Raw genomic sequence first — 72,089 nt, 5'->3', positions numbered from 1 at the left:
CTGAGTGGGGCTACCGCTGAGATTATGGCTCTGCTTGGTGGTGTGTGTGTGTGGGGGGGGTGAGCCTGCAACTGGGTAGAGCCAATGCTGAGAAGTTCTCGGTGACGGAGTGAGCCTGTCACTGAGTGGAACAACACGGAGATGGACGATCTTTCGGGAACGCCTAATTTTTAGAACCCGATTCACGTATAAAAAAGGGTTGAAACCGGTGCGGGAATGATTTGGCTCTGAGAGGGTCCGCTTGGAGGTAGGTTTTGCCTGTCTTTGAGTGGGGCCACCGCTGAAATTATGGCTCTACTTGGTGGTGGGGGTGAGCCTGCCACTGGGTGGAACAACGCCTAGATGGACGATCTTTCGGGATCGCCTAATTTTTAGAGTCCGCTTCACCTATACATAGGTCGAAACCGGTGCGTGGCAGATCTGGCTCTGAGAGGCTCCTCTTGGAGGTAGGCTTTTGCCTGTCTGTGAGTGGGACCACCGCTGAGATTATGGTTCTGCTTGGTGGCAGAGTAGTTCTTCTGGGTGATGGGGTGTGCCTGTCAATGAGTCGAACAACGCTGATTTGGGCGATCTTTCGGGATAGTCTTATTTTTAGAGCCCGCTTCACCTATATAAAGTTCGAAACCGGTCTGGAAAGTGACCTTCTACCATAATATATAATAGCATACATCTTTTAATAGATGTGTTTTACATTTATGGGAAAATACTGGCTGTGATTGGATCTTGCACCACCTTTACTACGAGTTGCTCCAGCTTTCACTACCTGTTGGCTTATGCTTGGACTCGCCGAACCTTTATAATTTCTATATTCGGCAGAAACTCTTAGATTTTCTATCTTTGAGTTTCTTATTCAGCTAAAACATAATGTGGTATTCAATAACCACATAACTTGAATAATTTTGCATCGCCGAAGTGAAGCCTTCTGGCTCTTTATCTCAATAGTATAATAGGAATGATTCCCCCCTCCCAGCCCTCCACTACTCTAATAGCAGTGGGGGAAAGGAGCCAGAGGAACAACAAGAAAGAAAAAAAAAAGATTAGGGGCCGGTCTACAGATAATATACAGATGTATATTACATGAAGTAACGCACGGTCCAGCATCAGGTACCTCGTGTTTGCCGCTTCCGTACTCACTAAAGTGAGCCCTTGAGGGATTTGTGAGATATAATTTGATTAATTGTATCAGCTTCAATGGTAAGTTGTAGATGATAAGTTTATAGAGCAGTCCGTAGTGCCAAATTTTGTCAAAATCCTTTGCCATGTTAATGAATACAGCATCAGTGTGTTGTTTTCAATTGAATCCCGTGGTGGCGTGTTTCATCAGCCTATGGATTTGTTGGATGGTGCTATGATTTCGATGAAAGCCAAATTTTTCTTGTGGAATAATGTTTAGATTGCCTACTGAATCTTGGAATCTGGAGAGGATGAATTTTCCAGCAATTTTTCCTAAATTTGATAGCAATGGGGTGATAATTTTGAGTTGGATGTGAATCTATTCCTGACTTTTAAACTGGGACAATGTTAGCAATTTCCCAAGAGGGAGGAAAATATTGCATTATGAGGAGTGAATTTATAATGTTAGGAAGATGTACAATAGCTTGCTGGGTAATACTTTGATAACTTTGTTTGTATTGCCATCAGGACCTGGAAGGTTTGTATTCTTGAGCTGCTTGTGGATTCCCTAAATTTCCGCTGCTGAGATAGGGAATGATTGAGAGAGTTATTGGCAATTTGTTTTGGTGTGCGTCTAACTTAGCGATGAACCTTATATACGAGGGTGGTGTGAAAAGTTCTCGGCCTAACAACGAAAAACAATTTATAATTTCAAAATTATTTTTATTTTTCCACATAATCTCCTTAAGACGAATACATTTTTCCAGCGATGGTCCAGCGCCATTATCCCATCCCTGTAGTGGTTCTCAGTAAGATCTGCAAAATACCCTTCCACAGCTGCAATCATCTCTTGATTCAAAGAAAAACGCGGAGCAGCGAGGAAGAATTTTAATTTTGGAAAGAGACAGAAGTCAGAGGGAGCCAAATTTGGATGTTGCAACAATTCATAGTGCAGATCCCTTAATTTTACCATTGCCAAAACACCTTTGTGAACATGTGCAATGTTCTGATGAAAGACGTTTTTCTTCTTCTGCAAACCCGGTCTTTTCACAGGGATTTTTTCGCTTACTCTGGTTAAGAGATCGGAATAATATTCCCCTATTATTCTTTTACCCTTTTCAAGATAATTAATAAACAAAGTGCCTTTAGCATCCCAAAACACCGATGCCATGACCTTTCCTGCTGATGGAACCGACTTTCTCTTCTTTAGCCCATAAACTTTTATGAACTTCGAATGAATTTTTTTGGGCGTTAAACCTTCTTTTACAAAGAATTTTATAACCTCACGATACTCAATTTTATCCATTTCAAAGGATACAGACAACACATTTGCTTCAGACAGTTGTATAAAACAAACTATTTGATAGAATCACGTGCAATTTCAAATGGATGCTTATGACAGATGTACCAACTTAGAAAAAAAATCTTGCCAATAGCCAACTATGGTCGAGGCCGAGAACCTTTCAGACTGCCCTCGTAACTTATATGAGGGACTGAATTGCTTGTTTCAAATTCCTTGTTATAGCGTCTGCTTTTTCAGTGTGCACTGGATCCTGATTTGATTGGATAGGGGAAAAACATTTACTTTGTTTCTGAGATTTATTAAGAGCTTCCAAATGGAATGATCTGCAGGGGTAACAGATGATAACCTATTTTCCCATTGTGGATTTCTGCGATTTTTGGGAGCATCTCTAACAGCTATTCAGTTTGTTAAAGATTTTTTGTCTTGGGGAGCGCAGGGTTATGATATATTTCCCTTGCTTTGTTTTTCTCTCTTATTAAATTCATGACATCTTCTGAAGACGATTGGGCTTGAGGGCAGCTGCAGTATTGGTGACTGCTGATAGAGCTTTATTGATTTGGTTTGTGAGATATTTTATTGCTATATCAACTTCTTCCTTTGATCTTATACAGGGACCAGGGCCAATGTATTCAGGAAGAACTTTAGATATTTTTTTCCCTAAGCTCTATAAGAGTGTGTGTGTGGGGGGGGGGGGGAACAGTTGTTCTTGTTTTCCTAGATGAAGGAAAATAGGATTATGGTCTGACGATAGTTCGTTTAATTTTCTGAGGCTGTATTGATATTGAATAGTCTGTAAAATTGCGCCATTAGGACTGTAATGAGTCGGCTCGGTGGGACCTGTCACAACAGCGAAGTTAAATCCTGTGTAACTGAAAATGATGCGGCCGTTCTTATTGGTCAATTTGGCATTTGAAGATGGATTTGGAATTCAGATCCCCAGCGAGCGATGATAATGGACTCCCTAACGCCAAGAATGGCATCCAAATAAGAAAATAGCAAAGTTCTTGTCGGTGAGTTGTAGGCAGCATAATTTTAAATTTACCAGCTGTGTTGGTGTGAACTTCAATGTCTGCGAACTCCAGATTAGTTTCTGATAGATGTTGGAATTGATGGGTTTCATTTATTAAAATAATATCTGGGTGATATCTCTGTGAGAATTCTTGGAATTCTAAGATCTTGCTAGTTAGGCTGTTGGCATTCCAAGCTAACATCCACGGCGAATCCGGGAGATGTCTATTTCTGATCATGTAGTGAGTGCTGTTAGAATATAATGTGTTTCTTGAAGGAATCTTTTTGTAGAATTTAGTGATGGGTTGGATTTAGTAAAATCTTGAAGCATGTTAGTAAGAGAAGCTGTAATGATTGCAGCCAGGTTCGGATGCGATTGTGATTGGTCTTAATCCTGGTGCGTTACCTTCAACGGGCAAGCCACGTCGGCATAGGTTCTGTCCTGGCGGTAGTTTTCCACTCTGTTTACTTCTACCTGATCAAGTGGAGATTCTACTTTCTTTTGTTGAGTGTCGTGATGTTGGGGAAACTCTAATTCCGTTACCTGAATGTGAGGCTGACGGATGTACTGACCATGTTTTTACTGTCCCTGTCCTTTGGGTAGCAGATGTATCCCTATAATTGGCCGGATGAGGGCCACTGCAGTCGGTACATTTGGCAGGGGTCGTTTTAGGCTTGGTGCAGGTGTTTGTGAGGTGGCTTTTATCACATTTCAGACACTTATAGTCCGCCTTGCACAGTCTTTAAGCATACCCATATTTTTGACATCTATGGCACTGACCCGATGAAGCTGCTTTTCATAGAGGTTCAAGTGTGATCTTGAATCCACTGATCGATGTCGGATCATATATGTTTTGCAGAAGTTCTGAATCTCCACAAGAACTAGTGGCATCAGACTTTTGTCAACACGTAACATTCTGCTGACCTTTACTGGTGGAAGTCCATGGTAGCAGAGACCTGCTGCTATGTCCTCAGTGTTATCTTCTGTCACACCTCGGAGCACACCCTTCAAATTTCTCTCAGAGCTGAGAGAGAATATATGATATTGGATATACGGAGCATAAATGGTTTTAGTTAAGTGACGAAAATCACCCACTGTTGCGGACTGAATTTTGATGCCCTCATTGAGTTTACATACTCAATGTAAACTTCTCCCCCCCTCGTCTCCCTCATGATTGCTACCGGAGTCACCCACTTGTTCTTCTCCCATAGGATTATCGGCGGCACCTTCTCTTTAGGAGAACTAGAAGGATCATCATTAAGGATGTCATCCTTGCATATTTCTTCGGGTCTGCGCTTCTTGCCCGCGTGAACTTCCTTGAAATCTGTTGTGGGTGGGGAAACCACCAAATTAATCTTTTCGTCCTCTGGTCCTATGTCTTCTCCTTCACTACTTGTCATGGAATATAGGTTTTAGAAAAACCAGGCCATTCCTTATCAAATCTTTCTAAGAGCTTTTTAAGTAGCTCAAAAGCAAGTTTCTTGTGAAGACTTTGGATTAATTATCGGTATCTCGATTATTCATTCTAAATGACTTAACCTGTGTATCTGCTAATACTTCTTCCAGATAGTCAACATTCTAATATCACAATTTATAAGAAGAAAAAAAAACATAATTCAGTGTTTCATCATAATCCAACTTACTGCCAGAAGTGTTCTTTCCCACTATCATTGAAGTGACAAATACGAAAATGGAACATTTCTGATTCAGAGGGTGAAGCTTACTGCTTTTTATACTCCCCGCTCTCTGATACCTGGAAAACAATGATGAGAAAAAATTATGAGCATTTAGCTCGCTGATTGAGGGCGGGGGGGGGGTTACAAAGCATTATTGAATATTAAAATAGCTTTAGGTCTTTTATGCTTGTAGAGTTGTTTTTCATTGTAGTTTGCAGCTTCTTATACCAGTTCCTTAGAGTGTATAGTCGTTTTCAAGAACTTTGCTGCTGGACAGTCTAAGAATGAGGAGGTACATGGAATATTTGTGTCCCTATGACTAAACATTTCCGACGAACGATGGAGCATTTAGTATCATTCGTAAACATTTGTTTTGAGCTCATTGCAATTTAAGAATATTAACATTGGAGTTATAGCTCCAAGCTGGACAGGCATATGTTGTTATAGAACGAACCACTATCTGGTAGAGTAACAGTTGGTTTCTCGTGTTTTTAATTTGACGTGTCTATTAATCAAGGGGTAGAGATGGGCGATGGCCTTATATACTTTTGCACACATGTCCTAATACTGTTGGTGAAGCTTAATCGTTTATCTAGCAGTACTGCAAGATATTTGGTTTTTACTTGCCATGGAAGTTTGGTATTAAACAAAACGATGTCCATCTATACACTTCAGTAGAAGATTAGCATCGTCAATCTTCTACTGAACTGTATAGATGTAATTCTCTGTGGGTTAACTTCCAAACTCCAGTCACAAAAAATGTTCTAGTTATAGAATATAATCCTGAAGTTTTTGGTGACATGGTGTGAATGAAGTGATCTACCTAATACAGCTATGTCATCTGCGTCAAGGGTAATAATGGATGACATGGGATATGCGGAATATCTACCATGCAGATTGAAAATAGAATCGGGTTCTGGTATTTAGCTTGCTGTTCTTTTTATTAGAGGGTAAAGTTGTGCGATGGCTTTAGATGACTTAGTGCACGAGGCTTTAGATGACTTATTGCACGAGGCTTTGATGTGTGAGTTGAAGGTTAATCTTTTGTCCAGTATTACCCCAAGAGATTTTGTTTCTGCTTGCCAAGGAATTTGGGTGTTGAATAGGTAAAGTTCCCCTTTGGAGATACAAATCTTCTGGTGAAAAGCATCGCAATACGCTTTTGGGGATTCATTTGTAATCTCCATTTAGATCATCATTGTTCAAGTTTTAGTAGATTTTCTAGCAGCCTTTGGTGAAGAGATCTGGTTGTAGAGATCTGGCCAGTAAAGCAGTGCCATCCGTATATATCGAGAATAAGATCAGTGCCAGTAGGGACCCTTGTGGAACTCCTGCTGAGATCTATCGCTGATTTGAAAATTTTACGTTTATTTTGATTTGTGTGTGTCCACCTTACTAATTCATACTGGAGGTATGAATTAGTAAGGTGGACTATTCTTAATGGTATGCCTGTTGAGATTAGTTAATGTAGTAATCCGAAGTGCCATATCGCTATGTCGAGGAAGACTGCTCAAATGTGCTGATGCCAATGCTTTGTAGCAGGTGGTGATGTATTCACTTAGCCTATGAATTTGTTGAGTAGTAGTGTAATGTTGACGAAAGCCAAACTGTTCCTTTGGAAGGATATTTAACTCATTTACTAACTGAGGCTTGGAGTTTGGAGAGAATGATGTTTTCGGCAATTTTGCCTAATTTTGAGATCAGGCTGATGTGTCGATCGCTTTCAAGCAGGTGTGGATCTTTACCACTGATTTAAACACTGGGATCACATCTGCGGTTTTCCAATAGGAGGGAAAATATTTGAATCTGAGCATGGCGATAATTATTATGGTGAGATGTACAACTGTTCATCTGGGCAGCAGTTTAATAATTCGATTCGTAATGCCATCAGAACCAGGACCTTGTTTATTCTTTAGCTTCTTTATGACTTCGTAGATTTCCGCTGGTGAGATGGTTGCAAGTTGGTTGTAGCAGGTATCCGGGAGTTTCACTAGGTATCTGATATGGCGGTGGATTTTGTAGACATGATTTATATCCAAGTCCTTGTATTCACGGCTGCACTGTTTTTCTAGATTTCTTGCTATCTTTTCTGTTTTCTGCGTCCGTGTGTACGAGGCCCTGGTCTGACTTGAGTGGTGAAGAGATCTGCTTTTGTTTCTGAGGTTTCTTAATATTTTCCAGATGGAGTGTTCGTCAGGTGATGTAGAGCCTAGCTTGACTTCCCATGTTTCATTCCTATGAGCACTAAGTGCTTCTCTAACTTCATTGTTCAGCTTGGTGAGGATCTTTTTGTCTTGAGGGGGGCCCGGGTGTTATGTTACCTTTTTCTTGCTTTGTTTTTATCCCTAATTAAATTCATGATATCTTCAGGTAGTCGATTCCGCTTAAAGTGGTTGTAGTAACGGTGACAGAATTTAAGGCAGTGTTGATTTGCTGGGTCACATTTTTGACTGCATTTTTAATTTATTTTTCGGAGCTGATGTGAGAGACGGGTCCAATGTGTTCCGGTAGTACTTTTGGTAACTTTTTCCCTGAAATGAAGGAGTGGGGGCTAGCCGGCAGTTGTTCTTGATTTCTCAGCTGGAGCAGCATTGGGTTGTGGTCGGATGTCAGCTCGTTTAAAGAGAAATATTAGGCTACACTGTAGCTTAATATTTTGCAGGACAGCAATGTCAAGTATGTCTGCTGTGCCTACGTACTGTGATCTATTGGTTCAATGGGGCCTGCCGCCACTGTATAGTTTGAACTGGAATAGCTGAAGAGGGTGTGGCTGTTTGTTGGTAGTTTTACTGTTCCATGCAGGGTGTTTCACATTTAGGTCACCGGCAATGATGATTTGTTCTCTATTTTCCAGGAGGGCATTCAGATTTAAATATTGTAGATTCTTTGATGTTGGTTGTAGGCTGAATAAAGTTTTAATTTCCCAGCTGCGGTTGTGGGTACTGCTATTCCTGTGAGCTCTAGATTTCTGGTTGAGGGGGTTGGTGACAGAGTGGTGATTGATGTAGTTTTTTTATGAAAATGGCAGTGCCACCGCCTCTGTAGTTTAGTCTCTCGTTTCTGTGGAGGAGGTATCCTCTACGTTTGGAGTTGATTGCTGGTCTTAAGTGAGATTCATTTATGAGGATAATGTCTTGGTTATATCTTACTGCGAATTCCTTTAGTTCCAGAACCTTGAGTTTCTTGTAGAAATCTTTTTCTGTAGTCCGACGAGTCGGATTAGATTTGCAAAAGTACTGAAGCATATTTGCGAGGGAGTTTCTAATGACGGTTGCTAAATTTGGGTGGTATTGTTACCGAGGGGACCTTTGCTGAGCGGACTACGTCTGCGTGTGTCTTCGTCTGCCGACTGTGGTTTGCTCCGATCGGGACTTCTGATTCCGTCAATTGGTTCTCTATCATATATTGTCGACCTCTGGTGGTTTGAGCAGCGTGGGCTACTTCTACTGGTTTTTGTAGAGTAATAGAGGAGGCAGATCGTCAGTTTTTGGATGTTGCATACATCCTTTGTAAAGTGTGGCCATAAAATAACTTTCCTTCTTTGGAAGCATCTGTAGCTAAAACCAATAAACGTAATGAGTACAAATTTTATATTGAGACTTTTGAAGGCATGGGGAGATGATTTCCTTGAAAAAATGATTTAGTACCAAAGTCGCCGACAGGGAAAATTTTGGCGCTGGCGGGGACGAAAACGAGCGGATATTACATTAAAGGTAGATACAATGGAATAATAACATTTCTGTGGAGTTGTGGGGATATTTGAAATCCGTTGTGTATGTTGGTGGCGTTTCCAACTTGCATGTCTTGAAAGAGAACATAAAACGGGCTGTTATGAACATCCAGTCCGACTCCTTATGCCCAGTTGTAGAACATGTCACACACCGGATGCAATTTGTTGTACACAAGAAAGGTCAGCACATTGAAAATCGTATATGTGGTCCAGGGGACCCTGATTCTGATGAATAAAACATTATTTCCTGTGAGTTCAATCACTACATTAATTTCTGTGTCTCTCGCAAGTTGTTGTTTTAGTTTAATTATTATTAATATTATTATCATTGTAAAGCGCCACATATGCTGGAATGACTGACGCGGCTGTCGCGTACACCGTCGAAATGTTATTATTCAATTTTATCTGCCTTTGATGTAATTATCCGTTTGTATTCGGCTCTATCAGTATCAAAATCTTCCCTATCGGCGATTTTTGGTACTAAATCTTTTTTTCGCGGAAATCATCTCCCCAAGCCTTCAAAAGTCTCAATATAAAATTTGGACTCATTCCGTTTATTGGCTTTAGCTACAGATGCCTCCACAGAGGGAAAGTTATTTTATTGCCACCCTGTAGTTTGCTGGGAGAAGCCCCCCCCCCTGCAATTTACACATTTAACCCAGTGGATTTTGGCTTGGTACAGTTGTTTGTGGGATGGCTCTCTCACCGCTTTTTAAACATTTATATTCAGTTTTATATAATCTCTGGGCATGACTTACTTTTGACACCTGTGGCACTGTCCTTATGAGGCCCTTTTCCTTAGTGGTTCCTGGCTGAATTTTGGCCCACAAGTTGATGTTAGGTCTTATATGGTTTTATATGCGTGGTGGATCTCGACTAAGACAAGGGCATCGGACTTTTGTCAGCTATGGTCATTCTGCTGACCTTGATGGGTGGTTTTATTCTGTATAGCGGTGATCGGCGGCTATGTCTTCTGTATGTGTTCTGATACTCCACGGAGTAGCAGAACACATACAGAACACATACACATACCTTCAGGCTTCTGTCCCAGTCGAGGGTGAAGATGTAGCGTTGAACCTTTGGTGTCTAGCTCCTTTGTGAGTCTTCGGTAGTCCATTATATTGGGGGGCTGCATTTTGATGCCGTCGTCTAAATTCTTAGCTGCTGCGTATGCTATCTGTAGACTAACCATGGTGGCCCTTAGTTCCATCCACCTGCTCTTTTCTCTCAGGATAATTGGGGACACTTTCTCTTTAGCTGAAGCAGGGGAGTCAGTGTTGTGTCCGTCTTCGTCCATTTCTTCATCCGTGGTTGGGTCTGTAGTCTGTGTTTTTCGTTTTTTCCGAGTGTGGGTCTCAACTTGATCCTGGGGGTGTGGAGAACACTACCAAGTCCAATTTTTCCTCTGTGTTAGCAGTATCCTCGCTTTCTTCATCGTCCTTGGTTGTGGAGTTGAGGTTCAAGTGTCCTGGCCATTCCACTTCAAACGTTTTGAGTAGTTTTATTAGTAGGCTTAGCACTAGTCCTCTGTCCAGTGTCTCTATCAGGGCGTCGGTGTCTATTCCTTTCATTGTTAAGTCTAGTAGGTGTTGATAGTGGGAGGGAGTTCAGGACCTGCCTTTTCCCTTTCTTCCACCAGGTGTAGACCGACAGTTGAAATCTCCTTCGGTGGAAGACAACTGACGGGCACAGGGTAGGGAACAGGAGAGGGCCTGTGAAACTTTCCTCAAAAAGCCGAAAGCTTACCTTTGTCTTTACAATTTTCAGAATCGACCTCAGGAATTCAGAAATCCTTGAACTGCTGTGTGAAGAATAAACTATTCGTCAGAATTAATTATCAAGGTGGACGGTCATAATCACTCCTCCTCATATCACTCACTAACCATCACCAGATCCTAACCCATTGAAAAATCTTTAACGATTAACATTTCTGGCATAAAGCAAAATACTTTTCATACTCCCAGTTATCTGATATGGAAACGGTGAGTGGAAAAATTTATGAGCTAATTGCTCGACCTGAGCGGGCTTGAAGATTAAACATCAGGATTGGAGTTTAAGATAGCTTTTGGTCTTTTATGTTTGAAGTCATTTGTTGCGTTGTAATTTGCAGCTAGTTGAACCAATTTGTTGGTGTGTACAGATAATTTGAAAAGAACTTTGTTGCTATAGTCTGCAGGAGAGTATAAAATATAGGGACATCCGTGTCCCTATGGAGTTGCACATTTCTTACGAACCATGGTGCATTTAAAATAATTCGTAGCATTAATTTTGTAAACGTTGTAACTTGAGAATGTTAGTATCAGTGGTATGGCTCCAAGCCGAAAGTGAGTATAGGACGAACCATCAGTTTGTAGATAAGTAATTGGATTCTGGTGTTCATCTTACTGTTCCTGTTAATCAGAGGATAGAGCTGGGCAATGACTTTTGATGTCTTTACACAGAGAGTCTTGATATGGCAGCTGAAAGTCAGCCTTTTGTCCAACAGCACACCAAGATATTTGTTCTCTGTTTGACACGGGATTTTTGTGTTGAATAGGAAGATGTCTCCTTTAGGAAGCATCGGTCTTCTGGAGAATACCATAGCTATGCTCTTCTAGGGGGTTCACTTGCAGTCTCCATTTGGCGAACCATTTTTCAATCAGTAGTAGGTTTTCTTGCAGTTTCTTGATGGCAAGATGTGACTGTAGAGATATGACTAATATTGCTGTGTCATCAGCGTAAAGGGCTTTGATACATGAAATGGATTGTGTGGGATATCACACATATATGGAAACAATTAACAATTAACAAAGCAGCTAACAATTTTGTGCTCCTAGCATCCCGAATTGATAAAGATGGTTATTGCACTGAAGAAGTTAGAAGAAGATTATTACTCGGAACGAAAGCAATGACAAATCTAAACAAGATCTTAAAAGATAAAGATATTAGCCTCACAACAAAAATCAGAATCGTGAAAGCAATAGCATTCCCTGTGATATACTTTATGGATGTGAAAGTAGGAAAGAGTGAAAGAAGGAAGACAGATGCATTTGAATTATTGGTTTGCAGACGCTTACTAAGAATACCAAGGACTGCAAAGCAAACCAATAAATCAGTGATAAACAGAATAAAGCCAGATTGCTCCCTCATTATCCAAGCAAATGACAATCTGGAGAAAATAATGATACTTGCTAAATTTGAGGAATCAGGAGAAGAGGAAGACCAAGAATTAGATGGGTGGATGGAGTTAAAGAAGGAATGGAGCGCGCTTGGAAATTCTGAAAGGCATGGTCAGGACAGATCTGAATGGAGAACATATGTTCATGGAATCTCAAGGAGTCGAAAAGGACTCGATAGAATATAACATAACATAAAAATATGGAAAACAGAATTGGTGCCAGTAAGAATCTTATGGGACTCCAGCCAAAATGCGTTTCTGTGCAGATACCGTGCCGCCAATCTTAATTCATACGCCTGTCAAAAAGGCATGATTTAATTAAGTGAACCATTTCCAATGATATTCCAGTTGAGATCATTTTATGTAGTAGTCCATAATGCCAAATTTTAAGGAAAACGATCCCAGTGCATTGATGCCAATTGAATCCTGTGGTTATGTATTCGACTAGTCTATGCATCTGTTGTGTGGTACTATGGAATTAACGGAACCCAAACTGCTCATTGGGAAGAGTGTTTAACTTGTGTACGGAGGATTGGAATCTGGTAAGAATAACATTCTCTGAAATCTTACCCAGATTTGAGATGGGTCTGATTGGTCTGTAACTTTGAGGCAGGTGCAGGTATTTTCTGGTCTTATGGATTGGAATTATATCTGCCACCTTCCAGCAAGAAGGTAAATGTCTGAAACGGAGGATGAAATTTATTATGTTGGTAAAATGGACAATAGCTGTACGTGGTAGAAGCGATATCACCTCGTTGGTGATGTGTGTGCAATTTGATTTGAAGATATTTCAGAAGATTTTAATTCTAGACTTCACTCACAAGGTGGATCTTGAAGATGTGATTGAAGTCTAGATGGTCATATGAGGGGTTACATTGCTTATCTAAATTTTCTGCTATTGCTTCGGCTTTATCTGTATCGGTGTGGATGAGGCCTAGATCCGTTTGGAGAGGGGGAAATATTTGTTTTTGATCTTTCTGATTAAGTTCCAAATGGAGTGATTGTCAGGAATGATAGAAGTAAATTTTTCTTCCCAATGTTGACTTCTATGTGCTTTAAAGACATCTCTCACTGTAGAGTTGAGTTTGTTTAGGATTCGTTTGTCTTGTGATGCATGAATATTGTGAAATCTTTTTCTGGCTTTATTTTCTCCTTCATCAGGTTCACGATATCTTCTTGGAAGTGATTAGGCTTTTCTCTACTCCAGCAACCACACTATAGTTGCTGGAGGAGTGAATGCTGTAAAGGCTGCGTTAATTTGTAGAGTCAGATCTTTAATAGCTGCTTCGATTTTATCTTTGGATTTTATAAGCGGAACAACGAGACCAATATGTTTCGATAGTATTTTGGTCAACTTTTCCCATGATATGAATGACTGTTGGGGGGGGGGAGACAGTTTTCCTTGGTTTCCCAACTGTAGCAATACTGATTTGTAAACAGAAGAAAGATCATTAATTGTCATTCAACTGTACTGGAGTCTCACATTCTGCAGAATGACTATATCCAAGATATCAGCCCTGCCATACGTACATTATGATGGGTAGGTTCAGTGGGACCTACCAAAACAACATTGTTGGATCCTGAGTAGTCAGCAGGTATGCGTCAGGTCCGTTTTTATTGGTAGTTCGACTGTTCCATGAGGGATGCTTAGCGTTTAAGTCACCGGCAATGATGATAGGCTCTCTGATTCCCACGATGGCGTATAAATCTGAGGAGAGTAATGATTTTTGTGAAGGATTGTATGCTGATGCAATCGGATTTTGCACTCTCCCCAAGTATGGAAGATGCTACATCCCAAGACAGCAGTTATCATAACTTGGAAACAGACACAGAGTTCCAAATGGTCAAAAAGCAGAGGAAAATCTCCACTAATGTGGAAGAACCCAAAACAACAAGGATAGAAGCACTCAATTGTTCTAAAGAAAATACACCACCAGTAATATCAAGGGATAAAGAAAATGGATCCCTGTCTCGTCAGCTCTCAGAGAACAAAACCTTATTCTCACGGGCCAGAAACGCAGATGAGGGAGTTAAAATACAACCCACCACTGTCTCGGATTACAGACAGATGACGAGATTTATGGACAATGCTAACGTCCCATATCACACCTTCACTTTACCCTGCGAAAAGTACAGGAAGGTAGTTCTAGGTGGGATAGCTGAAGGTATCACTCCTGAAGATGTGATCACTGATCTCTCCAGACAGGGCCTGTCCCCCAGTAAAAGTGAGCAGGATATTCAGATCTGATAAAAGATCAATGCCTTTGATGCTGATGGAAATAAGCAATACACAAAAGCAGATCTATGAACTGACAGTAGTATGCGGACTCAAGATTTCAACTGAGCCTCTGAGGACTAGGGTATCTGCAAGACAGTGTCATAGATGCCAAAAGTTTCTACATGCCCAAAAATTATGTAAGGCAGCCTTCAGGCACTTGAAGTGCGGCAAGGATCACCAGACCATAACATGCACCGAACCACGCACAACTCCAGAATGCTGTGCAAACTGCCTACGATCTCACCCCGCCAACTACAAGGGATGCCTTTCCAATCCAAAAAATCGAGGACCAACAAAAGTCAATCTTCCTCCTCCACATAACAACGTTTTAAGCAACCAAACAGATCGTCCTCCAGTCCGAAACACCTCGTCTTCAACCTCATAGGAAGGCACAACGATGACCAAAACATATGCTGAAGCTGCTAGAACTAAGCCTCCTACATCTCTCGAGCTAGAAAACTCCCATTTAATATCCGTTTTAACAGCCACACTTACCACCATGCTGAAATAATTCAGCAAGACATGCAATTCACCATGTCTCAGAAAGAGATTCCTGCAAGGCACTCAAAACATTATAACAGCCCCCTGTCATGAGTAATATATTCAAACCAAAAGCTCTTAAGATAATGGCATGGAATGCAAATGGAATGATGAACAAGGTCTTGGAATTTCAATAATTTGCACCTCGCCTCAGTGCTGATATCATCTTGATTGGTGAAACACACCTAAAACCAAATAATAACCCAAAAATACTTGGACACACTGTGTACAGAAACGACAGAATTGGCACAAGAGGTGGAGGCACAGCCATATATATTAACAGTTATTTGAAGCATAATACAATAGACAAGCCCAAAACAGTAACCCTAGAGGTGACTGGTGTGGAGGGAATACCTTCAATGCTGTGAGTATCAAGATATATGCTGCTTATAACATTCCGAGCATTCCACTGCTGACAACAGATCTGGACTCTATAATTGGTCCAAATGACCCCATAATAATAGCAGGAGATCTCAACTCTAAACACACAGCAGCTTGGTACAGCACTTCAATCAACACCAAAGGCCACACACTATTCAACTTTGCAATGCTCAACACTGTTGATGCGGCCTCTCCTACCGCGCCTACCCACTTCAGCCCTTCAGGTAGCTCGGATGTACAAAACATTGTCATCTTTAAAAATATAAGATACCAATTCAAATTAAAATCGGTTAATGAATTATATTCTGACCACAGTCCCATAGTGCTTAATATAGGTTCATCAGATCAATTCCCTCCTCTGCACACATTCTTACCATGGGACAAGTTAGCCAAGGTTCTTCCTGATCATATTGGTCCGGTGCCCAATATCAGTAAAAAGGAAGAGATAGACTCAGCAATAAATAACTTAACAATACAAATTCAGAAAGCAATAGAATCGGTCAGACAATCCACTGTCTTCCACACAACGAACTGTTTCCCTGAAGAAATCATGGAGCTAATCAGGTAAAAAAATACAGCCAGAAAGAGATACCACAATAGAAGATCCCCACAAGATAAAACAGTATTGATCAATCTAAAACGAAGCTCCGGGAAGCTCTTCAAAAAACAAAGAAACCATCAATTGGAAACCAAATTGGCTAACAACAATACTGAAGATCATTCTGTGTGGAAATTCTTAAGAGCAATCCCCACTAAAAAGCAACTCATACCCCTATACAAACCAAGAAAGGGACAGTTCACAAAGATGTAGAGAAAGCCGAAGCACTAGTAGATAACCTAGAATCTCAGTGCAATCCATCTTATACAAATCTAAATATCAACCTTATGTACAAGATTCCATCGTCATGTTAGGACAAACTTAAGACAGAACACTGTTAACGCCGAACATATCACTCCTACAAATCCGGCAGAAATGATAAATACCATCTCCCATCTAAACAGTAAAAAAGCTCCAGGACTGTATGGCATAACTTACAGAATAGCAAAACTACTTTCAAGAAAGGCCATAGTCCATCTTGTCAACATTACAAATGCCATCTTCAGAATCCAGCATTTCCCTACTACATGGAAAACAGCCACCATCATGCCACTGAAGAAGCCAGGAAAAAATCCTCACCTTCCCGAAAGCTACAGATCCATAAGCCTATTGACCAACCAGCCTCAGAAAGGTGACAGAGAAAGTGATCCTCTCAATATTCCAAGCAGAAACGGATAAGTTAGGAATTTTGCCTAATGAACAGTTCGACTTTCGTAGGACCCATAGTACAGCTCAACAAGTGCACTGGCTGGTAGAAATCATTATTAAAATTTCAACTGGAAACTCAATACTGCTACCATCTTCATCGACGCAGAGAAGGTGATTGACAAAGTATAGTATGACATCAAGGCCTTCTCTACAACGTGATAAAATTTAACTTGCCAGTCAAGTTAATAAAAATAATACATTCTTACCTGAAAGATATATGCAGATCAGGGTTGGCGAAACGGTTTCGACCAGACGTAGGATCTCGAAAGGCCTACCTCGGGGATCTCTTCTGGCACCTCTCCTGTTCTCAATCTATGTAGAGGACATCCCTCTGAACCCAAGAACAACATTCACTGCATTATATGCAGATGATACTGCACTGATGGCAAGATCACTAAGCCCAAAACTGGCAACTAAAAGACCCCAAACATTTTAGAAAAGTGGATGGCAGACTGGAGAATCCAAGTTAACCTCCAGAAAATCTCAGCTATATTGTTTACTAGAAAGAAAATCCATACCATAGAGAATATTTATTTATTGGGAGTTAAGATTCCATGAGTGACTGAAGCTATATATCTCGGAGTGATTCTTGATAGTAAACTACTATTCAGTAAACATATTAGTTACATTACCTCAAAGACGTCCAAAGGCTTAGCACAGCTCTACCCTATGATCAACATACAATGTAAGCTAAACCCGCAAACAAAATGAACAATTTACAACATGGTAATTCCACCGATCATCACTTACGCATCACGAGCGTGGAGCCACACCGCGAATTCAAACATTCTAAAACTTCAGAGATTACAGAATAAGTGCCTGAGGATGATAATGAATGCCTCTTGATTTATAAGAAACACCCAGATCCATAGAGAAGTTAATATCCCTTATATCTCTTCCCTTCTCCTAAATCTAGATGAGAAGTTCTTTACCATGACAAGTAACCATCCAAACCCGTTAATCAAGGAAGTCTCGGAATATATAATAAAGCAGAAGGACAAAAATATAAAAGACCAAAGTCTATATTAAATTCAACTGAACACAGCTAACTTCACTGCCCTCAATGGGCGAGTATATAGCTCACAAACACTCCATTCAAAGTACTTTCATTACAAGACAAAGAGGAATATGAAAAGCAATTTTGCTTCACCCATCTAGCCAGAAATGTTAATGTTAATGCTTTTTCAATTAAGTCGATCGTTGGCTTTTGATGTGACGAACGTATTATTTTAGACTGAGCCTGATTAATTTGTTTACAAGGTTTTTCACAAAACACGCATTGCACTGGTGCAGACACAGTTTGTTTCCTACTGTCTCCCCCTCTGCATGAAACATGCAAGAGGTCGAATGGCCGAGAAGCTCCACTCGCAATGAGGACCAGTGGTGGATTTGTGGTTTTATTTCGAGAGATAGGATTTCAATCTGTGGTGAAGTGATTTCGTGGCACTCCTTTTCCCTACTATAGGACAGCTAGTTGTATTTTATTGCAAGTAGACACCTGAAACTGTCTAGGGATTTGCTAGTGGACCCTTAAGTCCACAGGATTACTTGCAAGTTGTTCGGGACACCTGAGCTACCTCTGTTCTCTATTCTAATTACAAATTAAGCCAAAACATGGACACTCCCTATGATGAGCTAGACTTCAAACAGCTTTGGCAGTATTAAAGCATGTAGCTGGCCTGTTGCAAAGGAAATGTACAGGAAAGGTAGCAATATACCAAGCAACAGAGGTTGAATCCGAGGAATACCAATCCCTTGATCCTCTCCCCAGCACTTCTCAAGATAACATCACGGAGGTTAAGTCGCCAGTTATCGAACCAGCCCCTTGATGACTCAGATGACTCTACAGATTATCAGGTTGTCAGCAGAAAAAAGAACAAAAAAAGCAGTCGCCAGCTGCAGAACCTGAAATAATACCTCCCTTGGATAGAACAGCTCCAACGGATTTAACTGCGCAAACTCATGAAAGAATAGGGACTGATTCCAGTGACGCAAAGAGAGGATTCCAACAGTAATTTTGACAACAAAAGAAATATGGTCTTCCATTACAGAGATGATGAAGAATACAAACCTCAAAATGACATCAGCCAAGAATATAGATGAAGGAATTCGGATTCAACCAGAAGGAACTTCGGACTACCGTCGGATCATTAGACATATGGACGAACTGAAAGTTTCATATCACATGTTTCAGCTTAAGAATGAACAAAATCTGAAAGTAGTCATCAGAGGTCTGGCTGAAACCATACTAGCTGAATAAATAGCTACTTACCTCAGATCACAAGGCCTACAGCCAATTAAGATTTCGCACATGTACCGTGCAGACAAACGTCCCATGTCCCTGTTTTTAATTGAAATTAGTACAGATCAGAGAAAAATATATGACCCTGAAAACTGTCTGCAAACTGGTGATTAAGACAGAGCCTCTCACAAGGAAGACATCTACAGGTCAATGCCACCGCTTCCAGAAGTATGGGCATGCGCAAAAGCTTTGTAGAGCAGAGTACAAGTGCGTTGAATATGGAGGAAATTACCCCTCTTATACATGTTCTAAACCACGCACTACTCCTGCTAAATGCGGAAATTGTGGTGGGCCGCATCTGAGGAATTACAAAGCTTGCTCATCTAATCCATCTAATATGTCTAAAGCAATAGAAACAGGTGTTCCATCAACTCAGAAGCATGCTACACCTCTTAAACCAGAAAACCCTTTGAGAGCTTCTACAAGTAACAGATCGTACGCCTCAATGGTTTCCTTACACACGAAATCAGTAGAAATTATATCGAGCAGCCAAAATTCTTCTGCGATGCTTGCCGTCACTTTAGGAGAAATGTTAACAGATTTTAGCAAATCAAATCCCAACCAATGGTAGCTCATCTAATCCATCAAATATGTCTAAAGCAATAGAAACAGGTGTCCCATCAACTCAGAAGCATGCTATACCTCTTAAACCCTTTGCGAGCTTCTACAAGTAACAGATCGTACTCCTCAATGGTTTCCTTACACACAAAATCAGTAGAAACTATATCAAGCAGTCAAAACTCTGCTGCGATGCTTGCCGCTGCTTTAGGAGAAATGTTAACAGATTTTAGCAAATCAAATCCCAACCAGGCTGAAACAAACAGATTTCTTAAAAATACCCAAATCATATTCTAATCATTAATGGATAATCCGGCAATTATAATAAATTCCATACAGGTCACATTTTGGAATGCTAATGCGTTCAGTAACTCAAGTTCAAGAATTTGGTAATCATTTCAAAATTGATATCCTATCAATCAGTGAGACCCATCTACGACCCAGTGATAGTCCCAAGGTGAGGAATTACTCTTTAATTAGAAACGATAGACCTAATGCCAGAGGCGGAGGTACTGCAATCTTTATCAAGAAAAACATCCGTTTCAATGAAATAAAAAAGATTCCTACAACTAATCTGGAAAAAACTGGCATAGAAATTTACACCATTAATGCAGGCATTTAAAAAATATATTCCGTTTATAACCCTCCAGGCAGAACTCTGCTATCCTTTGATCTTTCTCAGCTTCTTGACACTGCGGAAGAACAATATTAGCAGGAGATCTAAATTCAAAGCATCCCTTATGGAATTGCAGGTGTGCCAATTACAACGGAAAAGTCCTTCTCCATTTTGCTAATCTGAGAAATATTGTCATCTCAGGTCCGATTGAACCAACACATTATGGAACACACGGATGGCCCGATGTATTAGATATAGCCATATTCATAAAGACATCTCATCAATTCGAGCTGCAAGTAGTCAGGATCAAGATTCTGGAACTCCAAGAATTCGCAGTGAGATACAACCCAGACATCATCCTAATAAATGAATCTCACTTATGACCAGCAGACAATCCCAAACTTAGAGGATACCTCCTCCACAGAAACGACAGAATAAACTACAGAGTAGGTGGCACCGCCATTTTCATAATAAGCCAAATCGATCACCACTCTGTAACCAGCCCCTCAACCAGAAATTTGGAGATCACAGGAATAGTAGTACCCACAACCTCAGCTTAGGAACTAACGCTTTACGCAGCATACAACCCTCCATCAAAGAATCTACTACATTCAGCTTCTTTGATGCCGTCCTGGGCTATAAAGAGCAAGTCATCATTGTCAGTGGCTTAATTGCGAAACATCCTACATGGAACAGCAAAACCACTAAGAGAAACGGCTACACCCTATTCAGCTACTCCAGTTCAAAATATGCAGTGGTGGTGGTAGGCTCCGCAGAACCAACACATCATAATGCAAGAACAACTGCTGCCTCTCCCCCCCCCCCCCCACTGCTTCATCTCATGGAAAAAACTACCAGAAGTACTATCGGAACACATTGGACCTGTCCCTCTCATTAACTCCATAAAAGAAATTGAAAATGCTGTCAAAAGCCTGACCCAGCAAATCAACACAGCCATAAAGGTTGTCACCTCTACCAAAACCTCTCTTAAGCCTAACCGACTACCCGAAGACACCATGGATTTAATTGCGGACAGAAACAAAGTAAGGAAAAAGTACCATAACACCCGTGCACCTCAAGACAAAAAGATTCTCAACAAACTGAACAATGAAGTTAGAGAATCACTTAAAGCTCACAGGAACGAAACATACGAAGCTAAACTGGTCTCTATATCACCCGGCGAACACTCCATGTGGAACATATTAAGAACCCTCAGAAACAAAAACAAATCCCTTCACCCACTCAAAACAGACAGGGGCCTAGTACACACGGACGCAGAAAAAGCTGAAGATATAGCAAAGAACCTAGAAAAACAGTATAGCCCTGTATACAGCAAATTGGACATCAAGCTTGTCTATAAAATCCACCTCCTTGTCAGACATGTACTAAAACTTATCGACACCTGCAACAACAACCTGCAAACATCTCACTAGCGGAAATCTATGAAGCTCTAAAGAAGCTAAAGAATAAAAAAAATCTGGCCCGGATGGCATACCAAATAGAATAATTAAACTGCTGCCTCGAAGAGCTGTCGTGCATCTCACCACCATAATCAACGCCATGTTCAGCTTTAACTATTTCCCCACCTATTATAAAGTTACAGATTCGGTCCCAGTGCATAAACCAGGTAAAGATCGACACCTGCCTGAAAGCAATCGACCCATCAGCCTAATCTCAAACTTAGGCAAAATTGCCGAAAAAATCATTCTCTCCAAACTCTAAGCCTCAGTAAACGAGTTGAATATCCTTTCAAAGGAACAATTTGGTTTTCGACAACATCACAGAACTACTCAACAAATTCATAGGATAATTGAGTACTTCAATACCAGCTACAATTGGCACCAGCACACTGGAGCAGTTTTCCTCGTCATAGCAAAAGCTTTTGATAAGATGTGGCACTTTGGATTACTACACAGGCATACCATCAACAATCGTCCACCTAATTAAATCTTACCTCCAAGACAGACATTAAAAGTCAAAATAAACGGAACAGTTTCAAGTCAGCGACGAATCACTGCGGGAGTTCCCCCATGGTTCCCTACTTGCACTAATCTTATTCTCGATATATTTCAGACATCCCACACAACCCAATGTCAGCCATCTTAGCACTCTATGCGGATGACGCAACAGTACTTACCAGATCTCTACAACCACATCTCGTCACTACAAACCTGTAAGAAAACCTACTAAATGGAGATTACAAGTGAATCCCCAAAAGAGTATAGTGATACGTTTCACCAGAAGATTGGTGACTCCAACAGGAACCTTTATCTATTCAACACCAAAATCCCCTGGCAAACAGAAACAAAATATCTTGGGGTAATTCTAGACAAAAGATTGACGTTCAACCCACACATAAAAACCTTATGCGGGAAAGCATCTAAAAACCATCGCCCAACTTCACCCTCTAATGATTAGAAAAAGCAAGCTAAATACCAGACACAAAGTACTCCTCTACCTGCTGATGATCATCCCCATAGCAAAATATGAATCTCCAGCCCGGAGCCACACATCCAACATCCTCAAGCTACAGAGAGTGCACAATACGTGTTTGTGCATGATCCTGGATGCACCGTAGTCTGAAAGAAACGTCCAACTGCATAGAGATACAAACATCCCTTATATCTACTCCTTCCTACAAACTACAGCAAAAAAAAAATTCTCCTCAAAGATCTCTACATAACCCCCAACGACCTAGTTAAACAGGCAGCAAACTATTAGGAAACTGACCTCTTCAAATACAAGAGGTCGAAAGCCATCCTAAATTCTAGCAACAACCATTAATTTCCATGCTCCCCCCCCCCCCCAGGGCGAGCACACAGCTCATAAATCTCTTCTCTTCCGTTCGTCCCTATCAGACAACGGGAAATAAAAAAGCATCTCGCTTCACCCTTCTGGCCAGCGATGTTATGGTTATGGCATTTTCAGTTAAGTCGATCGCTGACTTTTGAGGTGAACGGACGTATTATTTTAGACTGAGCCTGATTAATTTGTTTACAAGGTTTTTCACGAAACGCGCATTGTACTGGCGCAGACACAGTTTGTTTCCTACTGTCTCCCCTTCTGCATGAAAAATGCAAGAGGTCAAATGGCCGGCAGGCCCCACTTTCAATGAGGACCAGTGGGGGATTTATGGTTTTATTTCGGATGGTAGGATTTCAATCCGTGGCAAAGTGATTTTGTGACTCTCCTTTTCCCTACTATAGGACAGCCAGTTGTATTTTATTGCTGGTAGACCCCTGAGACTGTCTACGGGATTTGCTAGCGGACCCTTAAGTCCATAGGATTACTTGCAAGTTGTTCGGGAGACCTGAGCAACCTCTGTTCTCTCTTCTAATTACAAATTAAGCCAAAACATGGACACTCGCTAAGATGAGCTAGACTTCAAACAGCTTTTGGCAGTCTTAAAGCATGTAGGTGGCCTGTTGCAAAGGAAATGTCCACGAAAGGTAGCAATACACCAACCAGCTCAGAGGCCTACCAATGCCCTGACCCTTTCCTAAGCACTTCTCAAGATACCACCAGGGAGATTATGTCGCTAGTTATCGAACCAGCCCCTTGTTGACTCAGAAGACTCTACAGATTATTAGGTTGTCAGCAGAAAAAGCACAAAAAGGAGTCTCCAGCTGCAGAACCTGAAATAATACCTCAACCCTTGGAAAGAACAGCTCCAATGGATTTAACAGCACAATCTGATGAAAGAATAGGGACTGACTCCAGGGACCCAAAGAGAGGATTCCAACAGTAATTTTAAGAAAAAAAGAAAAATGGTCGTCAATTACAGAGATGATGAAGAATACAAACCTCAAAATTACATCAGCGAAGAGTACAGATGAAGGAATTCGGATTCAACCAGAAGGAACTTCGGACTACCGTCGGCTCATTAGACTTATAGACGAACTGAAAGATCCATATCACATGTTTCAGCTTAAGAGTGAAAAAAATCTAAAGGTAGTCATCAGAGATCTCGCTGAAACCATACCATCTGAAGAAATAGCTACTTACCTCAGATCACAAGGCCTACAGCCAATTAAGATTTCGCACATGTACCGTGCAGACAAACGTCCCATGTCCCTGTTTTTAATTGAAATTAGTATAGATCAGAGAAAAATATATGACCCTGAAAACTGTCTGCAAACTGGTGATTAAGACAGAGCCTCTCACAAGGAAGACATCTACAGGTCAATGCCACTGCTTCCAGAAGTATGGGCATGCGCAAAAGCTTTGTAGAGCAGAGTACAAGTGCATTGAATATGGAGGAAATTACCCCTCTTATACATGTTCTAAACCACGCACTACTCCTGCTAAATGCGGAAATTGTGGTGGGCCGCATCTGGCGAATTACAAAGCTTGCTCATCTAATCCATCTAATATGTCTAAAGCAATAGAAACAGGTATTCCATCAACTCAGAAGCATGCTACACCTCTTAAACCAGAAAACCCTTTGCGAGCTTCTTCAAGTAACAGATCGTATGCCTCAGTGGTTTCATTACACACGAAATTAGCAGAAACTATACCAAGCAGTCAAAACTCTGTTGCGATGCTTGCAGCCACTTTGGGAGAAATGTTAACAGACTTTAGCAAATCAAATCTAAACCAGGCTGACACAAATAGAATCCTCAAAAATACTCAAGTCATATTTTCACTGATTAATGGATAATTCGGCCATCACAATAAATTCTGTTCAGGTTGCATTCTGGAATGCTAATGGACCCTGCAACAACCTTCTAGAACTGCAAGAATTTGCTACCCACTACAAATTGATATCATGTTAGTTAATGAGACCCAGCTGCGGCCATATGATAATCCCAAGCTAAGAAATTACTCTTTAATTAGATATGATGGACCTAATGCCAGTGGTGGAGGTACTGCAATCTTTATCAAGAAAAACATCCGTTACAATGAAATAAAAAAAATCCCTACAACTGATCTGAAAAACACTAGCAAAGAAATTTACACCATTAATGCAGGCATTTTAAAAATATATTCTGTTTATAACGCTCCAATCAACACTATCATGGATTCAATTCCAAATATCTCCTCCCGTGAAGAAATTGGCGCCGCAATCAACAAACTTGAAAACAAAATTCAAACTGGCTTAACCGCAGTCTCTTCTATTTCCATTCCAGCCCAAGTAAACCTACTTCCAGAAGAAATCCTTGCTACAATCAGAAACAAAAATAGAATCAGACGCCGCTTTCATAACACGCTATCTCCTCAAGATCGCCAAGAGCTGAACAGAGCATCAAACTTACTTCGCTATGCAGTAAAAGATCACAGAAATCAGCAATGGGAAAGAAAATTTTGGTCACTGATAACTGAAGATAACTCTTTATGGAAATGAGCAAAAACTCTCTGTACAGATCGCTCCAATCTCCAGTCCATTCACGGAGAAAGAGATACAGTTTATAGGGACGATGAAAAGCAGAACCCCTCGCTGAAGCTCTTAAACTTCAGTGCAGTCCTAATTATGCGTGCGGATTTGGTCTTCATAGAGATAATTCACCGATAATTCATAAAGAAAATCTGCTGATTTTCACGGCAGCCTAGCAGCCGTGAAAATATCTGTCCTACCTCGCCTAAAGAGGTCTACTCAATAATTAGGAAGCTTAACAACAGAAAAGCCCCTGGCCCAGATGAAATTAACAACAAAGCAGTGAAAGCTCTTCCGCACAAAGTTGTCATGCATTTGGTAGCAATTATAAATGCAATACTCGGATTAAATTATTTTCCAGACCTATGGAAACGAGTAGACATAATCGTCATTCACAAGGCGGGGAAACGCACCTCAGTTACCGCGAAGTTACAGACCCAACTGTCTCCTTTCATGCTTGGGAAAAATTGCGGAAAAAATCATCCTCAATCGACTTCAAGATGTGGTAAACCAAAACAACACAATATCGAAAGAGAAGTTTGGGTTTCGAACCGGGCACAGTACTACACAACCAGGGTGACCACCGAGCAAAAATATTTCGTATTAACTTATGCAGGAAAAAGGTACTAGATCTGAAAAAAAAGTACTAAATTTTCATTTGCTTTCGTTTCACTCTATTTATGGCATTTTACGGTATTACTACCTTATTATCATAGATGAACGCAATGTAAAACCGCTAAATTAACACATGTACAACAAATATGAAAAGAAAAAAATGTCAAAACTCACTTCAGTGTAGTCATTAATGAGTCCAAGAGCTACAGTTGTCAGTCATCATAACTGAATCCCAATTGTAACTCTATCACTTCACGTGTGTTAATTTACCATATAATTTTTAGTCTCATTTTAGTGTTGAAAATAATGTAACATTAACTCTTCAGTTAGTTATTATGCTATTTACATATATACAGGGGTTCTCACCCACAAGAAAAACACTGGAGGTATTTATTCATTATTTTTATCATATTTTTCTAAATTAATTAACTCTTCAGAAATAGTATAATCTGTTCCTGATGAATGTTTCAATTTTTCTTTTGTCAAAGGAGGGGTTTTTGTTTTGAGATTTCATTACGTGAATCTACAGCCAAAGCATTTTTTATAAGATAGTTACATTTAGTGCGTCCACAATGTATTTTCTTAGCAATTTCACTATCAGGAGCAATTGTTTTCAATAGAGTTGGAAGAGTATCTATAAGCCACAAAAGCATATTGTGTTCGTTATCCAGGGAATTTCCGTTGGTTTGCGCCTCCTGAGTGAAAACGTTTTGTGCCCCGCCTCCTTTCCATTAAAAATTAAAGGATCCTGAAGTACAATAACACGTTACGAATCATTTTTATTATACTGCACATTAAGAGGAAATGTATATTAAAATAAAGAAAAAACAAAAATAGTAAAAAACGTTATTTTTATATAATAAAGAAACATACTCCTATAATGTAACATGGAACACGACAAGAAACGAAGAATAGACTCTCAAAATAACTCAGCGTGTAACGGAACGTAGGATTTGTAACATCGGCAAAATGAACATGTTAGAAACACGGAACTAAGAAAGCCATCAGGCATAAAAGATATGGTAAAGTATAAGATAGGCAGGTCACATAGCCAGACTAAGGAATAATAGACGGACATATAGAATATTCAACTGGCAACAAGAATAAAGAGAAAACCAGGAAGACCACCTACAAGATGAGAAGATCCACTAGTGAAATCTATGGGTATAACATGGAAGAGAGAGGCTCAAGATTGAGATCGTTGGATGCATCTTTGTGACCTGCACTCATGGAGAACTCCTGAGTGAAACACAGGTCCATCAAGAAGAAAACTCAAGAAATTCCTAGAATGTGTTGTTCACTGTGCTGAGAGCTATGGTTAAAGTAAGTTGTGTTGAAGCTGGTACCATTTATTTAACTACCCAACGACTCAGCCCCTCACTGAACTCTCTCATATTCGAAGGTGACAAATATGCACAAACAGTTCAGTGTATTATTTATTCCCTATTTTTTATGAACGTGTTCGATTATATCGCCCCTAAATTGTGCCTCCCGGGTTCTTTGCACCCCTGTACGGAAGGGACCTGTCTGCATCATATGCACATAATCTAAATTCTGCCTCTTTAATTTATTTTTCCGACTAGTATTTGGAACTGGATTTAAACAATCACATTATATCTGAGCTTCGTTTAGATTCTACATTCTGCTAGTGTTTTGGAGTGTTTGCATAACGAATCAATAAACATTTGCTACCATTAATGCTTATATCACAAAATTTACAATAAGCAGTGTGTCCTTTACTTTTACCTGAATAAATTCAGGATTTAAGAATGGGATCCTCCAACCATTCTTTTTTGAATTTCTGCTTATAAGATTTTTTTATCTTTTTAGATGAACCTTGTAAACCTGAATTTGAATCATAACTAGCATCACTTTCTCTTTTATTTGAATTACCTGTGTGAGAAGTGGTTTCTTGTGAGTGGGAAGGGCTGGGATTGAGATCTTCACTTTCATTAGTTCGTTTTCATTATATGTACTTCACTGATTCATGCACTCATTTTCCCCCTAGAATTAGAATCAAATTTAAATTTAGAAAGTTTTTCTCGTCACTTTTCCATGTTTAAAAGTAAAATCTAAAGAATAATATTTCCGATCAAGAAACAAGTTCAATTAAACAAGTTTTTGTTAATAGAATTAATAAAAAGACTGAACTTCTTATAACGCTTGAGAAGTGTTTGAATAGCAGAGAATATATTTTGATTGGCTAATGCCAGTCGGATTGCGTGAGTAGGGAATCGTGAAAGGGGGGGGAAGAAGACTAGCGAATAGTGAGAGGGGTAGGAAAAAAAGAGAAATCATATTCTTGTATCATTAAATATGACATATGGGGAGATGAGAGAAGAGAAGAGAAGAGAAAAATATTGAACTCATATGTCTAACTCTCATTTGTTGTTATTATTATTACTATTCGTAAGGGAAAAAGCACTAGATCTGTTGGTGAACGTACTAAAACACTAAAAATTTATAAAACGTACTAGATCTAGTACGAAAGTACTAGATGTGGTCACCCTGTACACAACAAGTTCACAGACTGGTCGAATTCATCACTACTGGTTTCAATTGGCGACAACATACAAAAGCGGACTTTCTGGATGTAGCAAAAGCCTTTGATAAGGTTTGGCACAAAGGCCTCATCTATAAATTATTTACGCCAACGTTCCGCTCTACCTTAACAAACTTATTGACTCTTTTCAAAAAAACCGGAAATTTCAGGTCAACTTAAGAGGACTCAAATCCTCTTTGAAAAGAATCACTGCAGTTGTTCCTCAAAGCTTTTGCTGCTCTCTCTCCGCTGCGTTTTAACATCTTCGTGGATGACGTCCCTAAGATGACATCAACCACCACAGCTTGCTATATTTTGAGCAAGGTACTTAGGTACGCAGCGTTTACAAACCGCAGCAAGAAACCTAGAAAAATGGCTCAGGAAATGGAGAATAGCTGTGAATGCCAGACAAAGGTACTGCCATTCTCTTCACAAGACGGAAGGCATTCCACTACGGAGAAGTCAAACTTTTCAACACAGCTATTCCATGGAAATCCAGCACCAAATATTTAGGTATTCAACTAGATAACCGTCTCAACTTTAACTCTCACATCGATTATGCCTGCAGCAAGTCAAACTCCGCAATTATGCAACTGTACTCTCTCTAAACAGAAGAAGCCATGTCAGCAATGAAAACAAACTACGAATCTATAAAACAATCATTAGACCCACATTGACTTATAGATTACCGACTTGGGGTCACACTTCCCCTGGCAACATCAAAAAGATACAGGTCATCCAGAACAAATGTCTCCGTATGATATTTAATGCTCCGTGGTTTGTCAGGAATACTCTTCTCCACCAAGACGCTGACATTCCTGATATTCACATGTTTCTCCTTGATACTGCCATTACATATTTCACCAAGGCAGCTAATCATCCCAATCAACTGATTCCAGAGTCATCATCTAACCACGATGAAAACGATAGGTGGAAACACAAGCATCCGAAAGCGGCTCTTCTCATCCGTACAGACGCTCCCACACTGCCCTAAAATGGGTGAGCCATGTGTTCAATAAATTCTCATTAATTTAAGCCATTTTTCATAGAGATGAAGGGATTATAATCCAAGGGATTGAGATCCATCCAGCCACAAAGGTTAATGGTTAATGGATATTCTTTTTCAATTAAGAGGCGATTGATTGGTGTTTACGGGCTTTTGATGTGAACGGACGTATTATTTTAGATTGAGCCTGAATAGTTTGATTACAAGGTTTGTCACGAAACGCAAATTGCACTGGCTTAGACACAGTTTGTTTCATACTGTCTGCCCCTCTGCAAGAGGTCTAATAGCCGGCAGGCCCCACCGCAATGAGGACGAGTGGTGGATTTATGGTTTTATTTAGGGAGGTAGGATTTCAGTCTGTGGCCAAGTGATTTCGTGACGCTCCTTTTCCCTACTGTAGGATAGCTAGTTGCATTTTATTGCTGATAGACACCTGCGAGTATCAACGGGATTTGTTTGTGGACCCTCAAAGGTCCACAGGATTACCTGTAACCTGCTCGGGACACCTGAGCAATCTCTACTCTTTCTCCATCTGTGGCTTTACACATTTCTAAATTATTGTTGTCATGGCAAAACTTCTGAATGACGCCAAATTCGAGGAAGTATACAAGGAATTCCTCAGACTAGGAAAGCTGCTGAGTGATGATTGGCCGGGAAAAGTCAAGTTCTTCGACACATTTTTCCCACAGCAGTCACAGAGAACAATATGGATGACATAATTAAGGTTCCATAACTCTGACGCAATCAGATTTTGCACACTCCCTAAGTATGGAAGATGCCACATCCCAAGACAGCAGTTATCAGACCATGGAAACAGATACAGAATCCCAAATGGTAAAAAAAAAGCGGAAAACTCCACCATTATTGGAGATCCCAAAACAACAGAGACAGAAGCACTCAATGGTCCTAAAGAAAAGAGACCACCAGTCATCTTAAGGGATAAGAAAAAATGGATCCCTGTTTCGTCAGCCCTCAGAGAACAAAACATCTCATTCTCATCTGCCAAAAATTCAGATGAGTGAGTTTAATTTCAACCCACTACTGTCATCGATTACAGAGAGACGACCGCATTTATGGACAATGCGATTATCCCATAACACACCTTCACTTTACCCAGCGAAAAGAAACTGAAGCTTGTTCTACGTAGGATAGCTGAAGGTATCACTACTGAAGATGTGAGCACTGATCTCTCCAGACAGGGCCTGTCCCAATGAGTAGGATGCTCAGATCAGATAAATGACCAATGCCTTTGATGCTGATGGAAATAGGCAACACACAAAAGCAGATCTATGAACTGACAGTAGTATGCGGACTCAAGATTTCAACTGAGCCTCTGAGGAAAAGGGCATCTGCAGGACAGTGTCATAGATACCAAAGGTTTGTACATGCCCAAAAATTATGTAAGGCAGCCTTCAAGTGCTTGAAGTGCGACGAGGGACACCAGATCATTACATGCACCAAGCCATGCTCAATTCAATCCTGCTGTCCAAACTTCAGTGGACCTCACCCCGCCAACTACAAGGGATGCCTTTCCAATCCAAAAAATCGAGGATCAACAAAAGTCAATCTTGGTCTTCAACGTAACAATGTTTTAAGCAACCAATCAGATCGTTCCCCAGTTCGATAAACCTTACCTTCAACCTCACAGGAAGGAACAACCATGACCAAAACATATGCTGAGGCTGCAAGAACTAAGTCTCCTTCATCTCTCGAGCTAGATAGCTCCAACATAACATCGGTTTTAACAGCCTCACTTGCCACCATGCTGCAGGAATTCAGCAAGACATGCCCCACACCATCTTCCAGAAAGAGATTCCTGCAAGGCACTCAAACCATTATAACAGCCATCTGTCATGAGTAAGAAATCCAAACCAAAAGATCTTAAGATAATGGCATGCAAATAGATTGATGAAAAAGATCTTGGAACTTCAAGAATTTGCGACTCGTCTCGGTGCTGATATCATCTTAATTGGTGAAACAAACCTAAGACCAGCTAATAACCCAAAAATCAGCGGATACAATGTATACAGAAACGACAGAATTGGGACAAGAGGTGGAAGCACAGCCATATATATTAAGAGTTATTTGAATCGTAATACAATAGACAAGCCCAAAACAGTAAACCTAGTGGCGACCAGTGTGGAGGATAATACCTTCAATGCTGTGAGTCTCAAAATATATGCTGCTTATAACCTTCCGAGCATTCCACTGCTGACAACAGATCTGGACTCCATAATTGGTCCAAATGACCCCATAATAATAGCAGGAGATCTCAACTCTAAACACACAGCTTGGTACAGCACTTAAATTAACACCAAAGGCCACACACTATTCAACTTTGCAATGCTCAACACTGTTGATGAGGCCTCTCCTACCGCGCCTATCCACTTCAGCCCTTCAGGTAGCTCGGATGTACAAAACATTGTCATCTTTAAAAATATAAGATACCAATTCAAATTAGAATCAGTTAACGAATTATATTCTGACTTTAGTCCCATAGTGCTTAATCTAGGTTCATCAGATCAATTCTTTCCTCTGCACACATTCTTACCATGGGATAAGTTAGCCAAGGTTCTTCCTGATCATATTGGTCCAATGCCCAACATCAGTAAAAAGGAAGAGATAGACTCAGCAATAAATGACCTAACTCTACAAATTCAGAAAGCAATAGAATCAGTCAGACAATCCGTTGTCTTCTACCAAACCAACCATATCCCTGAAGAAATCATGGAACTAATCAGAAAAAAAAATAATCCAGAAAGAGATACCACAATACCGCAGCCCCTCAAGACAAAACAGTATTGAACAATCCAAATAGGCAGGACTGGGTAGCTCTTCAAAATACAGAAACCATCAATAAGAAACCAAATGGACTAACATGAATACTGAATGGAAATTTCTAAGAGCGATCCACATCAAAAAGCAACTCATACCCCCTATATAAACCAAGAAAGGGACAGTTCACAAAGTTGAAGAGAAAGCTGAAGCACTAGTAGGTAACCTTGAATCTCAGTGCAATCCAATTTATGCAAATTTAAATATCAACCTTATGTACAAGATTCATTGCCATGTTAGGACAACCTTAAGATAAAACACTGTTAAATTGGAACATATCACTCCTACAAATCTGGCAGAAATGATAAATATCATCTCCCATCTAAACAGTAAAAAAGCTCCAACACCGAATGGGATAACTAACAGAATAGTAAATCTACTCCCAAGAAAGGCCATAGTCCGTCTCGTCAACATTACAAATGCTATCTTTAGATTCCAACATTTCCCTACTACATGGAAAACAGCCACTATCATGCCATTGAAGAAGTCAGGAAAAATCCTCACCTTCCCGAAAGCTACACACCCATAAGCTTGTTGTCCAGCCTCCGAAAGGTGACAGAGAAAGTGATCCTCTCAAGATTCCAAGCAGAAACTAATAAGTTATTAATTTTGCTTAATGAACAGTTCGGCTTCAGTAAGGTTCAGTTCGGCCTCAACAAGTGCACCGGCTGGTAGAAATCATTACTAAAGGTTATAACTGGAAACTCAATACGACTGCCACCGTCATCGACGCAGAGAAGGCCTTTGCCAAAGTATGGCATCAAGGCCTTCTCTACAAAGTGATAAAATTTAATTTGCCAATCAAGTTAATAAATAATACCAGGTAAGAGTGTATAACACCAGGTAAAGACAGATATATTCAGGTCAGGGTCGGCGAAGCGGTTTCGACCAGACACAGGATTTCGGCAGGCGTGCCTCAGGGATCTCTTCTGGCCCCACCCGTGTTCTCAATCTACGAAGCGGACATCCCTCTGAACAAAAGAACAAGTATTCACGGCATTATTTGCAGATGACACGGCACTGATGGCAAGATCTCTGAGCCCCAAACTGGTAACTAGAAGACTTCAAACCAGTATACACATTTTAGAAAAGTGGAATGCAGATTGGAGGATCCAAGATAACCCCCAGAAAATCTCAGCTATATTGTTCACTTGAAAGAAAATCCATACCTTGGAGAATATTTATTTATTGGGAGTAAAGATTCCATGACAGACTGAAGTTAAATATCTTGGAGTGATTCTTGGTAGTAAACACCTCTTCACAAACATAAATCATTTTACCTGAAAGACATCCAAAATCTTAGCACAGCTCTACCCTATGATTAACAGACAAAGTAAACTGGACACACAAAAAAATAACATTTTACAAGATGGTAATTCGACAGGTCATCACTTACGCATTCCCCACTTGGAGCCACACCGCGAATACAAACATTCTGAAACTTCAGAGATTACAGAATAAGTGCCTGAGGATGATTCTGGATGCGCGTTGGTTTATAAAAAACACCCAGATCCATAGAGAAGCTAATATCCTTTATATTTCTTCCCTTCTCCTAAATCTAGCTGAGAGGTTCTTTACCAAGACAAGCATTCATCCGAGCACAATAATGAAGGAAGTCTCGGAATATAATGAAGCGGAAAGTTACAAATATCACTTTCTCAAACCCATCTAGCCAGATCTGTAATTCGTTATTCCCTTTCTCAATTCTCTTGCCATCAGCTTTTTGTAATGTTCAGGTACATTGGATAATAATCTACTTTCAATGTCAGGTTGTGGTAAAGAAGAAAAGGTCTTGGAAAATGAGGTGCTAAGCGTCAATGAAAAGTTCTTCGAGATAACATTCAGGGATTGAGCAAACCAGCTATTCGACATCTTGATCGTCTTGATGGTGTTAAATGTATATCCGGTTTAATTTATGAAGAAATCCTTTGGGTGTGGAAAGTGTTTCTGTAAAATGTTATTCGATATGATTTCACCTATACAGAGCATGGAAAAAGGAAACTGACATTGAAATGGACATTGTATACGCCCTTAAACGACAAGGAAAGACCTTGTATGGTTATGGAGGTTGAAACAGAGTATAAGAAACGGCCCTTTTAAAGGCCACCAAATTCTGTATTACCATTTCTACAACTTAAGAAAAAATTTCAATATTATAAAATAAAAACAAGCGTGTTTCAATTTACGAAAATAGGTTTCATAGTAAAATATCAAAATAAAATAAAATAAACAACCATGTACAATTCAAACATTCAAACATTAATTAATAGATGAATTCAATATAAAATGAAGTTAAATTTAATAAGAATAAAATGAAAAATCCTTATATTAAAATCCTTAAAGTTATATGTATATGATTTTTAAAATTAATTATTTTGTATGAAATTCAATAAAAGATTACAGCAGGTACGAGCTAAACTGAAATTAACTGTTCCCGATAGAATGAACGCGTCAGTACTTTTTGGCAATTTTCTGTCAACATATAAATTTAGTGTAATTTTATAGCATTAATCGTCTTGCATTCTATTTACAATTTAAAAGAGAAACTTCGGATATTAAATCAGAATTTATTTAATTCTAATGGATTGGCAAAAAACCAAAATGCCCAAAATTTGCCGATCATCACTTACTCTGAACTACAGAGCTCGGTACACTCCGATGTCTGGCAACAAGGATATGTTTACTTTTTTCTTCCACTTATCTTATATAAAGTTAACGGGATTTTCCCATTGGATCCTTTATTTCCTGGTTGGAAGTTTTTTGCCAGTCCATGGAACTTTTAACTTTATTCTCTATAATCACATCTCAAAGACTTTATTTTTAATTATCGGCGTTGACCTTAGAACTTAGAGCATGCATGCTATAAGTTCTAAATTTACATTTTGCGGTTTGCTCAAAGATTGATTTTATGATATCAGCAGGGAAAATATTTCCTTGGCATTCCAATTCTAAATTTTATTTTCATTTCTCTATTGCAGTCTTCATTATCCATCCAGCATCCGAGTAATGTCAAGTTTCTCACTTCTTCTGTTTTATAAGAATGTTGCTAATGATTGTGAATTTAGTTTTGCTGATATTTATCCCGAATACCATATTTTCCCAAAATTCGTTCACTAGATCGGGTAGAATCTTTATATTTTCAACCAGGAGAGATTTGCCAGCAGCGTATCGTATCGGCTCTCGCTGATGATTCACATAAATACTTCCACTCTTAATTTTATGATTATATGCTGAAATTGACAGCAGAAATTAGTGCGAAGTTTCTCTTTTTAATTGTAAATAGAAAGAAGGACGATTACTGCTTAAAAATCACACTAAATTAATATATTGACAGAAAATTGCCAAAAGCGCTGAGGCATTCATTCTATTTGGACAAGTTAATTTTAGTTTAGCTCGCACCTGCTGTATTCTTTTGCTGAATTTCGTATCAACTAATTAGTTTTAAAAATCAGATACATATAACTTTGAAGGATGTTTCGTTTCATTCATATTAAATTTAACTTCATTTTATATTGAATTCATCTATTAAGTAAAGTTTAAATGTTTTAATTGTTACATGTTTGTTTATTTTATTTCATTTTGATATTTGTCTATGAAACTAGTTTTCTTAAATTGAAACAAACTTGTTTTTATTTTATAATATTGAAATATTTTCTTAAGTTGTAGAAATGGTAATCCCTCCTCTACAGAATTTGATGGCCCTTAAAAGGGCCGTTTCTTATACTCTCATTCACCCTCCATAACCATACAAGTTAAGTCCTTTAAGGGCGTTTACAACGGCCGTTGGTGCGACAGTCTTCCTTTTGCCATGCTCTGTATAGGTGACAGCATCTCGAATAACATTTTCCAGAAACACATTCAACACCCCACGGGTTTCTTCATAAATTAAACCGGATATACGTTTTACTCCACAAAGACGTCGAATGGCTGGTTTCTAATTCCCTGAATATTATCTCGAAGAACGTTTCGATGACGCTTAGCACCTCCTTTTCCAAGACTTTTTCCAGCTTTACCACGACTTGACATTGTAAGAAGATTATTATCCAACGTACCTCAACACTACAGAAAGTTGCTGGCAAGAGAATTGAAAAAGCGTTCAACGTTACTGACTGGATGGGCGACGCAAATATGCTTTTACATACCCCTTTGTCTGGGTTGGTATGCAGATGAATGGGCTAGTTTTGAGTTTCATGCACTCCCTTTGTGAGCAGTGTAGTTAGTTGATATCAGCTGGGAGAAGGACTGTTTTTGGTCTTTTGTGCTTGTTGTAGACTGTATCATTGTATTCTGAAACTTGACTGATCAGTGAGTCAGGATGAGTAATTGCTCTGGTAAAAAACTGAAAACGTCTCTTCTAGGTAATGTAGTAGGGTGGCTATGTATGAGGTTTCGGTCTCCCGATGGATCTGTCTGTTTCTGACATAACACGGTGTGTTCAAGATCATTCGTAGGCATTTATTTTGTATCCTCTGGAGTTTTAGGATATTAGACAGTGGTGTGTGGCTCCACGCTGGGGAGGCGTACGTGATTACAGGGCGTAATATCATGTTGTATATTAGTAGTTTATTTTGTGCGCGAAGTTTACTTCTGCGGTTGATCATGGGGTATAGCTGTGCTATGGCTCAGGATGTCTTACTGCAGATGAGTGTACTATGAATGTTGAATCTAAGTCTTTTGTCCAGTCTAACTCCCAGATACGTGGTTTCTGTTTGCCACGGAATCTTTTTCCCAGAGAGTTCGAAGTCCTCAATGATGGATACTTTTCTTCTTGTAAAAAGCATAGCAGAGCTTTTCTGAGGATTGACCTGAATCCACCAATCTGAGAACCACTTTGCTAGAGAGGAGATGCCATCCTATAGCCTTTTGGATGCCAGCTTTGGGCTGAGAGAACTGGACAATATTGCCCTATCATCGACATATAAGGCAGTGATGGTTGTTCTTGAGTTTTGTATGATGTCAGCTACGTAGATTGAGAAGGTTAGAGGGGTCAGAAGACAGCCATCGGGTACACCTGCAAGAATATTTCTTCTGGATGATATAATTCCATTGATTTTTATTTGCATGTATCTGTCTGAGAGATAGGATTTGATCAGTCTTACGATGTTTATGAGGTTTCGGTCTCCCGATGGATTTGTCTGTTTCTGACATAACACGGTGTGTTCAAGATCATTCGTAGGCATTTATTTTGTATCCTCTGGAGTTTTAGGATATTAGACAGTGGTGTGTGGCTCCACGCTGGGGAGGCGTACGTGATTACAGGGCGTAATATCATGTTGTATATTAGTAGTTTATTTTGTGCGCGAAGTTTACTTCTGCGGTTGATCATGGGGTATAGCTGTGCTATGGCTCAGGATGTCTTACTGCAGATGAGTGTACTATGAATGTTGAATCTAAGTCTTTTGTCCAGTCTAACTCCCAGATACGTGGTTTCTGTTTGCCACGGAATCTTTTTCCCAGAGAGTTCGAAGTCCTCAATGATGGATACTTTTCTTCTTGTAAAAAGCATAGCAGAGCTTTTCTGAGGATTGACCTGAATCCACCAATCTGAGAACCACTTTGCTAGAGAGGAGATGCCATCCTATAGCCTTTTGGATGCCAGCTTTGGGCTGAGAGAACTGGACAATATTGCCCTATCATCGACATATAAGGCAGTGATGGTTGTTCTTGAGTTTTGTATGATGTCAGCTACGTAGATTGAGAAGATTAGGGGGGTCAGAAGACAGCCATCGGGTACACCTGCAAGAATATTTCTTCTGGATGATATAATTCCATTGATTTTTATTTGCATGTATCTGTCTGAGAGATAGGATTTGATCAGTCTTACGATGTTTATGGGTATGTTGGCTTTTATAAGCTTGTAAATTAGGCCCTGGTGTCATAATTTGTCGAATGCCTTTGCTAGATCCAAGAATACAGCTGCAGTGTGCTGGTTCCAATTAAAGCCGACTCTGATGTGATTGAAAAAAGAAAAGAGAAAAAATTTGAAAAAGCTCAATGCAAGGCGTTGCTGACTATAAGAGTGAAGCAAAATGCTTTTATAATCCCTGCTATCTGATAAGGTTGCTGTGTGAGGAAACGTTTATGAGCTAAGTGCTCTGCCTGAGTGGATGCGATTTAAAGATCTTCATTTGGAAGTAGGATGGCCTTGGGTCTCCTATATTTGGAGAAGTCTGTTTCATCATAATTTGCTGCTTGTTGCGCTAATTCATTTGGATGTGAAGAGAATGCTGAGAAGCATCCTCTTCACATCCAAATGTAAACATCTACTGTAAACATCCAAATGTAAACATCTACTCTTTCCTGCCGAAAACTGCAGGAAAGAGTAAATGTAGGGGATATTTGTATCCCGGTGGAGTTGGACATTTCTGATATACCATGGTGCGTCTAAGATCATGCAGAGACATTTGTTTTGCACTCTCTGTAGTTTGAGGATATTTGTACTTGAGGTGTGGATCCAGGCTGGGGACACATAAGTAATAATGGGTCGAATCATCAACTGATAAAGGAGCAGTTTTATTTTGGTATCCAGCTTCCTGTTCCTATTGATAAGAGGGTAAAGCTCTGCAATGACTCTTGATGCTTTTGTACGTGAGGCTTTTATATGTGGACTGAAGGTTAGTTTTCTGTCCACCCAGATATTTGGTTTCTGCTTTCCAGGGAATCTTGATATTAAATAGGAAGATGTCATCTTTGGGAGATATTGACTTTTTAGTGAAGAGCATGGCGATACTCTTCTGAGGGTTTACTTGCAATCTCCATTCCAAGAACCAGTGCTTAAATCTCTGCAGGTTTTCTTGCAGTTTCCTGGTGACAAGGTGCGGTTTAATAGATCTGGTTAGTATCGCTGTGTCGTCTGCGTATAGGGCAATCATGAGTGACATTGGATTGTGCGGAATGTCCGCCATGTAAATCGTGAAAAGTATCGGTGCCAGTAGGGACCCCTGAGGCACTCCTGCCAAGATGCGTCGCTGGGTAGATAATATATCATTTAGTTTGACTTGCATTCGTCTGTCACTAAGAAATGAAATTATAATTTGGATTGGATCTAATGGAATGCCAGCTAAAATCAACTTGTATAGTAGTCCAAAGTGCCATAATTTGTCGAACGCCTTTTGTAAGTCAACAAATACTCCTCCAGTGTATTGGTGCCAATTGTAACTTGTGGTAATGAACTCTATTAATCTATGAATTTGTTGGGTGGTACTGTGAAGCTGGCGAAAAGCAAACTGTTCTGAATGAAGGATGTTTAATTTTTTTACTGACAGCTATCCTTTCCAGAATTCCAGTTGAATTCTGGAAAGGATAGCTTTTTCTGCTATTTTGCCTAAATTAGAAATCAGACTTATGGGACGATAACTTTGAGGCTTCTGAGGATCCTTGCCAGTCTTGTATATAGGAACTACATCTGCCAACTTCCACGCAGAAGGAAAGTACTTAAACCTTAACACAGCATTTATTATTGTTGTAAGATATACGATGGCCTTTCGGGGTAGCAGTTTAATAACTTTGTTGGATATGCCGTCTGGCCCTGGAGCTTTTTTATTCATTAAGTTCTTTATAATGTCACAAATTTCAGCTGGGGAAGTAGGTGTGAGTTGGCTGGTACAGGTATCAGGCAGTTTTAACACGTGTCTGACGTGGCAGTGGACTTTGTAAATATGATTGAAATTTAGATTATTGTATGAAGGGCTACACTCTTTTTCTAAATTTTTAGTTATAGTTTCGGCTTTTTCTGCATCTGTGTAAACGATGTTCAGGTCAGATTTTAGAGGAGGAAGAGATTTGCTTTTGTTTTTGATGTTTCTCAGGAACTTCCAGACGGTTTGATCACCAGGTGATATGGAGGCTAATTTGTCTTCCCATAGTTTGTTTCTGTGGACTTTAAGTGCATTTCTCACTGCACTATTCATTTTGTTGAGATATGTTTTGTCTTGGGGTGCTCTGGTGTTGTGGTATCTTTTTCTTGCTTTATTTTGTACCCTGATTAAGTTCATTATGTCATCGGGTAGTCGTTTAGGCTGGAAAGCAATTGAATTTGAGGTGAGAGATGCTAGGCTGTGTTGATTTGATCAGTAAGTTTTTTGACTGCAGAATCAATTTCTTCCTTAGAATTAATATAAGGGACGGATCAATGTAGTTTGGAAGCATTTTGGATAGTTTTTCCCAGGTAATGAAGGTGTGAGGCGAAGGGAGAAGTCCCTTCTGATAAACCAGTTGGAGCAGAATAGGATTTTGGTCTGATGATAATTCATTCAATGATTCCAGGATGTACTGCAGGTTGACATTCTGAAGGACAGCTATATCCAAGATGTTGGATGAGCCAGTGGGACTGTGGTGAGTTGGCACTGAGGGTCCAGCCACAGCTGAGCAATTTGAGTTTGTGTAGTTAAAGAGGATGCGGCCGTTCCTATTTATAGACCTACTGCTCCAGGCGTGATGTTTTGCATTTAAATCTCCGGCGATAATAACCGGTAGTTTTTGATGGCAGGTTATAAGCAGCATAGATATTTTATATTTCCGACAGAGTTTGTGATGATATTGACACCTGTGAATTCTAGATTAGTTGTTGTAGGAATGGCCAGCATGATGATTGATGTGATTTTTGATGAGGATGGCTGTACCACCACCTCTGTAATCCAGCCTATCATTCCTGTAAAGTTGATATCCTTTGAATTTAAGATTGTCAGCAGGTCTCAGGTGAGTTTCATTAATTAATAATATATCCGGATTATATCTGTCATTGAATTCCTGCACTGCTAGTATTTTATTTTTAAGGCCGTTGGCATTCCATACAATAATCATTAGAGAATCTGGGGTAAATTGTTTCCTATGCATTGGAGACAGTGCACATAAAATGGACTGTGCTTGCTGCAAGAAACTTTTTGTAGTGCTTAGTGATGGATCTGCGTTACTGAAATCCTGTAACATATTTACAAGACAAGAGGTGATGTTGGCTGTTATATTTGAATGTGGATTTGGCATATTCTGGTCATGGACTGCTTTTTTGGGGCTGTCCACGTCAGCATATGTTCTTGTTTGGTGTTGAAGATTTATTTTCTTGGGGGACTCAGTTGATGGTGGCTGAACACCTGTCATTTTGTTCAAACTAATAGGAGCCTGATGAACTTTAGCTTCTGGGGCTCGCGTTTCTGATAGTGAGTTAGATCGACTGATTAACTCAGTTTGCCTGTTTTTTGGGTGGCAAATGCACCCTCTGTAATTTGTAGGGTGGGGACCACCACAATTAGCGCACTAAGCCGGGATGGTTTTCCGCTTGGAGAACGTGTGGGGTTGGTGTCACCACATTTTAAACATCTGTATTGAGCTTTGCATAACTTCTGGGCATGACCAAATTTTTGGCATCTATGGCACTGCCCAGAAAAAGCCCTCTACCTAAGTGGCTCCGGTGAGACCTTAAGCCCACAGATTGTCTTCGAGTTATAAATATTTTTATAGATATTGTGTATTTCCACCAATATCAGAAGCATAGAGGTCTTGTTTGATCTGTACATTCTGCTGACCTTTATGGGAGGCAGATCTTGCATGTTGAGGTCAGCAGCTATTTCAGCTGTTACAGTGTCTTCAGATACTTCTCGGAGTACCACTTTTAAATTTTTCTCCGAGGTAAGTGTGAAGGTTTGGTATTTTATACCTCTTACATCCAGCTCCTTGGTTAAATTTCTATAGTCAGTCAATGTAGCGGGCTGAATTTTGATGCCCTCATCTGTGTTCTTGGCAGTGGAGTAATTTATCTGCAGGTTGGCCATAGTGGTTCTTACGGCTGTCCATCTCTCCTTTTCCCTAAGAATGGCTGGAGGCACCGTTTCATTGGTGGAGGCAGAAGAATGTGTTGGGAGCCTCTTCATCAAATGCCATTTTCGTTTGCTGACTCCAAGGCGAGAGTTTTGCGTTTTTTGCGCGCATGCGTCTCTCCTTGATCTGAATGAGTAGAGTCCGAGATTACTAGATTTAAATTTTCCTACATTTGAAGAGCGTCTTCATTTTGATCTTCATCAGTCTCGGGTAAAGAGTAAACATTTAGGAAGCCTGGCCATTCAAGCCCGAACTTCTTAAGGAGTTTCTTTATGAAGCTGAATGCCAGTCCTTTATCTAGAGAGTCTATAATGATGTCAGGATCTATCATGTTTGATGGCCATTTGAGCTTAAACTTTCTTTGAAGTTTATTTGCAAGAATAAGCGCTGGTTCTTCATCCAGAGAATCTGTGAGGGCGTCCAAATCTAACACATTCATCATTAACGATCTGCGTGTAAATGCAAGTAATTCCTACAAATATATGGATCTGAAATACTTGTGCTAACAATGGCGATTCCAACGGCTGTTGGGCCTAATAACGAATCGCACTCGTTGCAATTACAGTCCACTTACCTTTGCTGCTGTTCTTAAATAGAGTATAATTCGTAATTTAATAATTTTAATCATGTCTCAGCTAGTTAATCTAGCTGCTACACTACAAAACCAAGATTCCTCATATTTGATTAACACGTTCTACCGAGAAGAAAATCTGCAACCGTCATCAAAGAACTCTGATCACTCTCCAGAATTCAAAAAGCATTAACAAAACATTAACATTTCTGGCTAGATGGGTGAAGCAAAACTGCTTTTCATATTCCCCTTTGTCTTGTAATGAAAGAACTTTGAATGGAGTGTTTGTGAGCTATATGCCCGCCCATGAGGGCAGTGAAGTTAGTTGTGTTCAGCTAAACATAAGATGGACTTTAGCCTTTTATATATGTTGATTTCTGCTTCATTATATTCCGGGTATTCTTTGATTTACTGGTTTGGATGACTACTTGTCTTGGTAAAGAACTTCTCAGCTAGATTTGGGAGAAAGGAAGAGATATAGGGGTATTAACTTCTCTATGGATCAAACTTTTCTATGGAATGTGGTCAAAATACAAGTGAGATGATTTTCAATGTGGTTCTCGAAAATAGACAAAGCATATCAAACTTCAACGTTTTAACAGTTGCTGGAATTCAGAAACAGAACGATTCAGAAACATTTGACGATTACTAGAAGTTCTTCAAGTTTAAACATTAATCTGTTGAATAGATGCTACTGCTGTATATCCGAAAAACTAGAAAGCAGCAGATATACTACATGTTTTAAATTTTCTAATACCGCGTTACTTACTACTTAACCAATAATCGCATCTCGTCGTCAATATTATTCCAGTCACTGAAAGGACACTGACACGCTACTTGAACTTGGCAAGAGTAGTCTTTGATCAAAACATTGCCTGTTCAGTTCTTCGATTATACTGAAAATGGGCAAGTTATGTTGACGTTAACACAGTCTCCATTAACATCAAATGCACGCATTTGTGCTCCCAATATAAAAAATTAATAATAAAATTAAGAGTGCAAGTATTCATATGAGTCATCATCGAGAGCCGATACACTGCTGGAAAATCTCTCGTGGCTGAAAATATTAACATTCTACCAGTTCTAATGAACGTATTTTGGGAAAATATGATATTCTGGAGATATATCAGCAAAACTATATTCACATTCATTAGCAAGATTCTTACTAAACAGAAGTAGTGAGTAACTTGACTTTACTCGGATGCTGTATACGAATAATGAAGATTACAATAGAGAAATGGAAATAAAAATTCAGAACTGCAATGTCAAGAAAAATGTTTCCCTGCTGAAGTCAACCGCAAAATTTAAATTTAGAACTTGGAGCGTGCATGTTCTTGAGGTCAACGTCGATAAATAAAAATATAATCTTTGAGATGTGGTTATTGGAAAGAATTTCAAAAGTTCCACTGGTTGGAAAAAACTTCCAACCAGGAAGTAACGGATCAAATGGGGAAAAAAAGGTAAAAATATCCAGGTTGCCAGATATCTGGCTGTTCTGAGATCTGGGTTTCAGAGTAAGTGATGATCGCACAAAATTTGCCGACTTGCGATAACAGATGGCATACGAGGATGGATAAATTCTAATTTAATATCCGAAGGTTCACTCTTTAGTTCGAAATAGAAAGCAGGACGATTACTGCTATAAAATCACACTATATTTATATATTGACAGAAAATTGCCAAAGAATACTGACGCCTTTATTCCATCGGGACCAGTTAATTTCAGTTTAGCTCTTACCTGCTGTACTCTTTTATTAAATTTCGTATGAAGTATTTAATTTTTAAAAACCCTATGCATATAACATTGAAGGATTTTTCGTTTTATTCATATTAAATTTAACTTCATTTTAAATTGAATTCATCTATGAATCAAACCTTTTTTATGTTTCAATTGTTACATGGTTGTTTATTTTATTTCATTTTGATATTTTTCTATGAAACCTGTTTTCTTAAATTGAAACAAGCGTGTTTTTATTTAATGATATAGAAATTATTTCTTTAGTTGTAGAAATGGTAATCCCTCCTACAGAATTTGGTGGCCCTGAAAAGGGCCGTTTCTTTTACTCTGTCGTTCAACCTCCATAACCATACAAGGTCTTTCCTTGTCGTTTTAGGGCGTATACAACGTCCATTGCTGTGACAGTCTTCCTTTTGCCATGCTCTGTATAGGTGACAGCATCTCGAATAACATTTTCCAGAAACAGTTTCAACACCGCACGGGTTTCTTCATATATCAAACCGGATATACGTTTAACACCACCGCGACGAGCAAGACGTCGAATTGCTGGTTTGGTAATTCCCTGAATGTTATCTCGAAGAACTTTTCGATGACGCTTAGCACTTCCTTTTCCAAGACCTTTTCCTGCTTTACCACTACCTGACATTGTAAGCAGATTATAAACCAACGCACCTGAACACTACTGGCAACTGAACTGAAAAACCTGATTTGGCTAGATGGATTACAGTCCCGTGGACTTCGATCCCTTAATCTGTATGAGTAGTCATGAATTAAGTGTTAGCGAGCACCTGGCTCACCCTATTTAGGGTTGTACGGAGGTACCAGAATCGGTAAGCCAAGCAGCTTTCGGGCGCTTGTGTTTCCACCTATCGTGTTCGTCATAATTAGATGACTCTTGAATGAGTTGATTTGGATGAACAGCTGCTTTGGCAAAATAAGCAGCAGCACTGTTTTGGGGGAAAGTGGGAATATCGCCATCTCGGTGTGAGAGAGTATTTCTGACAAACTACGGAGCGTTGAAGATCATACATAGGCACTTGTTTTGTATAACTTGTAGCTTGTTGATGTTTGTGGGGGAAGTGTGCCCCCAGGCTGGTGATCCATAAGTTAACGATGGTCTGATAATTGTTTTGTAGATCCGTAGTTTGTTATCAGTGCTGACTTGACTTCTTCTATTGAGGAGAGAATAGAGTTGTGCAATTGCAGAGTTTGCTTTTTTGCATGCATAAACTATGTGGGAGTTAAAGTTTAAACGGTTATCTAGTTGAATGCCCAGATATTTGGTGCTAGATCTCCATGGGATGGCTGTGTTAAAAAGTTTAACTTCTCCAACATGAGATGCTTGTCTTCTTGTGAAAAGAATGGCAGTGCTTTTATCGGAATTTACAGATATTCTCCATTTTTTGAACCAGTCTTCTAAATTTGTTGCTGCAGTTTGTAATCGCTGAGTAGCTATATTAGGCCTGAGAGATCTGCTAAGAATAGCCATATCATCCGCATAACTAGCTATAGTGGTTAGTGATGTGCTAGGAACATCAGAAACAAAGATGTTAAAAAGCAGCGGTGAGAGCAGCGAGCCTTGAGGGACACCAGCAGTGATTTTTTTCAGTGAGGATCTAATTCCACGCAACTTAACCTGAATTTTACGGTCCTGTAGAAAGGAGTTAATGATTTTGGTAAGATAAAGAGGGATGTTGGCTGCAATTAATTTGTAGATGAGACCTTTGTGCCAGTCTGTATCGAAAGCTTTTGCAACATCTAAAAAGATAGCTCCTGTGCGCTGTTTCCAGTTAAAGCCTGTAGTGATGAACTCAGTCAGTCTGTGAATTTGATGTGTAGTGCTATGTCCAGTACGGAAACCAAATTGTTCTTTCGGAATGATGTTATTTTTAATCACCTCCTCATTAAGTCGGTTGAGAATGATTCTTTCTGCTATTTTTCCTAGGCATGATAGAAGACTGATGGGTCTATAGCTCTGTGGCATCTGAGGCGCTTTACCAGGCTTGAGAATAAGGAAAATATCAGCTTGTTTCCATCTTGAGGGGAAATAATTAATTCTCAGAATTGCATTGATAATGGCTACTAAATGCATGACAGCTTTGTGTGGGAGGGCCTTGATTGTTTTGTTGGTAATTTCGTCTGGACCAGGGGCTTTTTTGTTTTTGAGCTTCTTGATGATTGAATAGACCTCTTTAGGTGAGGTGGGGCAGATATTTTCGCAGCTACAAGGTCGCCAAAGCACAGAGCGTACCTTACTGTGTATTTTTTCTATGAAGACTAGATCCGCTTGTGCATAATTAGGACGGCACTGAAGTTGGAGGGATTGAACGAGTGCTTCTGCTTTTTCGTCATCTCTGTAAACAAGACCTCTTTCTCCGTGAATGGGCTGGATGTTAGAGCGATCTGTACGGAGAGCTTTAGTCAACTTCCACAGAGAATTATCTTCGGTTTTGAGAGAACAGAGTTTTCTTTCCCATTGCTGGTTTCTGTGATCTTTTAGAGCGTAACGGACGAGGTTGGACGATCTGTTTAGTTCTTGACGGTCTTGCGGAGATAGCGTGTTGTGATAGCGGCGTCTGAGCCTATTTTTGTTCCTTATCAGAGCAAGGATTTCTGCAGGAAGTAAGTTTACTTGAGCTGGGGTAGAAGTAGAGCAAGCTGCGGATAAGCCAGCCTGTATTTTACATTCAAGATTGTTGACTGCCGCGTCGATTTCTTCACGGGTGGAAATAGTCGGTACTGAGTCTATGATAGTGTTCATTTTAGTCTTGAATTTTGCAAAGTTTGTGTGGGAATGAGCTCAGGCTCCTCCCCTAAACTTAAGAGTACTGGATTGTGATCTGAGCTTAGCTCGTCAATCACTTGAAGTCGGAAATGATGAGAAATATTGTTAAAAATAGCAATATCTAAAACATCAGGTCTGCCGATCGCTCCGTAGTGTGTTGGCTCAATCGGGCCTGCAATAACGATATTTCTCTTCAAGGAAAAGTTATAGAGGATCATTCCGTTGTTATTAAAGCTTTTGCTGTTCCATAAAGGATGCTTGGAATTGAGGTCTCCAGCTACAATTACTGCTTCATTTGTATCTAGTAGCTGAGAGAGATCAGAGGGGGGTAGAGGTTTGATAAGGGATGCTTGGAATTGAGGTCTCCTGCTACTATTACTGCTTCATTTGTATCCAGTAGCTGAGAGAGATCAGAGGGGAGTAGAGGTTTGCCAGGGGGGTTGTATACAGAAAAAATCTTTAAGCTGCCTGCATTGTTGGTAAGAATTTCTATGCCTGTCTCCTCGAGGTTAGATGTATTAATCTTCTTAGTCTCATTATAGCGAATGTTTCTTCTGACAAAGATGGCAGTGCCTCCACCTCTGGCATTAAGTCTGTCATTTCTAAGTAACGAGTAGTTTCTGAGTTTGGGATTATCGCAGGGACGTAGGTGCGTTTCGTTAATGAGGAGAATATCAATTTGTAAATGATCTGTAAGCTCCTGTAATTCCAAAATTTTGCTGTTGAGACCGTTTGCGTTCTAGAATATTATCTGCATAGAATTTGATGTTAAAGCCGGATTAGTCATTAATCATGGAGAAGATGACTTGAGTATTCCGAAGGAATTTGCTGGTGTCGGCCTGGCTTGGATTTGTTTTGCTGAAGGCCATTAGCATCTCCCCAAGTTAGGCAGCGAGTATTGCTGAAGAATTTGGACTGCTAGTTGTAGGGAGTACCTTAGTGTTACTCGAGGAAACCACAGAAGCATAGGATTTGTCTGGTGTAACTTTCCGCCCTTGGAATTCAGGCACGGATCTCACAATATTTTTCTGAGTGGGCTGAGTTAATTCCTGTCTAGGCTTTTGAAGGTTGGATGGGTGGAGAGTGCAACCCCTGTAGTTTGCAGGGTGTGGGCCACTGCAGTTCGCACATTTAGCAGGTGTGGTCTTTGGCTTGACGCAAGTGTGCGAGGGATGGTTGCCACCGCACTTCACACATTTGTAGTCTGCTCTGCATAGCATTTGCGCATGCCCAAATTTTTGGCAGCGATGGCATTGACCAGCCGATGCCTTTCTTCGTAGTGCTTCGGTCTTGATGACCAAGTTGCAGACTATTTTAAGATCGTAAATTTCCCTCTGGTCTTTACTGATCTCTACTAAGACCAGAGGCATGGGACGCTTGTTTGCGCGATACATTCGCGAAATCTTGACTGGCTCCAAGCCTTGTAATCTGAGGTCAGTAGCTATTTCGTCTGTTGTTATGTCTTCTACCAATCCTCTGATCACTACCTTGAGGTTCTTTTCACTCTTAAGTTGGTAAGTATGGTATGGAAATTTATGATCGTCCATAAGTCTGGTTAACTGGCGGTAGACCGTTGTTCCTTCAGGCTGTATACGTACTCCGTCATCTGTGTTTTTGGCTGACGAGAACTTGATGTTGCTTTTCTTCATCGTCTCTGCAAGCAACGACCACTTTTCTTTAGATCGCAGTACTACTGGTGGGATCCTCTCTTTGGGCTGTATTGGTATAGTTGTCTCAGTGCTTGCACTAGATTGTGCTGATGTGTCCATTTGAGAGACAATTTCTTGTTCTGCAGCAAGAGACTCTTTCTTCCTCTTCTTTCTGCTGACTTCTTGGTAATCATTATCGTCTGTGTCAGTTGTAGCGGAGGAATTGACGCTGTCATGTGTAGGGCGAGGAGAAAATTCGGAGGTTTGAGGGTCTTCATTCTCGCCCTCCATAATCTGGTGAACTTCTACCTTTCCTGGCCATTTTTTGTGCAAGATGTTGCCAATTTGCCGAAAGATAGCGAGAAGTTCTTTGAAGGAGAGATCTTCATATGGTGAATCCATAATATAGACTTGAAGTGGGGGAAAGGACCTGCCTTGTCCCTTCAACCACCGAGTGTTGTACTGGGCGGGGAACAGGAGAGAACCTGGAAAATGTTTTTGAAGTTGAAAGGAAAAAGTCTTACCTGCTCTGATGTTCGAGCACGCTGGTGGCGCATCAAATAATCACTATTTAATTTCAGTGTTGAAATAACTCTGAATTAAACATTAAAAACAATTAAAAACAAAACCTAACTTCACGCTGTACTACTACAAGGAGCGCTGATAAACACGTCTGAACTCACTGAAAAACAACAACAACCTCACCCCTCTCTCTACCCACCCCGTAAGGGGTAAGCCTGATAACCTGATTTGGCTAGATGGATTACAGTCCCGTGGACTTCGATCCCTTAATCTGTATGAGTAGTCATGAATTAAGTGTTAGCGATAACTTGATAACCTGATTTGGCTAGATGGATTACAGTCCCGTGGACTTCGATCCCTTAATCTGTATGAGTAGTCATGAATTAAGTGTTAGCGAGCACCTGGCTCACCCTATTTAGGGTTGTACGGAGGTACCAGAATCGATAAGCAAAGCAGCTTTCGGGCGCTTATGTTTCCACCTATCGTGTTCGTCATAATTTGATGACTCTTGAATGAGTTGATTTGGATGAACAGCTGCTTTGGCAAAATAAGCAGTAGCACTGTTATGGAGGAAAGTTGGAATATCTAGAATATCGGCATCTCGATGTAAGAGAGTATTTCGGACAAACCACGGAGCGTTGAAGATCCTACGGAGGCACTTGTTTTGTATAACTTGTAGCTTGTTGATGTTTGTGGGGGAAGTGTGCCCCAGGCTGGTGATCCGTAAGTTAACGATGGTCTGATAATTGTTTTGTAGATCCGTAGTTTGTTATCAGTGCTGATTTGACTTCTTCTATTGAGGAGAGAATAGAGTTGTGCAATTGCAGAGTTTGCTTTTTTGCATGCATAAACTATGTGGGAGTTAAAGTTTAAACGGTTATCTAGTTGAATGCCCAGATATTTGGTGCTAGATCTCCATGGGATGGCTGTGTTAAAAAGTTCAACTTCTCCAACATGAGATGCTTGTCTTCTTGTGAAAAGAATGGCAGTGCTTTTATCGGCATTTACAGATATTCTCCATTTTTTGAACCAGTCTTCTAAATTTGTTGCTGCAGTTTGTAATCGCTGAGTAGCTATATTAGGCCTGAGAGATCTGCTGAGAATAGCCATATCATCCGCATAACTAGCTATAGTGGTTAGTGATGTACTAAGAACATCAGAAACAAAGATGTTAAAAAGCAGCGGTGAGAGCAGCGAGCATTGAGGGACACCAGCAGTGATTTTTTTCAGTGAGGATCTAATTCCACGCAACTTAACCTGAATTTTACGGTCCTGTAGAAAGGAGTTAATAATTTTGGTAAGATAAAGAGGGATGTTTGAGGAGGCTAGGAGAAATTTCGGTGGTTTGAGGGTCTTCTGTCTCGACCTCCATAATCTGATGAACTTCTATCTTTCCTGGCCATTTAGTGTGTAGGATGTTACCAATTTGCCGAAAGATAGCTTGAAGTTCTTTGAAGGAGAGATCTTCATATGGTGAATCCATAATCTGGACTTGAAGTGGGGGAAGGACCTGCTTTGTCCCTTCAACCACCGAGTGTTGTACTGGGCAGGGAACAGGAGAGAACCTGGATAATGTTTTTGTAGGAAAAAATAAAAATAAAAAGACTTACCTGCTCTGATGATCGAGCACGCTGTTGATGCATCAAATAATCACAAAACAAAACTTAACTTCACTCTTAAAAACAAAACTTAGCTTCACTGCTGTAATACTACAAGGAGCGCTGATAAACACGTCTGTACTCACTCTCAAGATCGGCCAAAAGTAAAATCCCAAGGGGTAAGCCCGTAACGCATAACGCATAACGTTACTGGCTGGATGGGTGAAGCAAAAATGCTTTTCTTTTTCCCCTTTATCTCTGTAAGTGATACTGTGAATGGGGTATTATTGAGCTACCTGCTCGCCCTATTGGGGCCTGAAGTTAGTGATGTTCGCTGTGTAGAAGAATAGATTTTGGTCTTCTGTATTTGCAGTGTATTGCTTCACTGTAGTTGTTGGCTTGTTTGATCAGTGGATTTGAGTGCAGGGTTGCCTTGGAAAAGAATTTCTCAGCTAAGTCGTGGAGATGCGAGCGGATATAAGGGATGTTTACTTCTCGGTGGATCTGGGAGTTTCTTATGTACCATGGGGCATCCAGGATCATTCTTAGGCACTTGTTCTGGATCCTTTGTAGTTTTTGTATGTTGGTTTCTGAGGTATGACTCCATGCTGGAGAGGCGTAGGTGATAACTGGGCGAATTACAGTTTTGTACAGAGTTAGCTTGTTTCTTACATCTAGTTTGCTTTTGCGGTTGATCAGGGGGTAGAGTTGTGCAATTGCTCTGGATGTCTTCACTCCTGTTAGTTTGATGTGATTACTAAATAGCAGTTTGCTATCCAGTTTCACACCAAGATATGTTGCTTCTGTTACCCATGGGATCTTGAGTCCGTGAAGCTGGATGTCATCCTTGCTGGTGACTTTCCTTCTGGAGAACAGCACAGCAGAAGTTTTCAGGGGGTTTACCTGGATCCTCCAATCTGTTAGCCAAGTTTCTAGTGTGTTGATGCTGCCTTGCAGCCTTCTAATTGCTAGCTGAGGGCTGCGAGATCATGAAAGTATCGCGGTGTCGTCTGCATATAATGCTGTAATGATATTTCTCGGGTTTGGGGGGATATCAGCTGTATAGATCGAGTACAGTAGAGGTGCTAAAAGGGAACCCTGTGGCACGCCTGCAAGGATCTTGCGTTTGGATGACACTGTTCCATTTAGTTGGATTTGCATGTGTCTGTCACTTAGGTATGCTTTAATTAGTTTGACTAGTTTTATAGGGAAGTTAAATTGTATAAGTTTGTAGAGAAGTCCCTGATGCCATACCTTATCAAAGGCCTTCGCTATGTCGATGAAGACTGCAGCCGTCTGGAGATTCCAGTTAAAGCCTCCTGCTATGTATTCTACCAGACGGTGTATTTGTTGTGCTGTGGAGTGTTCTCTGCGGAATCCGAATTGCTCGTTTGGGATGATTCCGAGCTTGTCAGTGATTGCTTGTAGCCTTGTGAGTATAACCTTTTCCGTGACTTGATAAGAGGCTAATGGGTCTGTAGCTTTCTGGAAGTTGAGGATTCTTACCTGCCTTTTTTAAGGTATGATATATGCTGTTTTCCAGGTTGTCGGGAAGTGCTGAAATCTGATGATCGCGTTTGTTATATTAACAATATGTATTATTGCTTTTCTTGGAAGCAACTTTAGTGTTCTGTTGGTGATGCCATCAGGGCCTGGAGCCTTTTTGTTGTTCAGTTGTGCTATGATTTTGGTTATTTCCCCTGGTGTAGTGGGGGAGATGGGTTCTGAGGTATCAGTGAGATTTAATGCTTTCCTGACTTGGCGATGAACTTTGTAGATGAAATTGATGTTAAGACTTTTGTACGATGGGCTGCACTGCTCCTCCAGGTTGTCTATGAGGGCTTCTGCTTTTTCCGTGTCTGTGTGTACTATTCCTTGTTTGGTTTGTATAGGAGGTAAGGGCTGCCTTTTGGTGCGTAGGATTTTTAAGAATTTCCATATGGAGTGATCTTCTGTGTTGAGTGTGGTTAATTTGGTTTCCCATTCTTGATTACGGTGGTTTTGTAGAGCTTCTCTGACTTTTCTGTTGAGTTTGTTTAGTGTTGTTTTGTCCAGTGGTGCTCTTGTGTTGTGATATCTCTTTCTTGCTTTGTTCTTGGTTCTAATCAGGTCCATGATTTCTTCTGTAATCCAGTTGGTGGTGTGGTGGAGAGTGGTTTGCTTTACTGAGGCTATTGCTTTCTGCATTTGGCTTGTTAGATTGGTTATAGCTATATCTATCTCTTCTTTTTTCTGTATGATTCGTGGTGGACCAATGTATTCTGGTAGAGTTTTTGCGAGTTTGTTCCAAGCTATAAAGGAGTGCTGGGGTGAGAACTGTTCTTGATTGCCTAGCCTGAGCTGAATGGGGTTGTGGTCTGATGAAAGTTCTTCTATTGTTTCTAGTTGGTATTGGTATGGGATGTTTTTAAGTATTACGATGTCCAAAACATCAGATCTTCCTGTTGGGCTGTGGTGAGTGGGCTCAGTAGGTCCTACCACAATGGCAGAGTTGTGCATTGCATAGTTGTGTAAAATGTGTCCTTTGGTGTTAATGGATGAGCTAAACCAGGCTGTATGCTTGGAGTTGAGATCTCCTGCTAAGATTATGGAGTCTTTGGATCCGAGGATAGAGTCTAGGTCAGATATCAGTAGTGGGATTCCAGGTGGGTTGTATGCTGCATAGATCTTTAGACTGCCTGCGTTGCTGGTGTGTACCTCCACTCCGGTTACCTCTAGGTTCATAGTTGGGAGGTCAGTTACAGTGTTATGGTTTAAGTAGCTTTTTATGTAGACAGCAGTGCCTCCTCCTCTTGCACCAAGTCGATCCTTTCTGTACATTGTAAAGCCTCGGAGTCTTGGGTTATTTGCTGGTCTGAGGTGTGTTTCGTTGACTAGAATGATGTCAGGTTTGTGTCTGGATGCAAATTCTTGGAGTTCCAGGATTTTGTTTGTTATTCCATTTGCATTCCAAGCTACAATCTTTAGTGAGTTTGGTTTGTGTTTTCTATTCATGACAGAGGGCTGTTAGGATGGATTGTGTTCCTTGTAGGAATCTCTTTCTGGAGGAAGGTGAGGGGCTTGTCATGCTAAATTCTTGCAGCATGGTGGCAAGCGAGGCAGTTAAGATTTTTTCTAAGTTGGAGCCTCGCTGTTCGTAGGATGTGGGGTTCTTGGGTCGTGCAGCCTCAGCATACGTTTTTGTCATGTTGGTTGGCTGTGTTGTTGGTGTGGACTGAGATGAGGGGTGAGTTGCCTGCTTGGTAGTGGGGTTGTTACCGGGAGGGGGGGGTCTGAGGCTAGTTTTTGTTATCCCAACGATTTCTTGGGTGGGACATGCACCCCTTGTAATTGGCAGGGTGAGGTCCTCCACAGTTAGCACAGCATGCCGGTGTTGTTTTTGGCTTGGTGCAGGTGCTAGTCGGATGTTCTTTGCCACATTTTAGGCATCTGTAGGGTGCTTTGCAGAGCCGTTGGGCATGCCCGAACGTTTGGCACCTGTGGCATTGTCCTGCCGATGCCTTCTTTTTTAGTGGCTCAGTTGTGATTTTGAGCCCACATATGTTTTTAATTCGTATATTCTTTTTTGTGTGTTTGATATCTCTACCAGGACTAGTGGCATAGGTTTTTTGTCCGATCTTAGCATTCTGCTGACTTTAACTGGGGTCAGGCCTTGGTTGATGAGATCGGCATTGACCTCGTCGGTCGTGATTCCCTTGGCAACCCCCCTCAGCACCACTTTAAGGTTCTTTTCACTGGCCAGTGCAAATGTGTGAAAAGGCAGCATGGAGTTGTCCAGCATTTTTGTTATCATGCGGTAGTCTGGGACTGATTCGGGTTGGATCTTTACCCCTTCATCTGTGTTTCTGGCCCAGGAATAGTTGATGTTCTGTTCTCTGAGCGATTTCGAGACTGAGGTCCACTTATGTTTGTCTCGAAGGATTACCGGGGGTACCTTTTCTTTATTTCCCGATACTGCTTGTGTGGGCGCGTTTTCTTCCGTGGGTTCGTCCGCGGTCCTTCGCCTTTTGTTTGTGTGTTCGTCTGCTGTTGGTTCTGTCTGTCTGTTGTCCTCGGGTGTGGGGAGGGTAATGTTTTGTTCTGTGATATCGTCCTCTTCCTCTTCGGGTTCCTCTGCCTGTGTATACAGTTTAAGGTAGCCTGGCCATTCGGTTTCGAACTTTTGAAGGAGTACCTTAAATAGTTCTAAGGCTTCGTCTCTGTTTATGTGTTGAAGAAAATCTTTAACGTTGTCCATTTCTATTGTGTGTGTAGGGGTTCAAAAAGGATGGTAAATTCGCGTGGAACTTTCGTAAAAATGTTAAAGCTTACCTTTACCTGGGTGGGTGCTGGTAAGGACATGGGTATTGCAGTCTTCAGAGTCTCTTCGCTACCTCGCTGGTAACAGTTCTTTTGGTAAAGAGAAGCAGAATAATCCAATTTCGGACTTATGGACGATCATAAAAAAGTCGGTTCTTAGTTCAAGATCAGTTGAAGGCATCTCATTCAATCACTTCATTAAAAACAATACTTAATCACTTAAACACGTCTCTTGGGTAAGCCCGTAAATAACCACGCTCAACGCTACTGACTGGATGGGCGAAGCAATTATGCTTTTATATTCCCCTTTGTCTGGGTTGGTGTACAGGTGAATGGGGTAGTTTTGAGCTTTATGCTCTCCCTTTGTGGGCAGTGTAGTTAGTTGATATCAGCTGGGAGCAGAATTGTTTTCGGTCTTTTGTGCTTATTGTAGACTGTCTCATCGTATTCTGAAGCTTGACTGATCAGTGGGTTAGGATGAGTGATTGCTCTGGTGAAATACTTCTCTGCTAGGTCGTGTAGTAGGGGGGCTATGTATGGTATTTTGGTCTCCCGATGGATCTGTGCGTTTCTGACGTACCACGGTGCGTCCAAGATCATCCGAAGGCATTTATTTTGTATTCTCTGGAGTTTTAGGATATTAGACTGTGAGGTGTGGCTCCACGCTGGGGAGGCATACGTGATTACCGGGCGTAATACCATCTTGTATATTAGTAGTTTATTTTGTGTGTGAAGTTTACTTCGGCGGTTGATCATGGGGTATAGCTGTGCTATGGCTCTGGCTGTCTTGCTGCAGATGTGTTTAATGTGACTGTTGAATCTAAGTCTTTTGTCCAATCTAACTCCCAGATATGTGGTTTCTGCTTGCCATGGAATCTTTTTCCCATAGAGTTGGATGTCATCACTGATGAGTACTTTTCTTCTGGTGAAAAGCATCGCTGAGCTTTTGTGTGGATTGACCTGAATTCTCCAATCTGAGAACCACTTTGCAAGAGTGGAGATGCTATCCTGTAGTCTTTTGGTTGCCAGCTTGGGGCTGAGAGATCTCGACAATATTGCCGTATCATCGGCATATAAGGCAGTGATGGTTGTTCTTGGGTTTTGTGGGATATCGGCTACATAGATTGAGAAGAGTAGGGGGGCCAGAAGAGAGCCTTGGGGTACACCTGCCAGAATTTTTCTTCTGGATGATACAATTCCATTGATTTTTATTTGCATGTATCTGTCTGAGAGATAGGATTTGATCAGTCTGATGATGTTTATGGGTATGTTGGCTTTTATAAGCTTGTAGAGTAGGCCCTGGTGCCATACTTTGTCAAATGCCTTTGCTAGATCCAAGAAAACGGCTGCAGTGTGCTGGTTCCAATTAAAGCCGACTGTGATGTGTTCTACCAGGCGGTGTATTTGTTGAGTGGTACTGTGCTCCTTCCGGAAACCAAATTGTTCATTAGGGATGATTTTAAGTTTCTCTGTGGCGTCTTGTAGTCTGGAAAGGATAACTCTCTCTGCTATTTTGCCAAGGCTGGATATTAGACTAATGGGCCTGTAACTTTGGGGAAGATGTGGGTCATTTCCAGGCTTTTTTATCGGTGTTATATCAGCAATTTTCCAGGCTATGGGAAAATGTTGTAGTCTGATTATTGCATTTGTTATGTTGACTATATGGATTATGGCCTTTCTGGGAAGAATTTTTATGATTTTGTTGGTGATTCCATCTGGTCCTGGGGCTTTTTTTGAATTTAAATGCTTGATGATGTTATATATTTCTGTTGGGGTGGTAGGAGTGATGTGGTCTGGGCAGTTCTCTGTTTGCTTTAAAGTATGCCTGACCTGCATATGAATATTATATATATGACTAATATTCAGGTTTTCATATGCAGGTTTACACTGCTCCTCCAGACTGTCAGCCAGTGCATCAGCTTTGTCTCTATCCATGTGTGTTATTCCGTGCTTGGTCTGCATGGGGGGTAAGGGTAGATTTTTTCTACGGAGGATCTTCAAAAATTTCCACAGAGTATGATCAGCTTGGTTTAGGGATGTTAACTTCTTTTCCCATTCCTGGTTTCTATGATTTTGTAGTGCATCTCTTACTTTTCTGTTTAGGTTGTTTAGGATAGTTTTGTCTTGTGGAGCTCTAGTGTTATGGTACCTCTTCCTGGCTTTATTTTTGGACTTGATTAAGTTGGTAATCTCCTCAGGGATTCTGCTGGTTGAATGGATGAGTGTAGTTCTGGTGACTGAAGCAATTGCTTTCTTGATTTGGTCGGTTAAGCTTTTTACTGCAGTGTCTATCTCTTCTTTTTTATGTATGATAGGTACAGGGCCAATGTGCTCTGGTAGGACATGGGACAGTTTGTCCCATGCTAGGAATGAGTGTAGTGGGGAGAATTGATCTAGTGTACCTAGTTTGAGCACTAGGGGATTATGATCTGATGACAATTCATTTACTGTTTCCAGCTGGTACTGATATTTGATATTCTTTAAAATAATGATGTCTAGCACGTCTGATCTGCCAATTGGGCTGTGATGGGTAGGCTCGACAGGTCCCACAACTGTGGCTGAGTTGGCTGCTGTGTAGTTGTGTAGAGTGTGGCCACTTGTATTAACTGTGGAGCTGTACCAGGCAGTGTGCTTTGCATTCAAATCTCCTGCCATAAGAATGGGGTCTGTGGAGCCTAGGATGGAATCTAGATCTGATATTAATAGGTGTTTGCTTGGTGGGTTGTAGGCTGCATATATCTTGATGCTTCCTGCATTTCTGGTGTGTACTTCTACTCCTGTAATCTCCAGGTTGGTGGTTGGTGGGTTGGGTATGGTATTGTGGTTGAGGTAGGGCTTGATGTAGATGGCTGTGCCTCCCCCTCTGGCACCTAGTCTGTCTGTTCTGTACATGGTGTACCCCCTTATTTTGGGGTTGTTAGCAGGTCTCAGGTGAGTCTCGCTAATCAGCATAATATCGGGGTTTCTTCTGAGTGCGAACTCTTGTAGCTCAAGTGTTTTGTTGGTGAGGCCATTGGCATTCCAGGCAGTTATCAGGAGTGAGTTTGGTTGTATTTTAGTTGTGTTCATTGAGAGCTGCTAGTATGGAGTGGGTTCCTTGAAGGAATCTCTTCGTTGAGGATGACGATGGGTTTGTTTGGCTAAATTCTTGCAGCATAGTGGCTAATGAGGAGGTCAGTATTGCTGCTATGTTGGAGGTTTTCTGAGTGGTATGTACTGCATTCTTGGGGCGAGCTGCTTCTGCGTAGGTTTTGGTGGGGAAATGTGGTCTTTCCTGACTTGTTTGGTTTAGTTTTCTTTGATCAGTCTCAATCTGTGATCTTTGGGTGGTAATCGGAGCAGGTGATTGGGGGGGTCTTGTTGCCCCACGGTTTTTCGGATGATGAATGCATCCTTTATAGTTGGCAGGATGGGGTCCACCGCAGTTGGCACATGTGGCTGGCGTGGTTCTTGGTTTGGAACAGGTGATAGTTGGGTGTTTTTCGCCACATTTGAGGCATCTGTACTCAGCTTTGCAGAGTTTTTGGGCATGGCCAAACTTTTGGCAGCGATGACATTGCCCTGCTGATGCTCTCTTTCTTAGTGGTTCTGGAGTTATTCTTAGACCGCAGACGGCGGTTATTTCATAGATGTGTTTCTGTGTGTTGGGGACTTCCACTAGGACTAGTGGCATTGGTTGCTTGTCTGATCGGGTCATCCTGCTGACCTTGATAGGTGTTAGGCCGTGTTGGGTGAGGTCTGCTGCAATCTCCTCAGAGGTGATGCCTTCTGTGACTCCTCTGAGTACAACTTTAAGATTTTTTTCGCTGCTTAGTGCAAAAGTGTGATATTGTAGTTTGTTGTTGTCCATTATTTTTGTTATACCTCTGTAGTCTGTTACTGTTGTTGGCTGTATTTTAACCCCTTCGTCTGTGTTTCTGGCCCAGGAGTAATCAATATTGTGATCTCTAAGGTTTTGTGCTACTGTGGTCCACTTTTCTTTTTCCCGGAGAATTACCGGGGGGACCTTTTCCTTCTTTTCCGGGGCTGTTTGTGAGGGTGCGGCGTCTTCCATGTGGTCGTCCGTGGTTCTGCGTCTTTTCCCTGTGTGTTCTTCTGTGACGTTTGTCTGTTTTAAGTTCTCTGGTGGGCTAGAGGTCGTGTTGTTTGTTTCTCTCTCGTCATCTTCGATGTCTTCTGGTTCATCTGTGTGTGCGTACAAGTTTAGAAAACCTGGCCATTCGGTGTCAAATTTTTTAAGGATTAACTTAAATAACTCTAGTGCTTGATCTCTGTTTAGGTGTTGTAGTAAATCTTCGAAGCTTTCCATTTTGGTGCGTGTATGGTTTTTCCGTTGTGGTTTTGTTGCTATTTGTATATCGCTTAAAATAAATAAAGTGACTAAACCTTACCTTGGTAGGTTCTTTCATTCCACTTTAGTCCTTGGTCGTGGAGGTCCGTTTTTGAACCACTATGATATTTTGACTATTTAAGATGTAATCCAATGTTAATCGCGTATTCCTTTCTTTAACCGAGTGCGCGCGATAACCTGATTTGGCTAGATGGATTACAGTCCCGTGGACTTCGATCCCTTAATCTGTATGAGTAGTCATGAATTAAGTGTTAGCGAGCACCTGGCTCACCCTATTTAGGGTTGTATGGAGGTACCAGAATCGATAAGCAAAGCAGCTTTCGGGCGCTTGTGTTTCCACCTATCGTGTTCGTCATAATTTGATGACTCTTGAATGAGTTGATTTGGATGAACAGCTGCTTTGGCAAAATAAGCAGTAGCACTGTTATGGAGGAAAGTTGGAATATCTAGAATATCGGCATCTCGATGTAAGAGAGTATTTCGGACAAACCACGGAGCGTTGAAGATCATACGGAGGCACTTGTTTTGTATAACTTGTAGCTTGTTGATGTTTGTGGGGGAAGTGTGCCCCCAGGCTGGTGATCCGTAAGTTAACGATGGTCTGATAATTGTTTTGTAGATCCGTAGTTTGTTATCAGTGCTGACTTGACTTCTTCTATTGAGGAGAGAATAGAGTTGTGCAATTGCAGAGTTTGCTTTTTTGCATGCATAAACTATGTGGGAGTTAAAGTTTAAACGGTTATCTAGTTGAATGCCCAGATATTTGGTGCTAGATCTCCATGGGATGGCTGTGTTAAAAAGTTTAACTTCTCCAACATGAGATGCTTGTCTTCTTGTGAAAAGAATGGCAGTGCTTTTATCGGCATTTACAGATATTCTCCATTTTTTGAACCAGTCTTCTAAATTTGTTGCTGCAGTTTGTAATCGCTGAGTAGCTATATTAGGCCTGAGAGATCTGCTAAGAATAGCCATATCATCCGCATAACTAGCTATAGTGGTTAGTGATGTGCTAGGAACATCAGAAACAAAGATGTTAAAAAGCAGCGGTGAGAGCAGCGAGCCTTGAGGGACACCAGCAGTGATTTTTTTCAGTGAGGATCTGATTCCACGCAACTTAACCTGAATTTTACGGTCCTGTAGAAAGGAGTTAATAATTTTGGTAAGATAAAGAGGGATGTTGGCTGCAATTAATTTGTAGATGAGACCTTTGTGCCAGACTGTATCGAAAGCTTTTGCAACATCTAAAAAGATAGCTCCTGTGTGCTGTTTCCAGTTAAAGCCTGTAGTGATGAACTCAGTCAGTCTGTGAATTTGATGTGTAGTGCTATGTCCAGTACGGAAACCAAATTGTTCTTTCGGAATGATGTTATTTTTAATCACCTCCTCATTAAGTCGGTTGAGAATGACTCTTTCTGCTATTTTTCCTAGGCATGATAGAAGACTGATGGGTCTATAGCTCTGTGGCATCTGAGGCGCTTTACCAGGCTTGAGAATAAGGAAAATATCGGCTTGTTTCCATCTTGAGGGGAAATAATTAATTCTCAGAATTGCATTGATAATCGCTACTAAATGCATGACAGCTTTGTGTGGGAGGGCCTTGATTGTTTTGTTGGTAATTTCGTCTGGACCAGGGGCTTTTTTGTTTTTGAGCTTCTTGATGATTGAATAGACTTCTTTAGGTGAGGTGGGGCAGATATTTTCATAGCTACAAGGTCTCCGAAGCACAGAGCGTACCTTACGGTGTATTTTTTCTATGAAGACTAGATCCGCTTGTGCATAATTAGGACGGCACTGAAGTTGGAGGGATTGAACGAGTGCTTCTGCTTTTTCGTCATCTCTGTAAACAAGACCACTTTCTCCGTGAATGGGCTGGATGTTAGAGCGATCTGTACGGAGAGCTTTAGTCAACTTCCACAGAGAATTATCTTCGGTTTTGAGAGAACAGAGTTTTCTTTCCCATTGCTGGTTTCTGTGATCTTTTAGAGCGTAACGGACGAGGTTGGACGCTCTGTTTAGTTCTTGACGGTCTTGCGGAGATAGCGTGTTGTGATAGCGGCGTCTGAGCCTATTTTTGTTCCTTATCAGAGCAAGGATTTCTGCAGGAAGTAAGTTTACTTGAGCTGGGGTAGAAGTAGAGCAAGCTGCGGATAAGCCAGCCTGTATTTTACATTCAAGATTGTTGACTGCCGCGTCGATTTCTTCACGGGTGGAAATAGTCGGTACTGAGTCTATAATAGTGTTCATTTTAGTCTTGAATTTTGCAAAGTTTGTGTGGGATTGGCTGGGAATGAGCTCAGGTTCCTCCCCTAGACTTAAGAGTACTGGATTGTGATCTGAGCTTAGCTCGTCAACTACTTGAAGTCGGAATTGATGAGAAATATTGTTAAAAATAGCAATATCCAAAACATCAGGTCTGCCGGTCGCTCCGTAATGTGTTGGCTCAATCGGGCCTGCAATAACGATATTTCTCTGCAAGGCAAAGTTGTAGAGGATCATTCCGTTGTTGTTACAGCTTTTGCTGTTCCATAAAGGATGCTTGGAATTGAGGTCTCCTGCTACTATTACTGCTTCATTTGTATCCACTAGCTGAGAGAGATCAGAGGGGAGTAGAGGTTTGCCAGGGGGGTTGTATACAGAATACATCTTTAAGCTGCCTGCATTGTTGGTAAGAATTTCTATGCCTGTCACCTCGAGGTTAGATGTAGTAATCTTCTTAGTCTCATTATAGCGAATGTTTCTTCTGACAAAGATGGCAGTGCCACCACCTCTGGCATTTAGTCTGTCATTTCTAAGTAACGAGTAGTTTCTGAGTTTGGGATTATCGCAGGGACGTAGGTGCGTCTCGTTAATGAGGAGAATATCAATTTGCAAATGATCTGTAAGCTCCTGTAATTCCAAAATTTTGCTGTTTAGACCGTTTGCATTCCAGAATATTATCTGCATAGAATTTGATGTTAAAGCCGGGTTAGTCATTAATCATGGAGAAGATGGCTTGAGTATTCCTAAGGAATTTGCTGGTGTCGGCCTGGCTTGGATTTCTCTTCACACACTTGTAGTCTGCTCTGCATAACATTTGCGCATGCCCAAATTTTTGGCAGCGATGGCATTGACCAGCCGATGCCTTTCTTCGTAGTGGCTCGGTCTTGATGACCAAGTTGCAGACTATTTTAAGATCATAAATTTCCCTCTGGTCTTTACTGACTCTACTAGATCACTCCTCCCTGCAGTACAGTAGTAAACTCAAAATAGTAAAAATCTTTTTCAACTGAAAAACCTCAATTCCCGGTTTCTTATATATCTGAGCTGAGGACGTAAAAGAGAGCTCGTTCCGACGACAGCCATTGAATCTCATTAATAGGTCCTGACGGATTGGATTTATTTGAAAACTTTCTTTCACTCAGGTAGCATGAGGCTTACTCAAATTATCATTATAAACTCGAAAAGATGGAGAACGACTGACATAGCAAAACATTCAGACGCTCGGAAAATCACATGTCTCGTCTTAAAAACTTTCACTTTTAATTACGTTAACTATCGGAAGCTACGCGGCAACGGAAACCTAATGCGTAGCGTTTATTGCCCCAGTGCCATTAATGTGACTGAAATCGAACCAATTTTAGATTCAGCGCAAGGATACTGTAAATTGCCAACGCAGCAAACATCATGAAGAAACTTAGAGAAAAACGTTTCATATGGTCCAAATACAACTGAGGTGAATTTCAATCTGGTTTTCGAAAATAGTTAAGCATTTCAAACTCGAACGTTTTAACAGATGCTGGACTTCAGAAAAAGAACGATTCAGAAACATTTAACGGATACTGGAAGTTCTTCAAGTTTAAACATTAATCTGTTGAATAGATGCTGCTGCTGTATTTCCCAGAAATTAGATATTTCTGGGAAATACAGAAATTTGAAAATCTCCAATATTTCGTTACTTTCTCCATAACCAAGAATCGCATCTCCTCGTCAATATTATTCCAGTCACTGGAAGGATACTGACACGCCACACGAATTTTGCAAGAGTATTCTTAGAGCAAACCATTGCCTGTTCAGTTCTTCGATTATATTGAAAACGGGCAAGTTATGTTGACGATAACACAGTCTCCATTAACATCAAATGCTCGCAATATCAACAATTAATCATAAAACTAAGAGTGCAAGAATCATCGTCGTGAGCCGATACGCTGCTGGAAAACTCTGGTGGCTGAAAATATTAACATTCTACCAGTTCAATGAACGTATTTTGGGAAAATATGATATGCAGGAGATATATCAGCAAAACTATATTCACATTCATTAGCAAGATTCTTACTAAACAGAAGTAGTGAGTAACTTGACTTTACTCGGATGCTGTATACGAATAATGAAGATTACAATAGAGAAATGGAAATAAAAATTCAGAACTGCAATGTCAAGAAAAATGTTTCCCTGCTGATGTCAACCGCAAAATTTAAATTTAGAACTTGGAGCGTGCATGCTCTTGAGGTCAACGTCGATAAATAAATATATAATCTTTGAGATGTGATTATTGGAAAGAATTTCAAAAGTTCCACTGGTTGGAAAAAACTTCCAACCAGGAAGTAACGGATCAAATGGGGAAAAAAAGGTAAAAATATCCAGGTTGCCAGATATCTGGCTGTTCTGAGATCTGGGTTTCAGAGTAAGTGATGATCGCACAAAATTTGCCGACTTGCGATAGCAGATGGCATTCGACGATGGATAAATTCTAATTTAATATCCGAAGGTTCACTCTTTAGTTCGAAATAGAAAGCAGGACGATTACTGCTATAAAATCACACTATATTTATATATTGACAGAAAATTGCCAAAGAATACTGACGCCTTTATTCTATCGGGACCAGTTAATTTCAGTTTAGCTCGTACCTGCTGTACTCTTTTCTTAAATTTCGTATGAAGTATTTAATTTTTAAAAACCCTATGCATATAACATTGAAGGATTTTTCGTTTTATTCATATTAAATTTAACTTCATTTTAAAATGAATTCATCTATGAATCAAACCTTTTTTATGTTTCAATTGTTACATGTTTGTTTATTTTATTTCATTTTGATATTTTTCTATGAAACCTGTTTCTTAAATTGAAACAAGCGTGTTTTTATTTAATGATATAGAAATTATTTCTTTAGTTGTAGAAATGGTAATCCCTCCTACAGAATTTGGTGGCCCTGAAAAGGGCCGTTTCTTTTACTCTGTCGTTCAACCTCCATAACCATACAAGGTCTTTCCTTGTCGTTTTAGGGCGTATACAACGTCCATTGCTGTGACAGTCTTCCTTTTGCCATGCTCTGTATAGGTGACAGCATCTCGAATAACATTTTCCAGAAACAGTTTCAACACCGCACGGGTTTCTTCATATATCAAACCGGATATACGTTTAACACCACCGCGACGAGCAAGACGTCGAATTGCTGGTTTGGTAATTCCCTGAATGTTATCTCGAAGAACTTTTCGATGACGCTTAGCACCTCCTTTTCCAAGACCTTTTCCTCCTTTACCACGACCTGACATTGTAAGCAGATTATAAACCAACGTACCTGAACACTACTGGCAACTGAACTGAAAAACTTGAACTTGAACTTGAACTTAATTGGTTGATGGACTGAGTCCTTGACTCTTTATCCCTTCATCTGGATTTTAGATTGTGGGTGATGAGATTATTGTGGGTAATTTACCCGCTCATTGTGAGCCTTGAGGCTGTATCAGCTTTCTCTTGCGATGGAGGATTTCGGTTTTTTATGTTTGAAACGATCTGAGGGCTTGTAGTCCGCTGCCTGTCGAACTAACTGATTTGGGTGATTATCCGTGATTGTGAAGAATTTCTCTGCAATGCTTGTCATGTAGGTCTTAATATCTGGAAGATTGGCTTCTTGATGTAATTGGGTGTTTCTGATGAACCATGGGGCATTAAATGCCATTCTTAGGCATTTATTCTGTATTATCTGAAGTCTGTTGATGTTGCTTTTAGTCGTGTGACCCCAGGTTGGAGAGGCATAAGTTAGTTGCGGTCTGATTACCGATTTGAAAAGTAAGATTTTGTTGCTTATGCTTAGGAAGCTGTTCCTGTTCAAAAGTGGATATAGCTGTGCTATAGTCTGACTTGCCTTAGTGGTAACACTATCCATATGTGACTTGAAGTTTAGACGTCTATCAAGATGAATTCCCAGATATTTGGTAGAATTGCGCCAAGGGATGATTTTACCAAACATTTGTATGCTTGTATTCGGTTCTGCCTTACGTCTGGTGAAAAGTACTGCAGAGCTTTTGTTTGGATTAATTGCGATACGCCACTTGGTGTACCAATCCTCCAATTCATTGACTGCTCTCTGCAGCTTGATTGTGGCCAGGTGTGGACGGAGGGATCTGGCTATAATGATTGTATCGTCGGCATACAGAGCGGTGATAGCTGGAGACAGTTTGGGGAGATCTGCCATGTATATGGAGAAGAGCAGGGGAGATAGTAGAGAGCCTTGAGGTACTCCGGCCGTGATTCTCCTCTCCGTGGATCTGATACCGTTGACTTTTATTTTAAATTTTCTGTTGTGTAGATATGATTTGATAAGTAGCACTAGTGGCAATGGAATACCAACTTCGTGTAGTTTAAAAATTAGTCCATGATGCCATACTCTATCAAATGCCTGGGTGATGTCTAGAAAAACTGCGCCAGTGTGTTGGTGCCATTCATACCCTTGGGTTATATGTTCGATAACTCTGTAAATTTGTAGCGTTGTGGAGTGATATTTCCTAAAGCCGAATTGTTCATCTTGAATTATATGGTTCATATCTGTTGCCTCTTGAAGCCGTGTGAGAATAGCACGTTCGGCTATCTTACCTATGCATGAAAGAAGGCTGATTGGTCTGTAATTTACAGGAAACTGTGTATTTTTCCCAGGTTTGGGAATTAGGAAAACGTCGGCAATTTTCCATCGTTGTGGGAAATAATTTAGCCGGAAGATGGCATTAATGATGGCTACTAGATGCATAACCCCTTTGCGAGGAAGTAACTTGAGTACCTTATTTGTTATTCCATCTGGACCTGGAGCCTTTTTGTTATTTAGTTTTTTAATAAAAAAGTACTAACGCGTTTATTCTATCGGGACCAGTTAATTTCAGTTTAGCTCGTACCTGCTGTACTCTTTTATTAAATTTCGTATGAAGTATTTAATTTTTAAAAACCCTATACATATAACATTGAAGGATTTTTCGTTTTATTCATATTAAATTTAACTTCATTTTAAATTGAATTCATCTATGAATCAAACCTTTTTTATGTTTCAAAGTGTTGTGTGGGGTCTTTAGCTCGTCCATTAACTTTGTTAGCCGACGGTAGTCCCTTCGGGAAGGTCACGGACTCCTTCGTCGGAGTTTTTGGGTGTTTTGAATTTAATCTCGGAGTTTCTCATGGCTTCCGAGATTGTCGACCATTGTTTTTTGTCTCTTATGATTACCGTTGGGACTCGTTCTTTGATTTGTGCCGCTGTGTCCATTGTCCGGTGTTCCAGTTCTTTGGGTGGTGTATCTTTTCTTCGCTTTTTTCTGCTGACCGTTTCGTAGTCGTCTCGTTCTTCCGTGGCTTGAGTATCTGTGGGTAGGTTGCTTTCTCTAGTTTCATCTTGAGAAGTGGTGGAAAGAGATTCTGAAGGTTGATAGTCCTCAGATTCGACTTCCGCCATTTGATGGATCTCTGCTTTGTCCAGCCATTTTGTATGTTAGAGGTTTCCTACATGTCGGAAAATTGCAAGCAGCTGCTTAAAGTCTAGTTCATCGAACGGACTGTTCATGATGATTAAGCCTAGCCTGCAGTACAATATTCAGAATCACTATATTTTGTGATCACCTGTCTCAATCTTTACCTTTACCTTACGTTACCTACTTACCTGAAATTTTGGCACCTGCAATATGTATTTCTTATTGTTGTATTAATAAAATGTTATCAAATAACTCTGGTGTAATATCCTTCTATCTCATCAATCTTATCGGTTTCTTCTATATCTCAGCTGAGGACGTAAAAGAGAGCTCGTTCCGACGACAGCCATTGAATCTCATTAATAGGTCCTCACGGATTTGGTTTATTTAAAAACTTTCTTTCACTCAGGTAGCATGATGCTTAATCAAATTATCATTATAAACTCGAAAAGATTAAGAACGGCGACAAATGCAACGAACGCCTGATGTAGCAAAACATACAGACGATCGGATTATCACATGTCTTGTCTTAAAAACTTACCCTTTACTTACGATAAGCAATCGGAAGCTACGTGTAAACGGAAATCTAATGCGTAGCGTTTAGTGCCCCAGTGCCATTAATGCAAGTGAAAACGAACCAATGCTATTCAGCGGAAGGGGGCTGTAAATTGCCAACGCAAACATCACGAAGAAACTTGGAGAACAACTCTTTATATGGTCAAAATACAACTGAGGTGATTTTCAATCTGGTTCTCGAAAATAGACTAAGCATCTCAAACTTGAACGTTTTAACAGATGCTGGACTTCAGAAACAGAACGATTCAGAAAAATTTAACGAATACTGGAAGTTCGTCAAGTTTAAACATTAATCTGTTGAATAGATGCTGCTGCTGTATTTCCGAGAAATTTGATAGCAGCAGATATACTGCATGTTTTAAATTCTCTAATACTGCGTTACTTTCTCCATAACCAACAATCGTGTCTCGTCGTCAATATTATTCCAGACACTGGAAGGATACTGACAAGCCACTCGAACTTTGCAAGAGTATTCTTTGAGCAAAACAGTGCCTGTTCAGTTCTTCGATTATATTGAAAACTGGCAAGTTATGTTAACACAGTGTCCATTAACATGAAATGCACGCATCTGTGCTCGCAATTTCAACAATTAATCATAAAATTACGAGTGGAAGTATTCATGTGAATCATCAACGAGAACCGATACGCTGCTGGAAAATCTCTCGTGGCTGAAAATATTAACTTTCTACCCGACCTAGTGAACGAATTTTGGGACTATATGGTATTGAGGATAACTATCAGCAAAACTAAATGTACATTCATTAGCAAGATTCTTATTAAACAGAAGTAGTGAGTAACTTGGCATTACTCGGATGCTGGATGGATAATGAAGAATGCAATAGAGAAATGGAAATAAAATTTAGAACTGCAACGCCAAGGAAAAATTTTCCCTTCTGATATCAACCGCAAAATTTAAATTTAGAACTTGGAGTTTCCTGACAAACCAAGGAGGCATTGAATATCATACGGAGACATTTGTTCTGGATGACCTGTAGCTTTTTGATGTTGCCAGGAGGAGTGTGACCCCAAGCCGGTGTTCCATAACTTAATGTGGGTCTAATCATTGCTTTGTATATCTGTAGTTTGTTTTCGGTGCTGACACGGCTTCTTCGGTTGAGAAGAGAATAAAGTTGCATAAATGCGGAGTTTGCCTTGTTGCAGGCATAGTCGATGTGAGAGTTAAAGTTGAGGCGGTTGTCTAGTTGAATACCTAAATATTTGGTGCTGGATTTCCATGGAATAGTTGTGTTGAAAAGTTTAACTTCTCCGTAGTGGGATGCCTTCCGTCTTGTAGAGAGAATGGCAGTACTTTTGTCAGCATTCACAGCTACTCTCCATTTCCTGAGCCATTTTTCTAGGTTTGTTACTGCGGTTTGTAAGCGCTGTGCAGCTAAGGTCGGCCTGAGAGATCTACTCAAAATTGCCATGTCATCCGCATAGCAAGCTGTGGTGGTTGATGTCGTGTCAGGGGTGTCAGCAACGAAGATGTTAAAAAACAGCGGAGAGAGCAACGAGCCTTGAGGAACACCTGCAGTGATTCTTTTCAAAGAGGATTTGAGTCCTCAACTTGACCAGAAATTTCCGGTTTTTTAGAAAGGTGTCGATAAGTTTGATAAGGTAGAGCTGACCTTTGGCCATAAATAATTTATACATGAGGCCTTTGTGCTAATCCTTATCAAAGGCTTTTGCTACATCCAGAAAAACAGCTCCTGTATGTTGTCGTCAATTGAATCCAGTAGTGATCAATTCAACCAATCTGTGAACTTGTTGTGTAGTACTGTGCCCTGTTCGAAACCCAAACTGCTCTTTCGGTATTGTGTTGTTGTTGTTGTTCTTCACAACTTGAAGTCGATTGAGGATGATTTTTTCTGCACTTTTTTCCCAAGCATGAAAGGAGACTGATGGGTCTGTAACTTTGCGGTAACTGAGGCGCTTTTCCGTGCTTATGAATCAGGATTATATCTGGCTATTTCCATCGGGTTGGAAAATAGTTTAGTCTGAGTTTTGCATTTATGATTGCTACCAAATGCATGATAGCTTTGTGCGGAAAGGCCTTGATTGTTTTTTTGTTAATTTCATCTGGGCAAGGGGCTTTTTTTGTTGTTAAGCTTCCTAATTATTGAGTAGACCTTTTAGGCGAGTTAGGACAGATATTTTCACGGCTGCTAGGCTGCCGTGAAAATCGGCAGATTTTCTCTATGAATTATGGGTGAATTATCTCTATGAAGACCAAATCCGCATGCGCATAATTAGGACTGCACTGAAGTTTAAGAGCTTCAGCGGGGGGGGGGGTTTGCTTTTCATCGTCCCTATAAACTACACCTCTTTCTCCGTGAAAGGATTGGATATTGGAACGGTCCGTGCGGAGAGCTTTTGCCAATTTCCACAAGGAGTTATCTTCAGTTTTCAGGGAACAAAAGTTTCTTTCTCATTGCTGATTTATGTGATCTTTTAGTGCATAGTGAAGTACGTTTGATGTTCTGTTCAGCTCTTGGCGGTCTTGAGGAGATATCGTGTTATGAAAGCGAAGTCTGATTTTATTTTTGTTTCTGATTAGAGCAAGGATTTCTTCTGGAAATAAGTTTATTTGAACTGGAGTGGAAATAGAAGAGGCTGCAGTTAAACCAGTTTGCATTTTGCTTTCAGGTTGTTGAGCGCTGCATCAATTTCTTCACAGGAGGAGATATTCCGCAATGAATCCATGATAGTGTTGATTGTAACCTTGAATTTTGTGAAATTAAAAAATGACTGACTGGGAATAAGTTCCGGATCCTCTCTCAGTTTTAGAATTACTGGGATGTGGTCCGAACTGAGGTCGTTAACTACTTGCAGATGGAATTGATGAGATGTGTTTTTTTAATATGGCTATATCTAATACATCGGGCCATCCGTGTGTTCCATAGTGTGTTGGTTCAATCGGGTCTGCGATGATAATATTTTTCAGCTTAGCAAAATTTTGAAGGAATTTCCGTTGTAATTGGCACATCTGATATTCCATAAGGGATGTTTAGAGTGTAGATCACCTGCTACTATTGTTGCTTCCGTAGTGTCAAGCAGCTGAGAAAGATCAGAGGATAGCAGAGTTCTGCCTGGAAGGTTATAAACAGAATATATTTTTAAGTTTCCTGCATTAATGGTGTAAATTTCTATGCCAGTTTTTTCCAGATTAGTTGTAGGATTCTTTTCTATCTCATTGTAACGGATGTTTTTCTTGATAAAGATTGCAGTACCTACACCTCTGCCATTAGGTCTATCATTTCTAATTAAAGAGTAATTTCTTAGCTTGGGATTATCACAGGGCCGCAGATAGCTCTCATTAACTAACAGGATATCAATTTTGTAGTGGGCAGCAAATTCTTGGAGTTCTAGAATGTTGTTGCTGAGTCCATTAGCATTCCGGAATGCATCCTGTATAGAATTTATTGTGATGGCCGAATTATCCATTAATCAACGAGAATGTGACTTGGGTATTTTTGAGAAATCTGTTTGTGTCAGTCTGGTTTGGATTTGATTTGCTAAAAGCTGATAGCATTTTTCCCAAAGTGGCTGCAAGCATTGCAGCAAAGTTTCGGCTTCTTGGTATGGTTTCTGGCGATTTGTTGCGTGAGGAAACTACAGAGGCATACGATTTATGAGGTGTAATAGCTCGCACTTTAATTTCCGATTCAAGTTGTGTGACTCAAGAGAGAGAGAGAGAGAGAGAGAGAGAGAGTCATTCCTCGACTTACGTCCGTTCGAGTTACGTCCTTTCGAAGATACGTCCGTGATCCCATAATGGAATAAATGAAATTTTCGGCTATACTTTCGAACAAGACACAAGCGAATGTAAGGTAAAGCAAGCACAATGGCAACAACGCTTTCAGTGGCAATCTCCCTCGGCAGTCGGCAAGTGTCTTCAATAGTTCCGCTGTTGATTTGATTTTGTGTTTGAGAAATTGGTTATTTGTGTATTTATCGTTAAATATTTACGATGTTTGGTGCAACGTGACCTTACACGCACAATCAAAAAATCTAGTGAAGAATCAGAGAAAAAGAGGCGAGCAGTTGATCTTGAAACGAAATTGCAAGTTATAAAGCAACGTGAAGCTGGTAAGCCCGCCATTTATTGCACATGACTTCGAATGGTCTCATTCTACAGTGCG

At 40.4% G+C, this 72,089-nt stretch overlaps 3 protein-coding genes and 1 pseudogene across 3 annotated transcripts; 1 reads left to right on the top strand and 3 right to left on the bottom strand.

Annotated features, from left to right (window-relative positions):
• Positions 1 to 24,341: 24,341 nt before the first annotated feature.
• On the top strand, positions 24,342 to 34,413 carry LOC150109979 (histone H4-like; annotated as a pseudogene).
• A 1,658-nt stretch (positions 34,414 to 36,071) lies between these two features.
• On the bottom strand, positions 36,072 to 36,367 carry LOC150109978 (histone H4-like). The gene is given in 2 exon segments (XM_090416209.1): positions 36,072 to 36,277; positions 36,280 to 36,367. Coding segments are annotated over 2 exon segments (294 nt in total).
• Positions 36,368 to 44,797: 8,430 nt separating this feature from the next.
• On the bottom strand, positions 44,798 to 45,109 carry LOC150109977 (histone H4-like). Its single transcript, XM_090416194.1, has one exon. It carries the CDS (start codon positions 45,107 to 45,109, stop codon positions 44,798 to 44,800), a length of 312 nt encoding a protein of 103 aa, XP_090272320.1.
• A 19,775-nt stretch (positions 45,110 to 64,884) lies between these two features.
• Positions 64,885 to 65,196, bottom strand: LOC150109976 (histone H4-like). Its single transcript, XM_090416182.1, has one exon. It carries the CDS (start codon positions 65,194 to 65,196, stop codon positions 64,885 to 64,887), a length of 312 nt encoding a protein of 103 aa, XP_090272308.1.
• Between the last annotated feature and the right edge of the window lie 6,893 nt (positions 65,197 to 72,089).

This window comes from Typopeltis vanoorti, chromosome 1, assembly GCF_054136105.1.
Source record: "Typopeltis vanoorti isolate ZY-2024b chromosome 1, IOZ_Tvanoo_1.0, whole genome shotgun sequence".
Classification (NCBI taxonomy): domain Eukaryota; kingdom Metazoa; phylum Arthropoda; class Arachnida; order Uropygi; family Thelyphonidae; genus Typopeltis; species Typopeltis vanoorti.
The sequence above is the reverse complement of the archived record's forward strand: the minus strand, read 5'-3'. Positions and strand labels throughout refer to the sequence as shown.

Excerpts from the sequence above, each read along its gene's own strand:
- LOC150109977 (XM_090416194.1), bottom strand. The coding sequence starts at position 45,109 with ATGTCAGGTAGTGGTAAAGCAGGAAAAGGTCTTGGAAAAGGAAGTGCT.
- LOC150109976 (XM_090416182.1), bottom strand. The coding sequence starts at position 65,196 with ATGTCAGGTCGTGGTAAAGGAGGAAAAGGTCTTGGAAAAGGAGGTGCT.